Here is a 72,089-nt window from a genome sequence, read left to right as displayed (position 1 = left end):
TGTATGAGAGTGTGTAAGTGTGTGTGAGAGTGTGTAAGTGTGTTTAAATGTGTATGAGAGTGTGTAAGTGTGTGTGAAAGTGTGTACGTGTGTGTGAATGTGTATGAGAGTGTGTAAATGTGTGTGAGAGTGTGTACGTGTGTGTGAGAGTGTGTACGTGTGTGTGAGAGTGTGTACGTGTGTGTGAATGTGTATGAGAGTGTGTAAGTGTGTGTGAGAGTGTGTACGTGTGTGTGAATGTGGTATGAGAGTGTGTAAGTGTGTGTGAGAGTGTGTACGTGTGTGTGAATGTATATGAGAGTGTGTACGTGTGTGTGAGAGTGTGTACGTGTGTGTGAATGTGTGTGGGGAAATGATAGTGCCTTTGAGAGAGTGTATGAGAGATAGGGTGGAATAGTGTTTTTGAGTCTGTGAGCATGTAAGATTTTGTGAGTGAAAGTGTATGTCAAACTGAGAGACTATGTGTCCCTTTTCTTATCTCTCTATCTCTCTCTTTCCAAACCTTCTGAGGGGCATGCAGACTTAATTCAACCCACCTGAGTGTATGCAAGTGTTTTGCTAGAGATGGTCAATATTTACTTTGGGATTGCCATGGAAAATAAATAATGTCATGTTACACCCTGGCCAAATAATATCAAGGCTGAAAAGGGCCTACAAAGCTAGGATGGTGGGGGGGGGGGGGGGGGGTATGGGGGCAGCAGAATTTTGAGTTCCAAGGGCAGCACAAAACCTAAATACACCACTGTATCTATATATCAATATCTATTGATAATCTGTCTATCTATCATCTATCTATCATGTATTATCTATCTATATCTATCTATCATGTATTATCTATCTATATCTATCTATCATTGCCAGGTGTCCAGTACTCAACTGGGCAGTCCAGTATTTTAACAGGCTGTCCAGTAAAATCTTTACAAATATACTTGACAGTTAAAGGGATAGAAAACCCTAATATTTTCTTCCATGATTTGGATAGAACGTACAATTTGAAACAACTTTCCAAATTCTTTTATCAAATTTGCTTCATTCTGTTGTTATTTTTTGCTGAAGGAACATCATTGCACTACTGGCAGCTAGCTGAACACATACAGTTAGCCAATCACAAGAGAGAAATGTGTGCAGGCACCAATCAGCAGCTAGATCCAACTAGTTTAAGATATGTGGGTATTATTTTTTAACAGGAGATACCAAGAGAACAAAGCACATTTGAAAATAGAAGTGAATTTAAATGTGTCATCTATCTATCTACCAGTCTGTATCTATCTATCTGTCATCTGTCTATCTATCTATTATCTATCTATCTTCTATCTATCTATCTATCTATCTATCTATCTATCATCTATCTATCTATCTATCTATCTATCTATCTATCTATCTATCTATCTATTTGTCTGTCTGTATCTATCTATCTATCTATCTATCTATCTATCTATCTATCTATCTATCTATCTATCTATCTATCTATCAGTCTGCATCTATCTATCTATTTATCTATCTATCTATCTATCTATCTATCTATCTATCTATCTATCTATCTATCTATCTATCGCATCAAGTATTTGACCGGTTGTTTTCAATTGTATTCCTCTGTATTTATCAGAAAGAAATTTAGCTTTCAGAGGTTCTGTTGACCAAGTTGGTAGCTCACACAATGGGAATTTTCTGGGTTTAGTAGAACTAATTGGTTAATTTGATCTTGTGATCTGAGGTTTTTAATAGATGGAATCAGCAAGGGCTAACCTTTATTAACCAGCTGAAGGATAAGGACACAAAAAGATGTAAATCTTTGGCTGAACTAATAAGGGACTTTAAGGTACCAGATAAAGACCTCTTTGCGAACTTCCAGGTCCGTCACTGGTTTGAGGATCTTGTGCATAAACGTCTTGTGGAAACAGACTGGTTAGTACTGGACCCTGCGGTTAATATTTATAAGACAGGCAACCATTCCATTTCTTTCCTGTATAAAATACTTAAGTCTTTGCAAGGGCAGGATAACCTTAATACAATAGCAACAGCTTGGAACAGTCCTATAAAAGTGGTGCAAAAAAGCTTCAAACTAGTAGAAGAAGAGACTATATCATCAGCCTCGAGGGAATCGCATACAAAAATAATTAATAGAATATACATTACGCCCTGCTTGCAATCAAAATGGGATACATTGTTATAAATCCCTGCTGCTGATTTGCACCACTATTTGTGGAACTGTCTGAAGGTTCAGAAATTCTGGAACAAAGTAAACTATTGGGTCTATAATGTGCTACACTACCCTTTTAAAATAGAAGACAGTTATATTTTATTTTTAGTAAGAGAGACAAAAAAGATATTAATAAAAGGCTTGTAAACTCCATTATTATCAATGGAAGGACCCTAATTTTGAAATACTGGAAATCTAAAAAGATCCCTACACTAGCTGAATTCATAAAGAAAATAAATACCCAGCTGATCCTAGAACAATTTGATGTAACCATTGATAATGAAGCTAAAATTAAACGATTTTTCAACAAATGGAAGAGTTTGATCCTCACTCATCCTAAAGAAATACAAATACAGTTTATTCTTCCATTTAGAAGTTCGGTCTACTTAGCAGCAGCAATAGAAAGGAGCGAATATCCTGGAATTGAAGGCTTAGAGGGATAGAGGGGTAATTAATTAATTTCTATCTCTATTATGTATTTTTCCTCCTTTTTTTCTTCCCCCCCGAGTTACTGTGAGGTGTCCTTTTTTGTTACCTGTATGTGGGAAATGTCAAAATTTTGTATAATGTAACTTGCTCTAACAATTCGAAATAGAGCTAATATTTGACTTAAGTTTTTTTTTTCTTTCTTGTTACTGTCAAATACCCCACAGTTATGTTATGTTGCAACTCATTTAAAAAAGAAAAGAACAATAAGAAACTTCTTATAGGATTACATTTTTTTTTGTGTATTGTATGTTTTGCTTTTTCTTTCTTTTTCTGTCGGATTTAAAAATAAAAAAGATAAAAAAAAGTATAGTTGGCTAATGGACAATAAAAGTATAGTTGGCTAGTGGACAATAAAAGTATAGTTGGCTAGTGAACAATAAAAGTATAGTTGGCTAGTGGACAATACAAGTATATTATATAGTTGGCTAGTGGACAATAAAAGTATATTATATAGTTGGCTAGTGGACAATAAAAGTATATTATATAGTTGGCTAGTGGACAATAAAAGTATATATAGTTGGCTAGTGGACAATAAAAGTATATATAGTTGGCTAGTGGACAATAAAATTATATTATATAGTTGGCTAGTGGACAATAAAAGTATATATAGTTGGCTAGTGGACAATAAAAGTATATTATATAGTTGGCTAGTGGACAATAAAAGTATATATAGTTGGCTAGTGGACAATAAAAGTATATTATATAGTTGGCTAGTGGACAATAAAAGTATATATAGTTGGCTAGTGGACAATAAAAGTATATATAGTTGGCTAGTGGACAATAAATCTATATATAGTTGGAAGGAAAGGCCTCAAAAGGATGAAAGTTAGTGACTAGGAGCAGTGGCGGTTTTAGACAAATTTTACTGGGGGGGTCAAGGTGGGTCCAGTGTTTAATCAGAGGGGCACATTAAAAAATGGAAACAAATGATATTTAATCATTAAGTACTTTAATTTGCTTTACATTAAAATCATACAAACGTTTTTTTTTGTACATAAAGAGTGCATCAATTGAAACAATGAGGTAGGGCCATCAAAAATTAGAAATTAAATACAGTATGACAATGCTGCAAAAGGTGGGCATGGACTCCTGAAAAAATGTCAGCACAGATAATATTTAACTGATGATGAGCCACTGAAATGTCATCACACACCTTCTAACCTTCTGACATGAAACTATGGAGACCTTCAGACTCAAGGTAAGCAATATTTCAGGAAAGCACCTAGCAGTAGCCTAAACCTGCCAGATATTGAACCAGGTACACAGGGCTGCAGTGGAAAAACAAAGTTAATATAGCTCGTGGAACTATCTCATCGCAGTGCTTGCCTATTAGTGATGTCATCAATAATCAAAGCCCTTGTAGAATAAGTAATAACTAGTATTTTAATTTGTCTTCAACACTTAAAGTATCATGATACAATTATTCCGTATTCTGCGTAATGCATTTAATTTTTTATCGTTGTTACTTTATATAGCAATTATCAACTGTCCCTGATAGTTTATTAATTTTCAGTTTCAGTACTATTTTAAAGTTCTCTGTTACAGTTACTCATTTTAATCCTATGTCCCATGGTTAGTTTAACTTCCTCCTGTGTCCCTGCATTTGTAGCAAGCTCGTCTGTGCCCTAGGGATAGTTTATATTTAACCCAGCCATGTTCCAGGGTTGTTGCTTTACTTTTGTCCTGTCTGTGCAGTATATTTTCTGTGCCCGGCCTGCTGCTGACTGAGTGAATTCACACAGCAGCATGTGTAATACAGGGCAGCTCGCGGGTTTTCTTGCTGTTGTGAGTGTGACATTACGCGCGTGATCACGTGATGTCCGGCAGCCTCACACAGGAAGCAAGCGAGGAGGAAGCAGCTGAGAGAGTAGTAGCAGGATGGATACAAGGGGTGCCGGTGGAACTTGACACAGGCTGGGCCTGGATTACTGGGTAGATAGGTTGGGTACAGCCGGATGCGGCCTGGAATCCGGCCGAGGACATAAAAAATAAAAAAAATAAAAACAACATCTAAGAGCTATGTCAGTTTTTTTGGAACTAATGTCCATTTTTTTTTAAAAAATATTACCGGGCACTGTAAACTGAAGCTCAGGGGGGCCACAGGGTGGGTAGGGACATTTTTACAGGGGCACTGGCCCCTGTAGGCTCCCGTGTAGAACCAAACAATTAACTGCCCAGTCAGCCCCTGAATATTCGGTCCCACTCCCACTCTCTCTGCTGCTGCTCTCTGCTCAATACCTCCTTCACCATCACGGCTCGCATCTCCTCCATTGACTGACTCACGTGGGTCATGATGGAACCCTCCTCTTACTGCTCCTCCCCTCACCACCAGTCATCACCCTCTTATTCATGCAGGAGCTGAATGATTGGAGAATAACCAGCACTGCTAATTGGATTGTCAGTATATAGCAGGGTTATAATACAATTTATTTATTATTATTATTTAAAATAAAACCCCAATTAAAATGTATATACAAAAAAATTGAAATTAATATTTATTCCTAAATTCTTTAGATTAGGGGGGGCAGAGCCAACTGCTGAGCTATGCAGACACGCTAGCCATTAGCTCTCTGCTAAAAAGAACTTTAAACTTCTTTTTACTACATTTAAAGTGGTCTATTCTGTTCCTAATTAGCCAAAGTATAGAGGTCAAAGTGTGGACACATTTTGTATGGGGACCTTTACCCTGCTGCACAACTTTATATCGTATCTGGACACACAGCCAGCAAACAAGAGGCGGTAAAAGGAGGACCCAGCACCTGGTCATTATCTGACCTCAGACTTTCCGCTGCAACCAGCTGAGCTCCGGAGGGTCGGGGATCCACTCCGGAGCTGAATAGTAAGAGCTGGAGGATAGCGACCACCTGTGTCACACAGCCGAGCCATCGTGAACCCATTCCTGAACAGCGGCGTCAGGCCTCTAAAGACAGGAACGCACTGGGCGCGGTGCTATATTCTAATCCGTCAGCAGTGGTCAAGTGTCTAGGATTCTGTTCTGAACCCTTCTCAATAACGAATGGCACGAGACAAGGGTGTCCGCTGTCTCCGCTCATATTTGCCCTTATGATGGAACCGTTGGCCGAGGCTATCCGATCTTACCCTCAGATCAGAGGGGTCGATATACACCATACAGAGCAGAAAACAGCATTGTTCGCCGACGATTTGACAGTACTTATATCTGACCCTCTCACTTCTTTGCCTCATTTGTTCTCCTTATTGGAGAGATTTGCCTCAGTTAGCTATTACAAGCTCAATGTTCTTAAAACAGAAGCTTACACAATAAACATCCCGGACGAGACTCTTAACACGCTTAAGAATAAATACAAGTTTCTGTGGTCCACATCACACATCAAACATCTTGGTGTTTGCCTGTCTCACAACATACTGACTATGATTGACTTGAATTTTTCCCCCTTGTTATCAAACATCGAAAAATCTACTGAAACATGGAATGTCCCATCATTGTCGTGGCATGGGCGGATAGCAGCTTTTAAAATGAGCCTTCTCCCCAAACTAACTTATCTGTTTCACTCCCTACCCATCCCAATTCCTAGATCAATGATCCATAAATTCCAACAGCTGTGCAATAGATTGATCTGGCGCAATAAGGCCCCGAGACTCGCTACTAGTATTTTGCAACAGCCAATATTGGCTGGAGGGGCGGCTGCTCCCAATATCTTAAAATACCACGAAGCTGCCAGACTATCCCAAGTGACTCTATGGGGCTCGACTTTAAAAAGTAGATGGGCTGAAATTGAGCAAGCATCCCTCCCGGTAGGGTATGCTCTGAGAGATCTGCTGTGGATTCCCAAGCATTCTAGACCACCTACCCTCTCTCGCCAACACACTCACTGAGAGGGCTGTTATTATCTTTGCCTGATACTCATCCAAATCTTTGGTTTAGTTTGGGTTTAACTAAGATCGCAGATCTCTATATAGGAGATAGGTTACTTACCTTCCAAGGTTTCCTCCGGAAGTTCAGTCCACCTCCTATTCTGCATTTCGAATTTTGGAGTCTACGTAGCTTCCTTATATCATGGGGCTTTGATAGAATATCTTTGAGAGCCAAAACTGGTTGGGAGACGAGGTGGGACTCACAGTCTCCTCCTACAATACTCCTGTCTCTCTCATACCTTGTTCTCATGAATTCCCCGGTCTTTTATAAATCCCCTCCAATAAAACACTGGGAAACCTCCCTAACTATCTCGCATGAACCACAACAGTGGCGGACTGCAGTACAGCTTATCAAAAAAGCTATACATTGTACAACTTTGTACGAGCTGTTTATTAAAGTTTTGCTACAGTGGCATATGACACCTATCCGCTTATTTAAAATTTCATCCGTTAACTCCCCCAAATGTTGGAGGGGATGTGACGCGTTGGGGACCCCTCAGCATATCTGGTGGTTGTGTCCGCAGATTCAGCCGCTTTGGCAAAAGGCACTCCAGTATTGCACTTCTGAAGGCATTCAAATACTCACATCACCAAGCATTTGCCTGTTTCACATTCTGCCCACGCACCTGACTCTACCACAGAAATTATTTTGTATCTACCTATTTTTAGCAATAAAATTAGCTATAGCCCGAATGTGGCTCCAGCGGGCCTCACCCTCTTGGGAACAGGTGGTTGACATCTTAAAGTTTGTTAAGAAAATGGAATCATATGTCTCCCATATTCACGGATCAAAGGACCTTCAGATTAAAATCTGGGCATATGGACTAGAATAAATTTAACTGTGAACCCCATTACATCCTCATAGTACCTCCACACTGTAATGCCCTATGATTATATGAGTAATACTGTTTCTCCTCATTCCTATCTTCTCCCTATTGTGAATCCTTCCTTCCTCCTTTTCCCTCCCCCCTTTTTTTTCTCTCAAATTTTTATAGCTTGGCACAGACCTCAAGAGGTCAATTTAGTATTCTCTACTCACAATATACAATGGTTAAATTATGATGGTGGTAAGAACAGCTATGTTATGATCTTATGTAATATATGAAAAATGCTGATCCATTCAGAACTATGATTGTCTTTTTTTTTTTTTAATGGAAGACCGGCCCACAGCACTCCCATCTCGATAGGTGGGAAAAGATTGGAAGCTCACAGACTATGGACTCTATCACTCAGCATTCTCTCTTTTAGATGTATCCATTTTACAAAATGTAATGCGTTGGAAGTACTATGTTGTGTACTGCTGTTATTTGCATGCCTGTTTTTTGTTGTTCTTATGGTCATTTATCTAAATTAAAAAAAAATTATAAAAAAAAAAAAGAAATTATTTAGATTAGTTAAAATGTATATACACCTTGAAATATATTAAGTAGAGACTAGCTTATGAATCAAATTATACACACTTATGCTGTTATAATATTCTATACCACAGGTCATAAAAAAATATACCTTTAAAATGAACTTTACTCACAATGAATCACATTAAAATACCACAATAAAATACCAGAGGTTGTAAATATTATTAATGCAAACAGCCAATGTATATGCCAATATGTCTGACCTGAAATAACCTCTTATTAGCTACAATAAGGCAAATTCTAATATATATATATATATATATATATATATATATATATATATATATATATATATATATATATATATATATATATATATATATATATATACAGGGAGTGCAGAATTATTAGGCAAGTTGTATTTTTGAGGATTCATTTTATTATTGAACAACAACCATGTTCTCAATGAACCCAAAAAAACTCATTAATATCAAAGCTGAATATTTTTGGAAGTAGTTTTTAGTTTGTTTTTAGTTATAGCTATTTTAGGGGGATATCTGTGTGTGCAGGTGACTATTACTGTGCATAATTATTAGGCAACTTAACAAAAAACAAATATATACCTATTTCAATTATTTATTTTTACCAGTGAAACCAATATAACATCTCAACATTCACAAATATACATTTCTGACATTCAAAAACAAAACAAAAACAAATCAGTGACCAATATAGCCACCTTTCTTTGCAAGGACACTCAAAAGCCTGCCATCCATGGATTCTGTCAGTGTTTTGATCTGTTCACCATCAACATTGCGTGCAGCAGCAACCACAGCCTCCCAGACACTGTTCAGAGAGGTGTACTGTTTTCCCTCCTTGTAAATCTCACATTTGATGATGGACCACAGGTTCTCAATGGGGTTCAGATCAGGTGAACAAGGAGGCCATGTCATTAGATTTTCTTCTTTTATACCCTTTCTTGCCAGCCACGCTGTGGAGTACTTGGACGCATGTTATGGAGCATTGTCCTGCATGAAAATCATGTTTTTCTTGAAGGATGCAGACTTCTTCCTGTACCACTGCTTGAAGAAGGTGTCTTCCAGAAACTGGCAGTAGGACTGGGAGTTGAGCTTGACTCCATCCTCAACCCGAAAAGGCCCCACAAGCTCATCTTTGATTATACCAGCCCAAACCAGTACTCCACCTCCACCTTGCTGGCGTCTGAGTCGAACTGGAGCTCTCTGCCCTTTACCAATCCAGCCACGGGCCCATCCATCTGGCCCATCAAGACTCACTCTCATTTCATCAGTCCATAAAACCTTAGAAAAATCAGTCTTGAGATATTTCTTAGCCCAGTCTTGACGTTTCAGCTTGTGTGTCTTGTTCAGTGGTGGTCGTCTTTCAGCCTTTCTTACCTTGGCCATGTCTCTGAGTATTGCACACCTTGTGCTTTTGGGCACTCCAGTGATGTTGCAGCTCTGAAATATGGCCAAACTGGTGGCAAGTGGCATCTTGGCAGCTGCACGCTTGACTTTTCTCAGTTCATGGGCAGTTATTTTGCGCCTTGGTTTTTCCACACGCTTCTTGCGACCCTGTTGACTATTTTGAATGAAACGCTTGATTGTTGGATGATCACGCTTCAGAAGCTTTGCAATTTTAAGAGTGCTGCATCCCTCTGCAAGATATCTCACTATTTTTGACTTTTCTGAGCCTGTCAAGTCCTTCTTTTGACCCATTTTCCCAAAGGAAAGGAAGTTGCCTAATAATTATGCACACCTGATATAGGGTGTTGATGTCATTAGACCACACCCCTTCTCATTACAGAGATGAACATCACCTAATATGCTTAATTGGTAGTAGGCTTTCGAGCCTATACAGCTTGGAGTAAGACAACATGCATAAAGAGGATGATGTGGTCAAAATACTCATTTGCCTAATAATTCTGCACACAGTGTATATATATATATATATATATATATATATAGCAATAACTGTAATTAATTTATGATATTAAAATACAAAATTATTTCTAAAAATTAATATGTAATACCAGTATACTTACTACAATCTAACTAAAGCTTTAGAATATATTTGATTTAAAATATTAAATATGCAGTTGCTTATACTTTACCAGTTCACCAGTTACAGAATTCAGTTAATATCCAAATATGTCTATCGTCATATGTTATAGGAGAATTATGCACATTTGTAAGAGAATTAATCTTGATAGTCTCTTATCCACAAATAGTGTCCCAATGTATTTGTCTTACCGAAAACTGTGTTTGCACACTGGTCTCTCTATAAGCAAAAATCGCAGCAAGCAGGATTGCAACAGTTACCAAGAAAAAAAAATTCAGCCAAGTCCCTTTTCCCTGTGTGCAGGGAGTTTTTGTTCTGAGACAAAACTCCTCCCCATTTCTTAATCATTCAATAGATTTGGATACAAGTTTTTCTGATTGGCTACTGGGAGATGCCATTTTTAACAGCCAAATATTTTTTTGGTTGTATTACTGGATTTAGGCCATCGGGGGCAGCAGACAAAGACAAACAGTTTCATTTTTAACACAATAAATGCAGTATATATATATATATATATATATATATATATATATATATATATATATATATATATACAGGGAGTGCAGAATTATTAGGCAAATGAGTATTTTGACCACATCATCCTCTTTATGCATGTTGTCTTACTCCAAGCTGTATAAGCTCGAAAGCCTACTACCAATTAAGCATATTAGGTGATGTGCATCTCTGTAATGAGAAGGGGTGTGGTCTAATGACATCAACACCCTATATCAGGTGTGCATAATTATTAGGCAACTTCCTTTCCTTTGGCAAAATGGGTCAAAAGATGGACTTGACAGGCTCAGAAAAGTCAAAAATAGTGAGATATCTTGCAGAGGGATGCAGCACTCTTAAAATTGCAAAGCTTCTGAAGCGTGATCATCGCACAATCAAGCGTTTCATTCAAAATAGTCAACAGGGTCGCAAGAAGCGTGTGGAAAAACCAAGGCGCAAAATAACTGCCCATGAACTGAGAAAAGTCAAGCGTGCAGCTGCCAAGATGCCACTTGCCACCAGTTTGGCCATATTTCAGAGCTGCAACATCACTGGAGTGCCCAAAAGCACAAGGTGTGCAATACTCAGAGACATGGCCAAGGTAAGAAAGGCTGAAAGACGACCACCACTGAACAAGACACAAAAGCTGAAACGTCAAGACTGGGCCAAGAAATATCTCAAGACTGATTTTTCTAAGGTTTTATGGACTGATGAATGAGAGTGAGTCTTGATGGGCCAGATGGATGGGCCCGTGGCTGGATTGGTAAAGGGCAGAGAGCTCCAGTCCGACTCAGACGCCAGCAAGGTGGAGGTGGAGTACTGGTTTGGGCTGGTATAATCAAAGATGAGCTTGTGGGGCCTTTTTGGGTTGAGGATGGAGTCAAGCTCAACTCCCAGTCCTACTGTCAGTTTCTGGAAGACACCTTCTTCAAGCAGTGGTACAGGAAGAAGTCTGCATCCTTCAAGAAAAACATGATTTTCATGCAGGACAATGCTCCATCACACGCGTCCAAGTACTCCACAGCGTGGCTGGCAAGAAAGGGTATAAAAGAAGAAAATCTAATGACATGGCCTCCTTGTTCACCTGATCTGAACCCCATTGAGAACCTGTGGTCCATCATCAAATGTGAGATTTACAAGGAGGGAAAACAGTACACCTCTCTGAACAGTGTCTGGGAGGCTGTGGTTGCTGCTGCACGCAATGTTGATGGTGAACAGATCAAAACACTGACAGAATCCATGGATGGCAGGCTTTTGAGTGTCCTTGCAAAGAAAGGTGGCTATATTGGTCACTGATTTGTTTTTGTTTTGTTTTTGAATGTCAGAAATGTATATTTGTGAATGTTGAGATGTTATATTGGTTTCACTGGTAAAAATAAATAATTGAAATAGGTATATATTTGTTTTTTGTTAAGTTGCCTAATAATTATGCACAGTAATAGTCACCTGCACACACAGATATCCCCCTAAAATAGCTATAACTAAAAACAAACTAAAAACTACTTCCAAAACTATTCAGCTTTGATATTAATGAGTTTTTTGGGTTCATTGAGAACATGGTTGTTGTTCAATAATAAAATTAATCCTCAAAAATACAACTTGCCTAATTATTCTGCACTCCCTGTATATATATATATATATATATATATATATATATAGTATATATATATATATATATATATATATATATATATATATATATATATATATATATATATATATATATATATTGTATTCAATATACTATAATTTCTAGTATTAATAAGTCATATGTTTTAATATACATGGGACCATATAGTGCCATTTAATACAATTTAGCATGTATTTATAGAGACTAAACATGAGTATATTACTATTACTGCCTTAAAAGTTGCATTTTTATGAGGGACTAGTAGTATTAATCAATTAAATATACATGTCTATCTGACTTATTCTGTATATCAGTTTATTTGATATACTGGTACATATTTCATTTCCTAGTCACATCTTATATCATAGATATACATATACTTATTTATTAAAACAGTGTTTAAGACATGGGCTCAAAATCTATGATGCATTTATATATTAAATTATAGAATCTTATTTGGAAACCTCATCTTTACACCAGTTCTTCCCTGTAATGTTCATTAGATTTCTGGAAAACAAAGAAAAATGTGTTTATCTTGAAATAAAAGGGTTAGATATTTTTTAATTTACTGTACAGCTACTTATTCAATACAGCAGACATGTATCCAATATATATATATATATATATGTTTTTACTATAATCTTATATGAAGATTAAGTCACAGCATTCCCATATGTCTGTAGGTAACTTGAGTTCAGATGCCTTATGTGTATTGAAACTCAGCAGGTACCAATTTAACACTAAGACGATAAATGCCATTTCCCCTTAGTATGTTTGTGTATTTCATTATCAGTCCAGACTGAGCGACTGTTCTCTACAGGGATTCCTGTGATCTAAGTAATGAATTTCTTAGGCTAAATTAAAGTGAAGGTCCATTTTGATGAATTAGTGCCCGGCTTTTAATTAACCTATTAAAAACAAGGGCACTTTATTTCATCAAAATTGACATTTCACTGTTTACTTAAAAAACGTACCTTTTAATCCTTGCAGCAGCTCCAGCGATTGCCCCGGCTGTCGGAAGCCTCTGCAGACGTCAGAATTGACTAATCAGGCTTCCTCCAATCACAGCTCCCCCCCCCCCGGGGGAATCTTGGCCTGATGCAACGCTGTGATTGGAGGAAGCTGGATTAGTCATTTTGGACCTGAGAATACTGCTTGTGATGGGCAGAGGAAGTGCTGGAGCGAATGCCAGGATTAAAGGGTAAGTTTTTGAAGAAAATAGTGAAATGTCAATTTTGATGATTTAAAGTGCCCTTGTTTTTAATAGGGTTATTAAAAACCGGGCACTAATTCATCAAAATGGACCTTCACTTTAATTTAGAGATTTCAATCTGCGAAGGCTATATATATATACATATATAGTTTGGAACCAATGTTTGTTCTTTTTAGAAGTCACGTCTATTTCTTTTGTTCTACAACTCTGTAGTTGATTATAAAAGGGAGGGGTTGATATCACCCATTCCAGTGTTTGTTCACAATGCAGATAAATCAATTCATAGTAGATATTAGCTAGATGAGATATTGAATTATGTGATATCTAATGCCACTCAGCCATACCCTGACAGCATCAGGGATGGTTTCCTGTCGGGACCAGCAGTGCTCCACAGGTCCCGAGCAGGACTTCTACTGTGTATTTAACCAAGGGGTTTTCAAACCAGACCAGATTTTTAGATTACTAATGAGCTGATTATTTCACTTGTGCTCCAGTCCAGATATCCTAAAATCTGGTCTGTTAGAGAGGCCTTAAGACAGGAATTGGGGAGGGTGTTGTATGTGAGGCAGATGGAGCATCTCTATATTATTTACATTTGTAAATAAGGTACTGGGAAAGGGACAGTTATTGATTGGCCAAAGAGTATAATTCAGTTAATTCTCTTGTCTGTCTTCATTAAATATTTCCAATTCTTTCTTACAGAAGGAAAATGTAAATTCCTTAGTCTGAGGCTGGTGCTATAAACTAACAGTAAATTTTGGATTAATACTCATTGCCAAAAGAAGGGGGCCCCATTGGATGGTAACATGGACTAGACAATTATCTCCAATGGAAATAGATATTGTTGTCTGGAAACATTAGGGTAGACAATGGCTACATAACAGTAGATCTAGTTGTATGGAAACATGCAAGATGGTTGTTACTAGTAGAAGGGGAATGCACAACATTCAGGTAGGCACATATTGGTAATGTATATACTGAATAATGAGGGGGCGCTCTGTAGATTGATATATATAAACTGTGTGCCTCTCCACTAGTTACTTTTCAAATACCAAATAGACTTATATAAATGAAACAGATATCGATAGACATATAGGTCAAACCAAATATTCCAAAGGTGGTTGTTAAGGAAAGTCCCAGAAGAGAGTTCCAATTTTTAGACAATGGATGATGTGGTGGAGTAATCCAACTCTATCAATATGGCACAATGGTATGGCTGCTCTCCTCCTCATAGAATTATCCGGAACTACAAAAGAAATAGGAGAAAAGAGGGGCACCTCATGTGTATATCAGTATGCCAAACAATCAGAATAAGAAAAGCCAAGTGAGTACTCACATTTAGCCCAAGTACATTTATGTACTGGTAGACCAGGCTGGTGGGGTGTACTAGCTAACCCTCTCCAGGCGTAGGTTGGTCAGTGCAGGGGGTTCCTGCCACACTCAGTGTGAGTTAAAAGTCAGCTGCTCAAGAAGGTGATAAACCAAGACTTGTATAAAACAAGTTAGTTTATTAAAAACAATGTTAAAAGCATTGACAAGCAATGGTTATAATGCAATGCGTTTCTCAGCCCCAGCATAGGCTGTTTCATCAGGCATAATACACCTTCTAACTGACAATCTACAGATACTCGTCGACTTACGACCGCGTTACATTCTGACCTTTCCGTTCGTAAGACGATTTGGACGTAAGTCGGACAAAATATATGGCATGTAAATAATATGGTCTATTGTGTGATGTGTTGGGCTGACATTTCATGATTAATAATAACAATAACACCAGAGTTGTTTTAAATTAAATTCCTTTACTAATACAGTATCATCACAGTATGAATAATAATATAACATTTACTGTACTGTACCTGTACTGTGCAAATAATAACAAAACAGTTACTATGCAAATACTATTACTGTACTGACATTTACTGTACTGTACCTATACTGTACTGTAATAAAATAACATTTTTTTTTGTACTCTACCTGTAGTACTATGCAAATAACAACATAACATTTACTGTACCTGTACTGTGCAAATAATAACATAACATTTACTATGCAAATACTATTACTGTACTGACATTTACTGTACTGTACCTATACTGTGCAAATAATAATATAACATTTACTGTACTGTACCTGTACTGTGCAAATAATAATATAACATTTACTGTACTGTACCTGTACTGTGCAAATAATAACATAACATTTACTATGCAAATACTATTACTGTACTGACATTTACTGTACTGTACCTATACTGTGCAAATAATAATATAACATTTACTGTACTGTACCTGTACTGTGCAAATAATAATATAACATTTACTGTACTGTACCTGTACTGTGCAAATAATAACAAAACATTTACTGTACTGTACCTGTACTGTGCAAATAATAATATAACATTTACTGTACTGTACCTGTACTGTGCAAATAATAATATAACATTTACTGTACTGTACCTGTACTGTGCAAATAATAACAAAACATTTACTATGCAAATACTATTACTGTACTGACATTTACTGTACTGTACCTATACTGTACTGTAATAAAATAACATTTTTTTTTGTACTCTACCTGTAGTACTATGCAAATAATAACATAACATTTACTGTACCTGTACAGTAGTTTGCAGGAACATTAACACTTATTTTACTTTAAACTTTTAAGAAAAGTAACTGAACTTAAATTTTTCTTTTCCTGTACTTTTACAGTTATATGTCATCAGAGTTATCATCTTGGTGAGTTGAGGCTGGAGGGGTTTCAGATGCAGTGTTCTTTTCAAAAAACATGCTGAGCTTTGTTTGACGCGTTTGTTTCTTTTTCTCCTCATAGATTTCACGATAGCCGCACACAGCTTCCTGAATTTGACGGTCAACCTTGTTAAATCTTTCAACATTCTGGTCCATGTTTTCAAAACAGGAGACAGCTTTATTTAAGCAATGTAAAGCCTTCAGCCAACCCCTTTGCAGTGACTTTCTTCTCTGGCTCTTCTTCTTCTTTGTCTTCTTCCTCTCTCCTATTTTCCTCTGCAACTCTCTCTGCTTCCAGTTCTATTAGATCTTCATTTGAAAGTTCTTTTGACTCATAATCTAACAGCTCTTCTACATCTTCCACTTCACATTCCAATTCAAGATTGTTTGTAAGTCTTACAATGTTTTCTCGAATTTCATCGAGCTCTTCCTCTGTTTCAAATCTCTCAAATCTGGTCACATATCGTTTTAGGCACTTCTTCCAAATTCCATTCATGCACTTTTCTGTTACATCCTCCCACGCTGCTGCAATATTTTTTATGCACTGAAGAATGTTATAACTTTTCCAAAAATCACGCAATGTTATGTCATCATCAGCATCTGTAGCAGCTATGGCTTGGGAGAATGTAGATCTGAGGTAGTATGCTTTAAATTTGGCAATTGCCCCTTGGTCCATCGGTTGAATGAGTGGTGTTGTGTTGGGTGGCATATAAACCACTTTTACATCAGGATTAAGGTCACCCAGGTGTGGTGGATGTCCAGGTGCGTTGTCTAAAATCATAAAAATTTTGAACTGGATTACTTTCCCTAAGCAATATTCACAAACTTGGGGAATGAAACAGTTAACAAACCAGTCTGTGAACAATGCCTGAGTCATCCACGATTTAGCATTTGACCGGTAATACACAGGCAGCGTGTGCTTATTAATGTTTTTAAATGCACGTGGGTTTTCTGAGCGATAGATAAGAAATGGCTTAAGCTTAAAACCAACAACGTTTCCTCCAAGTAACAAGCTTACCCGATCCTTGAATGCTTTAAATCCTGGCATGGTTTTTGATTCTTGGTGAATGTATGTGCGCTCAGGCATCCGTTTCCAGAACAGACCCGTTTCATCAACGTTGAATATTTGTTCAGGTAAATACCCTCCCTCTTGGATTAATTCATCCAAAGTGTCAATTAACTTTGCAGCAGCTTCTCAATCTGCACTTGCTGCTTCTCCTGAAACCCGAACATTATGCAGACTGAATCTTCTTCTAAAACGTTTAAACCATCCAGTGCTTGCCTGGAAATTCTCTTTGTAATCCTCACCAGCTTTCTCCTTTAAAGTCTCAAACAAACTTTTAGCCTTCATCTGAATTGTTAGAAGGCTTATGGGTGTACGTTTTTGTATTTGATCTTCTATCCACAACATTAATAATTTCTCCATTTCATGAATGGGCCCTTGACGTTGTTTTGTTATTATTGTTGATTTCATTGGTGCGGAACCTTTTACAGCTTCACGTATGCGTTCCTTGTCCTTAATGATTCTGGAAACTGTGGAATGCGACAGTTTCATATCACGGGCAATCGCATTCACTTTTTTACCTTCGTCATACTGCTTTATCACTTTCATTTTTAACTCCAAATCAAGAGCTTTCCTCTTCTTTGTAGCCTCTTTGCCACTACACGGTACCGGCCTTTTGGACTGCGACATGGTCAGACCCATACAAAGGCTGCTGCTTACAGTCACTTCTCATCACACACAAGCACCGACTTTGCGCACACAAGCACTGCCTTGCCTTTACGCACATACGCAAATAAGCATCACCCTCAGTGCGACCGATGGACGTAAGTACCACCTTTGCACACACAAGCACTGCCTTGCCCCTTTATGCACATACGCAAATAAGCATCACCCTCAGTGCGACCGATGGACGTAAGTACCGCCTTTGCACACACAAGCACTGCCTTGCCCCTTTACGCACATATGCAAATAAGCATCACCCTCAGTGCGACCGATGGACGTAAGTACCGCCTTTGCGACCGATGGTCGTAAGTACCGCCTTTGCGCACGCATCGCCTCTTCAGTGCGACCGATGGTCGTAAGTATGGATGGCCGTAAGTCGCATAGGTCGTAAGTCGACGAGTATCTGTATTTAAACTAAACCTTGACCAATAGTTAGCAAGGGCACACCCATAATGGGCGTGTGTAAGTGCATACAAACAACAGACTTATTATGATCATGAGTACACAAATGTAAAATACTATGCTGAACATTGTAATCTAAACATAGTCAACCTGCAAACTAGTATACAATAACATTAAAATCATCATTTATGTATTATAAAACACTATATTGTACTGTGATGACATACAAAAAGGATACTACAGGATAGTCCAATATTTCACGATTACAATGCATGTATCTATATACACAACCACTACACAGATTCATATGTTAACATCCAATGTACAATCTATCATAGGTTCACAAAATAGTACATATGTTCATCACAAATCTTAATCCTCATCTCAAAAAAGATCCACATAGGGATTTCATTTGTTTCTGAAGAAATAATTTTAACACTAGTCCTAAAGCCTGTGTACACGGGCCAATTTTTTTAAGTACCGCTTTTCCATCCCTTGCTCCCTCTCTCTCCCCCTTTCTTTTGCGCTCTCTCTTCCCCGCCCCTCTTCTGCTCTCTCCCCCTCTTTTGCTCTCTCTCTCTCCCCCTATTTTGCTCTCTCTCTCTCCCATGACAGCTTTGGACAAACACACTTGGCCTTTTATTATATAGGATAAGAATTATGTAACAATTATTCCATAATTGTCAAGTAATACTCACTATTTTGACTAGTGGTCTTATACCAGGTACTTATGTGAATGGTTCGATTGAATCGTTCTCATATTCTCTAGATGTAGAGAGTAAAAAGTTTCTAACTGCTAGGTAAACAAATTTCTGTGAGGATTATATGGTATCTATCCCATTGTGTACTATTAAGTGCATACTGAAATAAACTGATTTGGGGTCTGCGTGTTAACACACTATCTGCCGAATAAACTGTGCATTTGAGGATATTGAGCCAATCATGTCTCAATACTTCTGATACAACCTCTACTCAACCAATGATCTGGCAGTGGGCTTGTGGGAGGTGATGTCATGGTGGAGAATAACCGACTGTCACCTATAGGATGCTGTTTCAAGTTATGATGCTCCTCTGGAGCGTGGCCATTTGCCACGATTTGGACCTATTACATCCAGTCTCTAATTCTGACACTCTTACAACGGCGTTATATTGTTATGTCAACTGTGCGGACATGCATAGAGGGGGGCGTGGTCTGCTAACGCTTACTTACCACTGCAACTGACTTTTTTTTTTTTTGTTTAAGTATATTTTTATTGAGAAATTTTTCAGTTAACATTAACAAGCATATGAATAACAAAATTCAATCAAATCTTATCATTTACAAATAGTACTGATATATTGTGTTAGCCATTTCTGTGGAGGAATTTAGGGGGAGAGGGGTAGTGAGGAAAGAAAGATGGAAAAGAAATGTGTGAAAAGCTATGGGGTTTTGAAGGAGGGTAGAGAACAAAGGATGAAGGGAGGTATGAAGTTGTTCCTTTGCTTTTAATCTTCTTAAAGATAGGAGTACATTTTGGAGATCTATAATATCTAGGGTTTATATTTGTAGTAAAGTGCTGTCAGTACAGCTCTTTGTTCCCATAAAAAGATGATATCTAGAATAAAATCTTTCTTTCCCATGTAGCAATAATGTCTTTTTTCTAGGGATAATACATATGTCACTTCAGTCACCCATTGGTCAACGGTAGGGGGGAGGGCTTGTTTCCATAACCGAGGTATAATACGTTTTGCACATACAAGCATCAGGTGAAGGAGTTTCCTACGGTAGATACATTGTAATTTAGGGACCTGGTTTAATAAGATCATAGTAGCTGAGAGAGATAGTTGTGTGCCTAGTGTGAGGTTAATGTAGCATTCAATTTGAGTCTAGAAAGTGGATAGTTTGGTACACGACCACCATATGTGAGAATGTGTGCCCGTTTCACCACAGCGTCTCCAGCAGCTAGAGTTTTCTCCTGGGTAGATATCATTGAGTTTTTGGGGTGTGAGGTACCAGCGTCAAATGATTTTGTAATTAAGTTCGATCAATAAGAGTGAGGTTGAGAGGGAGTGAACATTTTGAAAGCATCGAAACCAAGTGTCCTGTGGGAGCTGGACTTGAAGCTCAGCCTCCCATTTTGATGTGTAGGAGGGTAGCTTGGGTGCATGTGAGACTCTTAGAAGTTTATGTGCGAGAGATAGAAGAGATTTCTGGATGTCTTTTGTAGTGCACAGTTTTTCGAATGGACTAAGTGTACGAAGACAGTCAGTCTTATGGGGATTGTTCATAATTGCTTGTCGAATTTGGAAATAAGAGAACCAGTTATGGAAAGGGGGGCCTATTGAATCTCTCAAGGCAGTTCTATCTTTTATTTGGGATGATTCCGTAAGTAAAAATATTGGCATGTTTTTAAGGGTAGCATCTTCAGACTCATATTTAAATTGGTGTTGGGGGAAAAAGAGTGTATTGTTCATTATTGGGTTCATGGGGGAGACCGGGGTAGAAAGAGTGTTCGGGTGCTGAATAAGAGAATCCCATATCGCTAGTGTGGATTTAATACAATCATTGGCTGTACTCAAACTGGGTCTGTGTGATTTAGGGAGCCAACATAGATCTCACATTCCTCCTAGTTTAAGTAGTGTTCCTTCTATTTGGATCCATATTTTGGAGGGGGGCTATGATTCCAAGAAATTATACGAGTTAGGTGTGTCGCTTTATGATACTGTGCTAAGTTTGGAACATTCAGACCACCTTCCTCCTTTCTTAAGTACATGGTGTTCCGTGATATTCTTGGTTTTTTATAAGCCCAGATAAAAGATTCCAGCATCCTTTGTTGGGCGTGGAGATAATTCCTTGGTAATGTTATAGGTAGGGCTTGGAATATATATAAATATTTAGGAATTATCCTCATTTGTATTGTATTTATAAGGCCTATCCACGAGAGGTGACCTTGTTTGTGCCAAGTATGTAATAAAGAGAATACATTCGTTTGAAGTGTTATGTAGTTATCATGGAATAAGTTTTGGGGGTCTTTTGGGATGTTTAGTCCTAGATATCTGAGAGAGTTTGTAATGGGAAAGGGAGTTTCATGTTGGATATAGTCCATTTCTATTGGACTTAGGTGTGTGGGGATGATACTTGATTTATCCATATTTATAGAGTAGTTGGAGAATTGTTTATAGATTCTCAAGACTTGTATCAGGGCTGGCAAAGAAGTTAGTGGTGCTTGTAACGTAAAAACCAACTTGGTCTGGGTGGATAATTTTCGGTAAGATATGGCTAAGACGATCTGCTAATATCTTAGCATAAATTTTAATATCAACATTTAATAATAATATCGGTCTATAATTACTCACAAATTCTTTGGGTTTATCCGGTTTCGGGATTACAGTTATCATATTATCCAAGAGAGAATGGGGGAACATGTGACCTTGGTCTATAGACTGAAATAGCTCGTGTAAATGTGGGCTAAGGTTTCCTAATAATAATTGATAGAATTTGGCTGGGAGACCGTCAGGGCCTGGCGATTTTCCATTTGGTAAGGACTTAATAGTGTTCGTAATTTCTTGTAGGGAGATGGGAGAATCTAGTTTAGTTGTGTCTTCCTCTGAGATGGTGGGAACATTTATAGAATCTAGGTATGTCTTTAATTTATCCTGTTTGCATTGTTCAGTGGTATCTCTAATATTATATAATGAAGTGTAGTATGTGATAAAACTTTTTATTATATCTTCATTTTTGGTGTATATTACTCCGGAACTGTGTTTGATTGATGGTATGTGGGATGATAGCCTCCGTTTCTTTAGGGATCTAGCTAGTAGTTTTCCTGCTTTATTTGATTCTGCGAAGAATTTTGCCTTTGTTGTCAGGGCACGCATGTGTGCGTTTTCTATTAAAAATTTATTAAGATTGTCTCTAGCCTCTTTTACTGCTGATAGTTTTTGCAGGTTTTCATTCTTTGTTAATGTCTTAGATAGGAGATCAAATTGGGTGGATCTTTGCTTTTTGAGTTTTGCTGTCAACTGTATAATTACTCCTCTAATGTAGCACTTGTAAGATTCCCAATTGTTTGCAGGGTTTGTATCTGTAGAAATATTAAATACAAAGTATTCGTCTGTGTATTTGGTTAATTGGTCAATAGTTTAGGTCCAGTTTAGTCTAGGTTTTGGTTTATTCGCCCATTTAAAAACAGATTTGACTAGGCTGTGGTCAGACCATGTAGTGTGTGAGATTTTTGAATCTATCAGATTCGTCAGGGAAGCTTGGTCGCAGAATATATAGTCAAGTCTAGCATAAGATTTTTGTGGGTGCGAAAAGAAGGTGTAATCTCTAGTAGATGTATGCACTGTCCTCCAGGTGTCAAAAATGTTGTGCTTGAAGAGATAGATTATTGTTCCTAATCTGTGAATTTCTCAGGTAAGAGTGGCCTGTGGAGGTGTCTATCATAGGATCCATAGGAAAATTAAAGTCCCCACTTAACATTATAGGGCCTTTAGCTATATCAAGTAATTTATTGACAACTTTGCGAAAGAAACAGGAGGTGGGTCTAATTGGGGCGTATATATTTGCAAGTGTGATGGGCTTGCCATAGTAAAGTCCCCTCACAAAGGATGTAGATATATGTGCTTGTTTAGAAAAAAGAAAAAGGGGTAATAAAAAGGTAAAATGTAGATCAAGGGGGAGAGAGAGAAAAGACTAGAGAAGGGAGGATGTGAGAAGTTAAGAGTAGTATGGCTTGTAGTTCACTATATTAGTGGAGGTTTGCTAGTTTGGTGGAGGCTTCTAGGCAAGCTGGGCATATGCTCAATGATATAGTATAGTGAGAGTACTTGAGACACAGAGAAAAGAGGAGTTGAAGAGGGAAAGGGAGAGGATCTGGGGGATAGGGTATATTATATGTAAACAGTTAGACATCCTATCATCAAAGCAAGATATTTATAACACATATTGTCTTACGTTAGTACAGGGGTGATTCAAGGCAGATTTAGAATACAAAACACTCTTAAAACATTCAGAAGCTAAGCTATCATAATCTAAATCCATAACTGATCAAATCTAAGTATGGATTTGATTCTTTGTCGGGGCTTAAGGTGCTAGAATCTCAGTATGGCTTTTTATTATTTACAGGTAATGGGATATATCAACTGCTGAGGTTGGGGCTGGGGGACCAAATCCACAATTATACCTAATGCAACATCTTTTGGGCAGCCTAGGTGATAATCCAATAATGCATACAAAAAGTTATTATAATGTTTAGAGCAGCCCTAAATACTAATCTTATCTATCTTTGTATAGTTGTGCAAATATATAGAATTATAACAATTAGGTGAGTTATAACATAAACTAAATGCAACAAAACATTGTGAGTAACAGAGATCATCTCCTTCAGAAACCAAAAGAGAAACTTTGTATATATACATTACTTAGTATATCAAAACTTATGATAACATAGTAAATAACCGTTAGCAGTTCTTTTTTGAGTCTGGTATGGGATAACTAGTCAACCCATTTGCATTGTATAATGAACATTTACAACAACATATAGTTACGTGACTCCTTCAGGGTGGTTGAACTTCAACGGCAATCCCATTTTTAACAGCTACAACCGAGGTCGGAAACCCCCATCTGTACGGGATCTTCAGAGCACGGAGATGGGTGGTTAAAAAAGAAAAATCTCTCCTTTTTTGGAGCGTTCTTGCTGATAGGTCCTGGTATATTTGTATCCGGTGACCTTGAAATTGAATAGATGGTTGTTTTCTTGCATAATTATAAATAGTTTCTCTGTGTTGAAAATTTTGGAAATGTACAATAATGTCACGAGGAGGTGAATTATCTGGTGGTTTAGAGCGTAGAGATCTGTGGGCTCTGTCCAGAGTGATATCGGATAAAGTGCCAGAATTTATCTTTATTAGATCTGCAAAGAAGGATTGTAAGTAGTCCTGAATCTCATGGTGTTGCACTGTTTCAGGGATTCCTCTAAAACGAAGATTGCTCCTCCTAGAGCGGTTTTCTAAATCATCTAATTTGTCTTCTATGTCTGTCATACGATGATGATGTTGAAAAGCTTTAGAGGAGAAGTTTGCAATCTTCTGAGATGATATATATTCGTGTTCTTCTAGAGTATCTACCCTGTAGCATAAATCTGAAATGTCTTTCTTTAGACCTGCACATTCACTCTTGATACAAGTCTTGACCTGTTCTATCAAAGCTTCCATAGCGCCGTATGTAATGATATCATCTTTACTCATATCAATAGTTCTAGGTTGCAATTCTATTGTAGCATCTGTGGCTTCACAAGAGCTTTCATCTTGAGAGCTCAGTGTTGTATCTGGATCTTTGCCAATTTTCTGCTTGTCAGCTTGTTTAAAGAAAGAGTTCATGGCTCCTTGGGTTGCTGAGGGAAGTTTTTGAGATTTATCGCTTCTAGTTGGTTTTGTTTGTTATAATAAAGGGTTATGTACCTCTGTATCAGAAAACCACTCCTTGGGGTTGCTGCTCTCACAGAGCGATCACGGGTAAGGTTATTGGATACGACCCACTGTTTCCAGGAACAGTGGGAAGAGGGGTAGGAGGGTGTTCGGCTTTATTTTCTATGCAATCGCGTAGATAGATTTTCTTGCTTCTGTTAGATCGTTACAGCAGAGAAATCTCTGTTTTCTGTTTTGGTGACCATAGAGCAGAGTCTAGCACACAATGAAACAAACATACCATATCAGAACAAATCATGACAAATCTCTCCTTTCTTACGCTTCATACACAGATCTAGGCAACATGTCAGGGACTCATCATGAATGCTGTACACGAACCCAGTTGCTCCGCCATAGATTGCAGAGAGAGGCCTAGCATGACAAGAAAACAGAAAGGTATGTGTGCATAGATCTTTGACACAATGGATCGCTGCAGTTTCGGAATCCTCGGTTATCGTTATAAGCTGATGTTTATGGAGATAAGTAGTACATCGAGGCCTCCGTATGCTTGCTAAACTTCAGACCAATTGCCCCAGTAAAAATTATATTGAGATGGTTAGTATAGTAGGAGAGCTAAAAATTGTATTGTGTTTCAAGCGTGTGTTCTCTCTTTCTTATTAAGGCTACTTTTCAATCTAGTGCCGTGTCTATATAGAGGCCTTCAGGTCGCCTTGTGTTATGGGCTTTTTTGTACAAATGTCTCTGATGATATCAGTGTTAATTTCACCTGACTTATGGTGTAGATCAGTCCGGATCAGTTCCCGGGTCTCCTGAATCAGTCCCCTGTGTTGCGGTTTGCCTGTGGGGCACCATGTCGCAGTGCAATAGAGACCTCGTGGGAATAAAGTGCACGGGTCTGGTAACTCCTGTGAAAACAAACGGATCGGCACCAAAGTTGCTGCAGATGTCTTCTGTGTGTTCCGAAGCTCCGTTTAGGGTTCAGAGTCTCTGTGTCTCATTTCTGTTAGGGGAGATGAGCTTGTTTGCCCAGCTTACAGGGAGAGCTTTAGTGATGTGCGGCCATCTTGTTCAGCCGCTCGCTCCGCCTCCCACTGCAACTGACTTTTAACTCACACTGAGTGTGGCAGGATCCCCCTGCACTGACCAACCTACGCCTGGAGAGGGTTAGCTGGTACACCCCAAGTTACCAGCCTCTGTCTACCAGTACATAAGTGTACTTGGGCAAAATGTGAGTACCCACTTGGCTTTTCTTATTCTGATCGTTTGGCATACTGATATACACATAAGGTGCCCCTCTTTTCTACATATTGGTAATGGAAGTGGAACTAACTGATCAGTAATATAGATCCTTACTGCCAATAGAAGAGGATCAAGTGGTGTGGAAACTCTGGGGTAGACACTTATTGAAATCAGAACAGAACCTAGTTGCACAGATGCATAAGGATAGAAGCCTACTGCAAATGAAAAGAGAACTAACTAAAAGATGATCATGTGACATATACTTATTGTCAATGAGAGGGGGCCTAGTTGCTTGGGAAGACTGGGGTAAAAATAGCTGTAGGTAAACATTCAGACCCATTGCCAAAAGAAAAAGACCTAGTTACACTAAAACATTGCAGCACATTTTTACTGCCAATGGAAGAAGACACAGTTTTATGGAATCTTTGGGGTAGACAGATATTGCCAGTGGAAGAGGACTTAGTTGTACTATAAACAGAAATGGATCTACATTACTATTAACAATAAAAATGGGTCTACTGGCACAGCAATATTTGGGTAGACACTTCATTTTTATAAAAGGGGCACTACCTGCATGGTAATATTTACATAGACACATATTGCCAAGAGTTGTAGAGAAACATTGGGAGGACACTTATTTCTAATAGTAGAGGACACAGTTGTATGGAAAAATTGAGACAGACATGCATTATCAATGGAAGCGAATATACTTGAACATAATCTTTGCGTAAGGCACAACCAAATTAGAGGACATAGATGCACAGAACCTTTGACTGGATGCTTAATGAATGTGGAAGAGGGCCTAGTTGACTGAAAATGTTGAAGTAAGCACCAATTGTCAACAGAAGACCTAGATGCATAGTAACATTCAGGTAGACACCTATTGAAAATAGAAGGCACATAAGTGGATGGTATTTTGAGATAGAAATTTCAGAACTAATTGTATAAAATTGTTTGGTACAATTTCAATGAAAAAGGACCTACTGGTATGTAATTATTTGGAAGACGCATAACCAACAGAAGGGGGACCATTCTCACAGTAAAATTAGGGTACACATATATTACTAATGGAAGGGGAACCAAATAATGCAATTTAAAAAGATGCCAAATACTTTAAGAAAGAGTTCACTCTGAAACTTTGTCTTGCATCTCTGTTTAGCAGGACAAGTTTGTTTTTGTTTTTTAGCCATATACACTTTCTCTGTGTTAATAATGAATGAGTATGGTTATCCAATCCATATCAAGTCTACTACTGTTCTTAAACCTAATTTGTGTCAATGCACTCCTGTAGTTTGAATTATAAATGCAATCAGTTCCATGTCACAGAAACACTAATTTGTAGCTTTTATATATTGACAAATTCAATCACTCACATTTAGGGCTTAGTAAGTTAGGAAGAAAGGGGACCAACCCTAGCAAGGGTTGCTGAAAGATGGAAGAGCAAGAATGAAAAAAACACAGTTATAAAAACAACCTGAGGAGATGAAACCTGGTGCAAAAACATTAAAACAAATCTGATCAAGTATCAGCTAGTAGAGATGGACTTAAAATGTAGCCAATATAAAAGTTATGGAGCAGAAGAGCCCATCACACAATGACAGTAACTTAGGAAGGAAACCTTCAAAGTACAGTCATGTTCTAACCAAGTTCAAATCTTTTCAGGCTTCCAATTTGTACCCAGGGTTCTCACATCTCCTGAAGTATTTTAGCAAGACCTGGCCTGTCACAGATACCTTTTAAGAAAGTGACCGTAGTGGTGTGGGCTCCTAAATGATTCTCTCAGTTTAGTGAAGAGGGCTTAGGTGTAGAAAAGTTAGTCTGACAAAAAGTGGCCCCTTCAGAAACATAAACAAAAAATATTCATATTACCACTTACCTCAACTAATTACTAACTTTAGATTTAATAAATTCCCTCCTTTTCCCCATATTATGAATAGATTATTCCATCTACAATTTATGTAGGCATACATATTCTTACAATACACAATATCAGCCCAGATTCATGATAGATAGATAATTATATACAAAATATAGAGAGAGAAAGAGATGGATAGAGAGATAATTATATACAGTAAAACTATTTTTTGCTTTTAAGATATATTCTACCTCCAAATTTCGGTCACTGTTAAAATGAAAACATTACCTCCTCCTAAACCAACTTATTTATGCTATAATTATGTTTGGCCCACTGATTTTACAGGAGATACATTGATGACATATTTTTGATATGGGGTAGTGACCATCAAACTCTTCTAAACTGGTTTGAGTGTTTCCATAATACTGTTACACTTTTTTGTTTTTGCCTGTAATTGAGCCCTAAACCGGTTGAGATTCTGAAAGGTTCTATAGATACTAAAGATGACAAAATCCTGAATACAGTTTACAGCAAAGCAACAGACAGAATCACCATTTTAAGAGCTAATAGCTGTCACTCACCCTCCTTAACTTTCATGATTAAGCATGCAATTTTGAAAAAACGTCTCAATTTTCATCTATCTAATTTGTCTCGTTCTGTTGGTATCCTTTGTTCAAAAGCAGACTCAAGAGCAGCAATTCACTACTGGGTGCAGAACCAAAAATGGGCCGGCTCCCAAGCTTATACATTCCAGCCTTTTTAAATAAAGATACCAAGAGAATAAAGAAAAATTGATAATCTGAGTAAATTAGAAAGTCGCTTAAAATTGCATGCTCTATCTGAATCCTGAAAGTTTAATTTTGACTAGACTATCCCTTTAAATCTCCTCATTTGGGCATGTAGCTAACAGGGGATACAGGGCTCTGAGTCTGATAAAGGGTTGCCACCCAGACGTTATTTTACTGAGAAGACCGGCAGTTTTAAGGTTCAGATCAATATAGATAATATGGAATAAATCTAGAAATAAAGGCCCTACTATGCTAGGACTTCTCTTACATGAGTTGGACTATAAACAAATAATCCATTAACAATAGTACTAGCAGCTTTCATTTCTGAGTTATACTGTAGCAATCTGACCTCTCACTAAGCAAATTGCATACTGCAGTCATTCTGCACGTATCTGGTGTGGAGACAAACGTTCCACTTCTGGCTTCCTACAGTAACATTAAACACCAGGAACCTGGATTGGAGACAAATGCTGTTCCTTTTTTGGGCGGAGGGGGGGTCCCACAGTGATGTTTAACCCTGGGATACTGGTGTGCAGACAGCACTGTGTTTTATTTTGGCTTGCTTACAGCAGTTACAGTTCATGAACTTTGTTGTGGAGACAAGCACTTTTTGTTTCTGGCTCCCACAGTGACATTTAAACCCTGGGAACCTGTTGTGCAGACAATCAGTTACAACAGTACAATTTATCTCAAGGAAACCAGTGTGGAGGCAAACTGTTTTGCTTTTTGTTGTTTTTTTCCCCTTTTTTTCTGGGTCCATGTTTGGAGCTGAAGTGTCATTTGGCAAGGCTATCACCTAGATTACGAGTCTTGCGTTAGCCTTAAAAAGCAACGTTGAGAGGTCCCAACGCTGCTTTTTAACACCCGCTGGTATTACGAGGCTGGCAGGTACAGGTGTACCGCTCATATTTATTCAGCGACTCGAGCTTACCGCAAATCCCCTTATGTCGATTGCGTAGCCTATCTTTTTAATGGGACTTGCATAATGCCGGTATTACGAGTCTTGGAGAAAGTGAGTGGTACAGCCTCTCCTGTCAAGACTCCTACCGCATTTAAAAGTCAGTAGTTAAGAGTTTTATGGGCTAACGCCGTAACATAAAACTCTTAACTAAAGTGATAAAAAGTACACTAACACCCATAAACTACCTATTAACCCCTAAACTGAGCCCCCCCCACATCGCTGCCACTTTAATAAATATATTAACCCCTAAACCGCCGCACTCCCGCCTCGCAAACACGAGTTAAATTTTATTAACCCCTAATCTGCCGTCCCTAACATCGCCGACACCTACCTACATTTATTAACTGTACAAATGTGTGTGGCAAACAAGTAGATGTTAACAGAAAAAACAAATATGCTCAACACAATGTGCTAAAAAACAATACTCTCCTTGTTAAATGAAGTGACCGCTGCCCTTCCTCAGTCTCTCCCCAAGGACTGTATAAGCAATAGACAAAAACGAAATGGATGGCGCTGGTCTTGCAGAATAGTTAGTTTCTAATGATAAATAGAAATGGACTTGATGTGCAAGTTAAATCTGTTGCAATAATGTGCAATATACTCACTCCTTAAGTAATGTGAGTCCTGCTTCTATGGTATATCCCTTTGCGGTGTGTCCCTCTCCAAAGGAAACAACAAGGTGGTTTTCAACAGGGCTGGAAAAGGATTAGAACCTCATCAGCAGTAAAGTAATAACTTTAAGTTGAAAAAACAAGTAGTAACTTACTTATCCAGAAAAGCAAGTCCGGCTCGTCACAGAAAAAAGTGCTTTCAAATGTAAGAGATAAAAAGTGGTTTATTGTAGCTCTACGCGTTTCAACGCTCAAGCGTCTTTTTCAAGAGCAATAAAAGACAATAAAAACAAGTAACAGTTTGTATAATGCTGTGACAAAGTAGCCGGAATTTATACAAGTGTATCGATGTTCCAATTTCCTGTCTGTGGCAGGAAATTGGACTCACATGAAATCAAAATGAAAATAAAATACAATTTCTAACTGAATGTTTAGGCCCAACCTTATTCTTAACATTGTTAAATCTTTTTATGTCGCTTAATTAAATTGTAAAATGTAATATTTTGTATTTGGTTCGGCATAAACATGTACAATAGGAAATAGCCAATCAATGAATTCTTTCGAATTTTTATCCAATAGAAAGACAGAGTTGAATTGAGTCCCCATTCGAGTATTCTTTGAGTTAAAGTTCCCTTTAAGGTCCGCTTTAAAGTCACGTGATTCTTTTGACCAATCCCCTGATGTTGCAGAGTTCTCCGTTAATCTGTGACGTTACGTGAACTCGTTAGTCACGTGTTTTTTCTGACCAATCATTCTCTTAGCTCTTAACCAAATATGCCGATATGAGGAATTTAGATTTAACATTCTATAAATAGAAAAAACAAAGAAGCGGCAGTGTCCATTCCAATCATATGTGATAACAAAAAATGGTTACATTTTATCTAGCAATTTTACGGCAACTTTAAACATACATACAGCCTGATGATAGAAAAGTTTATGCAATAATATTTGCGTTATAAGGACTTTGAGACATATTAAAGACGGACATGTAAAATGTAATAGTAAAAAAAGGAACTTTTCTTAGGTTTTATCTATAGTGCAAAAACTTTTGCAACAACTTTAAAAGTGCATACGACCCGATGACATAAAAAGTTTGTGCAATGATGTCTGCACTAGGAACAAATTAAAGACCACAGAATCAATTTTGGTCACATAAAAAGGAACCTTGCAAAATTTTGTTTAAAGTATGAAACCTTTTTAGAGAATTTAAGAGAGTGGCAGTATCCATTAAGCTCACATATGAATAAACATGATGGCCTTATATCTAACGTTTTTACAGTGACTATATAGGAATAAAGGCTTCTCAATAGCATGGAAAACTATGTTGAAGGATATGTGTGGTTTTATGTAGTTTAAATTAATGTGAGAAAAAGGTGTTATTTTCATAACCTATATGAAAAAATATATAGATTGTGAGATTCAGGTGTGAAATTATCTTATTTGCTTTTATGGATAATTATATCCAATAATTTAATAGTGAAAAAAAGGAGATTGTTTTCCTGAAAAATAAATTAAAATTAGAAATAAAAAATAAAATAGAGGAAAATAAACTTTGAAGTATCATTAGTGAAAAAAATTTATTATGTGGATTATTTTTATGGATATATTACATCCATATTGTGCTTAGAAAAAATAATAATAAAAAGGTAAAAGTGACCATTGAATCAAAGTATGCAGACTCAATATTCGTAATAATAATACTATGTGTGAATTCAGTGACTTACTAATGAATTATTTATTAGTGGTAAAAGGTTACTTCCTATGTGAATTCTCGATTCCCTAGTGAAACTAATTTAAATAAAATAATTTAAATAAAAGCTGCTATTCTAATGTCTTTGTTTAGCCCCCAATGATTGTAAGTTCTTAGTGTATGGATCCACCATAATTCTCTCTTGTTTAACTCATCTTCCAAATGTCCTCCTCTCCAATGGGTGGTTACCTTCTCTATTCCTATCCATGAAAAATTCTTAAAATCAAATTTGGTACAAGTATTGCAATGTAAAGGGACCCCATGGTCCTCATGTCTTTTCTCTATTTTATTAAGGTGTTCTAAAATACGGGTCTTGAGAAATCTGGTAGTTTGTCCTAAATATTGAATCTGGCAGTTACATTGCAATAAATATATAACATTTTGAGTCTTGCATGTGATGAAATGTTTGATTATGTAGGTTTTGCCTGTTACAAAGGAAGTAAAAGATTTTTGAGTTCTTTTTGTATAATTGCAACCTTTACATTTTCCACATGTATAAAAACCTTGTAAGTTAGATATACTTAAAGGTGGTTTGGGGGCCATACCTTTAATTAAAGAGGGGGCCAATTTTTGTTTAAAATTACTGCCTCTTCTATATGTAATTTGAGGTTTGATAGGTATGATTTTACTTAAGAATTCATCATTATGTAAAATGTGCCAATGTTTTTTAATGATTTTATTAATTTGATGGTGCCCTGAATTGAATGTTGTAATAAATCTGGGGAAAGAGGATTGTTTATTTGTAGTGATTTTATGTTTTGCCAAAATTAAATTGCGATCCTGATTTTTAATTAACTGTCTATCTACTTCAAGACTGCTTGAAGAGTACCCTTTTTCCAAAAATCTTTTTTTTTGAGTAGTAGTGATTGTTCCTCGTAATCTTCTATTCTATCACAATTTCTCCTAATACGTTGGAATTGTCCTCTGGGGATAGACCTTAACCATGATGGATGATGTTGACTGTCATGTTGGATGTATGTATTTGCATCACATTCCTTGAAGTGTGTTTTTGTATGTATATGTCCATCAACGGTTGTGATGGACAAATCTAAGAAGATTGCTTTGGTGTTATTTATTTCTGGGGTCAAAATGATGTTCATATCGTTTTTATTCAAATCTTTAACAAATTGTTGGCAATTTTCTATATTTCCCCTCCAGATACAGAGGACATCGTCGATGTACCTCCGCCATGTCACCAGGCTCGCCCCGAGCCTGGTGACATGGCGGAGGTACATCGACGATGTCCTCTGTATCTGGAGGGGAAATATAGAAAATTGCCAACAATTTGTTAAAGATTTGAATAAAAACGATATGAACATCATTTTGACCCCAGAAATAAATAACACCAAAGCAATCTTCTTAGATTTGTCCATCACAACCGTTGATGGACATATACATACAAAAACACACTTCAAGGAATGTGATGCAAATACATACATCCAACATGACAGTCAACATCATCCATCATGGTTAAGGTCTATCCCCAGAGGACAATTCCAACGTATTAGGAGAAATTGTGATAGAATAGAAGATTACGAGGAACAATCACTACTACTCAAAAAAAAAGATTTTTGGAAAAAGGGTACTCTTCAAGCAGTCTTGAAGTAGATAGACAGTTAATTAAAAATCAGGATCGCAATTTAATTTTGGCAAAACATAAAATCACTACAAATAAACAATCCTCTTTCCCCAGATTTATTACAACATTCAATTCAGGGCACCATCAAATTAATAAAATCATTAAAAAACATTGGCACATTTTACATAATGATGAATTCTTAAGTAAAATCATACCTATCAAACCTCAAATTACATATAGAAGAGGCAGTAATTTTAAACAAAAATTGGCCCCCTCTTTAATTAAAGGTATGGCCCCCAAACCACCTTTAAGTATATCTAACTTACAAGGTTTTTATACATGTGGAAAATGTAAAGGTTGCAATTATACAAAAAGAACTCAAAAATCTTTTACTTCCTTTGTAACAGGCAAAACCTACATAATCAAACATTTCATCACATGCAAGACTCAAAATGTTATATATTTATTGCAATGTAACTGCCAGATTCAATATTTAGGACAAACTACCAGATTTCTCAAGACCCGTATTTTAGAACACCTTAATAAAATAGAGAAAAGACATGAGGACCATGGGGTCCCTTTACATTGCAATACTTGTACCAAATTTGATTTTAAGAATTTTTCATGGATAGGAATAGAGAAGGTAACCACCCATTGGAGAGGAGGACATTTGGAAGATGAGTTAAACAAGAGAGAATTATGGTGGATCCATACACTAAGAACTTACAATCATTGGGGGCTAAACAAAGACATTAGAATAGCAGCTTTTATTTAAATTATTTTATTTAAATTAGTTTCACTAGGGAATCGAGAATTCACATAGGAAGTAACCTTTTACCACTAATAAATAATTCATTAGTAAGTCACTGAATTCACACATAGTATTATTATTACGAATATTGAGTCTGCATACTTTGATTCAATGGTCACTTTTACCTTTTTATTATTATTTTTTCTAAGCACAATATGGATGTAATATATCCATAAAAATAATCCACATAATAATTTTTTTCACTAATGATACTTCAAAGTTTATTTTCCTCTATTTTATTTTTTATTTCTAATTTTAATTTATTTTTCAGGAAAACAATCTCCTTTTTTTCACTATTAAATTATTGGATATAATTATCCATAAAAGCAAATAAGATAATTTCACACCTGAATCTCACAATCTATATATTTTTTCATATAGGTTATGAAAATAACACCTTTTTCTCACATTAATTTAAACTACATAAAACCACACATATCCTTCAACATAGTTTTCCATGCTATTGAGAAGCCTTTATTCCTATATAGTCACTGTAAAAACGTTAGATATAAGGCCATCATGTTTATTCATATGTGAGCTTAATGGATACTGCCACTCTCTTAAATTCTCTAAAAAGGTTTCATACTTTAAACAAAATTTTGCAAGGTTCCTTTTTATGTGACCAAAATTGATTCTGTGGTCTTTAATTTGTTCCTAGTGCAGACATCATTGCACAAACTTTTTATGTCATCGGGTCGTATGCACTTTTAAAGTTGTTGCAAAAGTTTTTGCACTATAGATAAAACCTAAGAAAAGTTCCTTTTTTTACTATTACATTTTACATGTCCGTCTTTAATATGTCTCAAAGTCCTTATAACGCAAATATTATTGCATAAACTTTTCTATCATCAGGCTGTATGTATGTTTAAAGTTGCCGTAAAATTGCTAGATAAAATGTAACCATTTTTTGTTATCACATATGATTGGAATGGACACTGCCGCTTCTTTGTTTTTTCTATTTATAGAATGTTAAATCTAAATTCCTCATATCGGCATATTTGGTTAAGAGCTAAGAGAATGATTGGTCAGAAAAAACACGTGACTAACGAGTTCACGTAACGTCACAGATTAACGGAGAACTCTGCAACATCAGGGGATTGGTCAAAAGAATCACGTGACTTTAAAGCGGACCTTAAAGGGAACTTTAACTCAAAGAATACTCGAATGGGGACTCAATTCAACTCTGTCTTTCTATTGGATAAAAATTCGAAAGAATTCATTGATTGGCTATTTCCTATTGTACATGTTTATGCCGAACCAAATACAAAATATTACATTTTACAATTTAATTAAGCGACATAAAAAGATTTAACAATGTTAAGAATAAGGTTGGGCCTAAACATTCAGTTAGAAATTGTATTTTATTTTCATTTTGATTTCATGTGAGTCCAATTTCCTGCCACAGACAGGAAATTGGAACATCGATACACTTGTATAAATTCCGGCTACTTTGTCACAGCATTATACAAACTGTTACTTGTTTTTATTGTCTTTTATTGCTCTTGAAAAAGACGCTTGAGCGTTGAAACGCGTAGAGCTACAATAAACCACTTTTTATCTCTTACATTTGAAAGCACTTTTTTCTGTGACGAGCCGGACTTGCTTTTCTGGATAAGTAAGTTACTACTTGTTTTTTCAACTTAAAGTTATTACTTTACTGCTGATGAGGTTCTAATCCTTTTCCAGCCCTGTTGAAAACCACCTTGTTGTTTCCTTTGGAGAGGGACACACCGCAAAGGGATATACCATAGAAGCAGGACTCACATTACTTAAGGAGTGAGTATATTGCACATTATTGCAACAGATTTAACTTGCACATCAAGTCCATTTCTATTTATCATTAGAAACTAACTATTCTGCAAGACCAGCGCCATCCATTTCGTTTTTGTCTACATTTATTAACCCCTATTCTGCCACCCCAACGTTGCCGCTACTATATTAAATGTATTAACACCTAAACTTAAGTCTAACCCTAAGTCTAACCCCCCTAACTTAAATATAATTTAAATAAAACGAAATAAAATTACTACAATTAAATAAATGATTCCTATTTAAAACTAAATACTTTCCTATAAAATAAACCCTAAGATAGCTACAATATAACTAATAGTTACATTGTATCTATCTTAGGGTCTATTTTTATTTTACAGGCAACTTTGTATTTATTTTAACTAGGTAGAATAGTTATTAAATAGTTATTAACTATTTAATAGCTACCTAGTTAAAATAAATACAAATTTACCTGTAAAATAAATCCTAACCTAAATTACAATTACACCTAACACTACACTATCATTAAATTAATTTACTAAATTACCTACAATTAACTACAATTAAATAAAATAAACTTAAGTACGAAAAAAAAAATTTTTTTTTACAGAAAACAATAAAATAATTACAATAATTTTAAACTAATTACACCTACTCTAATCCCCCATATAAAATAAAAAAGCCCCCCAAAATAATAAAAATTCCTACACTATACTAAATTACAAATAGCCCTTAAAAGGGCTTTTTGCGGGGCATTGCCCCAAAGTAATCAGCTCTTTTACCTGTAAAAAAAAGACAATACCCCCCAACATTAAAACCCACCACCCACACACCCAACCCTACTCTAAAACCCACCCAATCCCCCCTTAAAAAAACTTAACACTAACCCCTTGAAGATCACCCTACCGTGAGACGTCTTCACCCAGCCGGGCACAAGTGGTCCTCCAGAGGGGCAGAAGTCTTCATGCGATCCGGGCAGAAGAGGACCTCCAAACGGCCAGAAGTCTTCATCCAGACGGCATCTTCTATCTTCATCCATCCGGAGCGGGTCCATCTTGAAGCCAGCCGACGCGGAGCATTAATCCAGACCGACGACTACACGACGAATGACGGTTCCTTTAAATGACGTCATCCAAGATGGCGTCCCTTGAATTCCGATTGGCTGATAGGATTCTATCAGCCAATCGGAATTAAGGTACGAAAAATCCTATTGGCTGATGCAATCAGTCAATAGGATTGAAGTTCAATCCTATTGGCTGATCCAATCAGCCAATAGGATTGAGCTCGCATTCTATTGGCTGTTCCAATCAGCGAATAGAATGTGAGCTCAATCCTATTGGCTGATCCAATCCTATTGGCTGTTCCAATCGTCATTTAAAGGAACCGTCATTCGTCGTGTAGTCGTCGGTCTGGATGAATGCTCTGCGTCGGCTGGCTTCAAGATGGACCCGCTCCGCTCCGGATGGATGAAGATAGAAGATGCCGCCTGGATGAAGACTTCTGGCCATCTGGAGGTCCTCTTCTGCAAGGATCGGATGAAGACTTCTGCCCCTCTGGAGGACCACTTGTGCCCGGCTGGGTGAAGACGTCTCACGGTAGGGTGATCTTCAAGGGGTTAGTGTTAGGTTTTATTAAGGGGGGATTGGGTGGGTTTTAGAGTAGGGTTGGGTGTGTGGGTGGTGGGTTTTAATGTTGGGGGGTTATTGTCTTTTTTTTACAGGTAAAAGAGCTGATTACTTTGGGGCAATGCCCCGCAAAAAGCCCTTTTAAGGGCTATTTGTAATTTAGTATAGGGAAGGGATTTTTATTATTTTGGGGTGGGTTTTTATTTTATTAGGGGGATTAGAGTAGGTGTAATTAGCTTAAAATTCTTGTAATTATTTTATTTTTTTCTGTAATTTTTTTTCCGTACTTTATTTTATTTTATTTAATTGTAGTTAATTGTAGGTAATTTAGTAAATTAATTTATTGATATTCTAGTGTTAGGTGTAATTGTAATTTAGGTTAGGATCTATTTTACAGGTAAATTTGTATTTATTTTATCTAGGTAGCTATTAAATAGTTAATAAATATTTAATAACTATTCTACCTAGTTAAAATAAATACAAACTTGCCTGTAAAATAAAAAAAAAACCTGAGATAGCTACAATGTAACTATTAGTTATATTGTAGCTATCGCACGCCTAGATTTAGAGTTCTGCGGCCAAAGGGGTGCGTTAGCTACGCGTGCTTTTTTCCGCCCGCACCTTTTAAATACCACTGGTATTTAGAGTTCACAGAATGGCTGGGTTTTCAGTGCGTTAGGCTCCAAAAAGGGAGCGTAGAGCATAATTTAACGCCACTGCAACTCTCGATACCAGCGGTGCTTACGGAAGCGGCCAGCTTCAAAAACGTGCTCGTGCACGATTCCCCCATAGAAAACAATGGGGCTGTTTGAGCTGAAAAAAAACCTAACACCTGCAAAAAAGCCGCGTTCAGCTCCTAACGCAGCCCCATTGTTTTCTATGGGGAAACACTTCCTACGTCTGCACCTAACACCCTAACATGTACCCCGAGTCTAAACACCCCTAACCTTACACTTATTAACCCCTATTCTGCCGCCCCCGCTATCGCTGACACCTGCATATTATTATTAACCCCTAATCTGCCGCTCCGTACACCACCGCCACCTACATTATAGCTATGTACCCCTAATCTGCTGCCCCTAACACCGCCGACCCCTATATTATATTTATTAACCCCTAATCTGCCCCCCACAACGTCACCGCCAGCTACCTACACTTATTAACCCCTAATCTGCCGAGCAGACCGCACCGCTATTATAATAAAGTTATTAACCCCTAATCTGCCTCACTCCCGCCTCAATAACCCTATAATAAATAGTATTAACCCCTAATCTGCCCTCCCTAACATCACCGACACCTAATTTCAATTATTAACCCCTAATCTGCCGACCAAATCTCGCCGCTACTGTAATAAATGGATTAACCCCTAAAGCTAAGTCTAACCCTAACACCCCCCTAAGTTAAATATAATTTAAATCTAACAAAATAAATTAACTCTTATTAAATAAATTATTCCTATTTAAAGCTAAATACTTACCTGTAAAATAAACCCTAATATAGCTACAATATAAATTATAATTATATTATAGCTATTTTAGGATTAATATTTATTTTACAGGTAACTTTTTATTTATTTTAACCAGGTACAATAGCTATTAAATAGTTAAGAACTATTTAATAGCTAAAATAGTTAAAATAATTACAAAATTACCTGTAAAATAAATCCTAACCTAAGTTACAATTAAACCTAACACTACACTATCAATAAATAAATTAAATAAACTACCTACAATTATCTACAATTAAACCTAACACTACACTATCAATAAATAAATTAAATACAATTCCTACAAATAAATACAATTAAATAAACTAACTAAAGTACAAAAAATAAAAAAGAACTAAGTTACAAAAAATAAAAAAATATTTACAAACATTAGAAAAATATTACAACAATTTTAAACTAATTACACCTACTCTAAGCCCCCTAATAAAATAACAAAGACCCCCAAAATAAAAAAATGCCCTACCCTATTCTAAATTACAAAAGTTCAAAGCTCTTTTACCTTACCAGCCCTTAAAAGGACCTTTTGTGGGGCATGCCCCAAAGAATTCAGCTCTTTTGCCTGTAAAAAAACCCATAAAATACCCCCCCCCAACATTACAACCCACCACCCACATACCCCTAATCTAACCCAAACCCCCCTTAAATAAACCTAACACTAAGCCCCTGAAGATCTTCCTACCTTATCTTCACCTCGCCGGGTTCACCGATCGATCCAGAAGAGCCTCCGATGTCTTGATCCAAGCCCAAGCGGGGGGCTGAAAATGTCCATGATCCGGCTGAAGTCTTCATCCAAGCGGGAGCTGAAGAAGTCCATGATCCGGCTGAAGTCTTCTATCAACGGCATCTTCAATCTTCTTTCTTCCGGATCCATGTTCATCCCGCCGACGCGGAACATCCATCTTCACCGACGACTTCCCGACGAATGACGGTTCCTTTAAGGGACGTCATCCAAGATGGCGTCCCTCGAATTTCGATTGGCTGATAGGATTCTATCAGCCAATCGGAATTAAGGTAGGAAAATTCTGATTGGCTGATGGAATCAGCCAATCAGAATCAAGTTCAATCCGATTGGCTGATTCAATCAGCCAATCAGATTGAGCTCGCATTCTATTGGCTGTTCCGATCAGCCAATAGAATGCGAGCTCAATCTGATTGGCTGATTTGTAGGAATTGTATTTAATTTATGTATTGATAGTGTAGTGTTAGGTTTAATTGTAGATAATTGTAGGTAGTTTATTTAATTAATTTATTGATAGTGTAGTGTTAGGTTTAATTGTAACTTAGGTTAGGATTTATTTTACAGGTAATTTTGTAATTATTTTAACTATTTTAGCTATTAAATAGTTCTTAACTATTTAATAGCTATTGTACCTGGTTAAAATAAATACAAAGTTGCCTGTAAAATAAATATTAATCCTAAAATAGCTACAATATAATTATTATTTATATTGTAGCTATATTAGGGTTTATTTTACAGGTAAGTATTTAGATTTAAATTGGAATAATTTATTTAATAAGAGTTAATTTATTTCGTTAGAATAAAATTATATTTAACTTAGGGGGGTGTTAGGGTTAGGGTTAAAATTAGCTTTAGGGGTTAAAAAATTTATTAGAGTAGCGGTGAGCTCCGATCGGCAGATTAGGGGTTAATACTTGAAGTTAGGTGTCGGCGATGTTAGGGAGGGCAGATTAGGGGTTAATACTATTTATTATAGGGTTATTGAGGCGGGAGTGAGGCGGATTAGGGGTTAATAACTTTATTATAATAGCGGTGCGGTCCGCTCAGCAGATTAGGGGTTAATAAGTGTAGGCAGGTGGAGCCGACATTGTGGGGGGCAGATTAGGGGTTAATAAATATAATATAGGGGTCGGCGGTGTTAGGGGCAGCAGATTAGGGGTACATAGCTATAATGTAGCTGGCGGCGGCGTGCGGACGGCAGATTAGGGGTTAATAAGTGTAGGCAGGTGGAGGCGACGTTGTGGGGGGCAGATTAGGGGTTAATAAATATAATATAGGGGTCGGCGGTGTTAGGGGCAGCAGATTAGGGGTACATAGGTTTAACGTAGTTGGCGGCAGTGTACGGAGCGGAAGATTAGGGGTTAAAAAATGTTTATAGAGTGGCGGCGATGTGGGGGGGGCCTCGGTTTAGGGGTACATAGGTAGTTTATGGGTGTTAGTGTACTTTAGAGCACAGTAGTTTTGAGCTTTATAAACCGGCATTAGCCCAGAAAGCTCTTAACTACTGACTTTTTTCTGCGGCTGGAGTTTTGTCGTTAGATTTCTAACGCTCACTTCAGCCACGACTCTAAATACCGGAGTTAGAAAGATCCCATTGAAAAGATAGGATACGCAATTGACGTAAGGGGATCTGCGGTATGGAAAAGTCGCGGCTGGAAAGTGAGCGTTAGACCCTTTCCTGACTGACTCCAAATACCAGCGGTAGCCCAAAACCAGCGTTAGGAGCCTCTAACGCTGGTTTTCACGGCTACCGCCCAACTCTAAATCTAGGCCTTAGGGTTTATTTTATAGGTAAGTATTTAGTTTTAAATAGGAATTATTTAGTTAATTGTAGTAATTTTATTTAGATTTTTATTTAAATTATATTTACGTTAGGGTTAGGATTGGACTTAGGTTTAGGGGTTAATAACTTTATTATAGTGGCGGCAGATTAGGGGTTATTAAAGGATTACTTTCTGTTATAATTTTTAAGCTAAACAACTAACATATTAAAGTTAATAAACATTAATTAAAACCTACTGACCTATATTTTCTCCAAAACGAAGTTTCATAACGTTCTAAAAGTTATATCTTTTATTCGCCGATGATGTCACGTTATCCTGCCCACTAGTTTCAGCACTAAGTGTTCAAAATACTTAAACCAATAACTTTGTGTTTAAAGCACCATTTTGAAACCTAGGTATTGTAAACGGATTGGTACAGAGCAAAGGATACCCACGGAGTGGGTTTGGAAAACAATTAAATTTGCAGACAAGATTTCTGATATACGGTAGAGATATGTTAATGAAATGCTATTGATAAAAAGCGTATTTGGGGTAGTTAGTTGGTAACAGGCATAAAAAATATTTACTTACGGTGGCCCTTTAAGAGTGGAGTGCACTAGCGCCTACTAAATAAGACCTCTGGCTTTGATAATTTGACACCTAGTTGTCAAAATGGAAAGATGAAACTAATAAGGTATACCAAAGCGCCAACTATACGAAGACTGGGTCTGGACCAAATGCAATATTATCAAACGATTACAATAAACAATTTATTGAGTACACAAATAAGTTAAAAACATGGATCCATGTATAAACAATCAAATTTATACAACAATAATAGCTAAATGAATAGTTAAAACAAATAGTTATGTAACAGATATAGCATTTAAAATTTTGCAAACATTGCTCTTAAAAATATTCCTAAAAAATTCCAAATTTAGTATAAGGCTCACAACAGAAATTCAACTTTGTGTTTACCACATACACATACACAAATTTATACAGCAATAATAGCTAAATGAATAGTTAAAACAAATAGTTATATAGCAGATATGGCATTTAAAATTGTGCAAACATTGCTCTTAAAAAATATTCATAAAAAAATACAAATTAAGTATAAGGCACACAACAAAAATTCAACTTTGTGTTTACCACATACACATAATAGGTGAAATATATTAGTCAGTTGAATTTCTGTTGTGAGCCTTATACTAAATTTGGAATTTTTTAGGAATATTTTTAAGAGCAATGTTTGCAAAATTTTAAATGCTATATCTGTTACATAACTATTTGTTTTAACTATTCATTTAGCTATTATTGTTGTATAAATTTGATTGTTTATATATGGATCCATGTTTTTAACGTATTTGTGTACTCAATAAATTGTTTATTGTAATCGTTTGATAATATTGCATTTGGTCCAGACCCAGCCTTCATATAGTTGGCGCTTTGGTATACCTTATTAGGGGTTATTAAGTGTAGGTAGGTGGCGGCGACATTGGGGGAGGCAGAGTAGGGGTTAATAAATAAAAAGTAGGTGTTGGCGATGTTGGGGGCAGCAGATTAGGGGTTCATAGGGATAATGTAGGTGGCAGCGGTGTCTGGAGCGGCAGGGTTAATAATATAATGTAGGTGTCGGCGATGTCAGGGGCGGCAGATTAGGGGTTAATAAGTGTAATATTAGGGGTGTTTAGACTCCGGGTTCATGTTAGGGTGTTAGGTGTAGACATAGCTTTTCTTTCCCCATAGGAATCAATGGGGCTGCGTTAGAAGCTGAACGCTGCTTTTCTGCACATGTTTTTGATTCGTATGGGGAAATCGTGCACAAGCACGTTTTGACAGCTCACCGCTACCGTAAGCAACGCTGGTATTGAGGTGATATGTGGAGCTAAATTTTGCTCTACGCTCACTTTTTTGCGGATAACGCCGGGTTTAAAAAAACCTGTAATACCAGCGTTGTCTTAAGTAAGCGGTGAGAAAAAAATGCTTGTTAGCAACGCACCCCTGTTACCGCAAAACTCGTAATCTCGGTGTATGTTTTGATTTAGTTTGAAAGAAATAGCTAGTTTACATGCTGATAACCTTTTATGCACATTGTACAGAGATGGTTTTGGCTGATGTTTACTCAGAGAAGTGACAGATCAGTTCTATATGAACTTCCAAAGTGCTGGTAGAGGAAGCACACTACACTACATTATGAATGCAAATTGCATGTGTGAAGACTTAAGAGTAGACTTGAGTTATCTGATCATGCAATGATGCAAAGGTGCAATTTTGTAGACATATATTGCTTTGTAGGTTGTTGTTTGAGCAATTTATATATATATTTACACACAAACACTTTGTAATACTCTATCCAGGGGTGTCCAAACTTTGCTCTCCAGAGGTTTTGGAACTACATTTCCCATGATGCTCAGCTAGATAAAATGCTGGCTGAGCATCATCGGAAATGTAGTTCCAAAACCGACACTATTGTAACATTTTCTATAATTTAGAAATATTACTTAACAGCACACATTAACCCCTTAACGACCAACGACGTATGGGGTACGTCCTGCAAAAAAATGCAGTTAATGACCAAGGACGTACCCCATACGTTGTTGGTCTTTGAAAGCAGTGGAAGCGATCCTGATAGCTTCCAGATGCTTTCATGTTATTGCAGTGATGCCTCAATATTGAGGCATCCTGCAATAACTGTTTTTAGCCATCCGATGCAGAGAGAGCCACTCTGTGGCCCTCTCTGCATCGGCTATCGATGGCTGTTATCGTTGGTGGGTGGGAGCTCATCCTGGGAGGCAGGTGGGCAGTCATTGGAGGAGGGGGGAGGGATCTTATGCGGGTGCGCGCACGTGCACGAGAGCCGTGCACACGCGTGCACGAGAGCCGTGCACGGGCGCGCGCGTGCACGTGAGATCTGTTTCAGCATCAATATGCTGTAGATCTGGAGGGTGGGAGAGAGGACTGGGGAGGGTGGGATTTGAAAATCAATGCATCTGGGAGAGGGTGGGGGGTTGGATGTTGAGGGGGGGCAGCTACACTACAGAAATAAAGAACATTTTTAATAAAATAAAAAAATTCAAATGCAATATTATTTTTCAAACTGGGTACTGGCAGATAGCTGCCAGTACCCAATATGCTGCACAATAAAGGCAGAGGGGGGGGGGTTTAAGAGCTGTTTGGGGGGGGATCAGGGAGGTTGGGGGCTAAGGGGGGTCCTACACAGCAGACACATTTTTTTTTTTTTTTTAAAACCTAAAACCCCCCAAAAAACTTTTATTTTAGTACTGGCAGACTTTCTGCCAGTACTTAAGATGGCGGGGACAGTTGTCGGGTGGGGGAGGGAAGGGAGCTGTTTGGGAGGGATCAGGGGGTGGGATGTGTCAGGTGGGAGGCTGATCTCTACACTAAAGCTAAAATTAACCCTGCAAGCTCCCTACAAGCTACCTAATTAACTCCTTCACTGCTAGACATAATATACGTGTGATGCGCAGCGGCATTTAGCGACCTTCTAACTACCAAAAAGCAATGCCAAAGACATATATGTCTGCTATTTCTGAACAAAGGGGATCCCAGAGAAGCATTTACAACCATTTGTGCAATAATTGCACAAGCTGTTTGTAAATAATTTCAGTGAGAAACCTAAAGTTTGTGAAAAAATTTGTGCAAAAGTGAACATTTTTTTTTTATTTGATCGCATTTGGCGGTGAAATGGTGGCATGAAATATACCAAAATGGGCCTAGATCAATACTTTGGGATGTCTTCTAAAAATATATATATACATGTCAAGGGATATTCAGGTATTCCTGAAAGATATTAGTGTCCCAATGTAACTAGCGCTAATTTTGAAAAAAAGTGGTTTGGAAATAGCGAAGTGCTACTTGTATTTATGGCCCTATAACTTGCAAAAAAAGCAAAGAACATGTAAACATTGGGTATTTCTAAACTCAGGACAAAATTTAGAAACTATTTAGCATGGGTGTTTTTTGGTGGTTGTAGATGTGCAACAGATTTTGGGGGTCAAAGTTTGAAAAAAATGTTTTTTTTCAATTTTTTCCTCTTATTTTATAATTTTTTTAATAGTAAATTATAAGATATGATGAAAATAATGGTATCCTTAGAAAGTCCATTTAATGGCGAGAAAAACGGTATATAGTGTGTGTGGGTACAGTAAATGAGTAAGAGGAAAATTACAGCTAAACACAAACACCACAGAAATGTAAAAATAGCCTTGGTCCCAAACGGTCAACAAATGGAAAAGTGCTCTGGTCACTAAGGGGTTAAATAGATAATTTAATGATAATTCTGTGCAACAAACATTGAAAGAAATATTTGCCTACATTGTAGCTGCTTGATCAGGAAAAATCAGGTGGGTAGATACAAAACCACAACTAACTTAATAATTTACATGGAATCTTTGACATATTATATTCCATAAGATTCCATCTCCCCAGTATATACAGTAAATGTATGCAAACTTTACGTAAAAAACGTTGTTACGTCACTTCGTTCTGTACGTGTAACTCCGACCGCCATTTTTGACAAAGGTATGCCCTTCCCCATATAAATATAACTGAATGTCGCTTGTGCAGCGAAGACAAACACATCCCCGCTGCAAAACCGTAACTCGTCTGCCTTATAGTAAACGGTGTTACCAGAGTGACTGTGGCAAATTAACATAACCATAAAACTCGTATGCAATAGCCAATAAAATCTAAATATCTGTTTAGTATCGCTCCCATCGGCTTGAACTGGTTACGCGCACCCAAGAGCATCATGGGAATAAAAAGTCATTTGAGGCTTTCCTGTGTTAGAATCACTTCCGGTTTTACTGTTCGCGCGTTCATATCTAAGTTTTATCTGCTGAGCTTTGTGTTGTTTGTTTTTTGTCTATGTTCAGCGACCGTAGAAATCACTGAAATTGAGTGAAGATTGGTGATTTTAAAGACAATCAGTAATTGACCATTAGGTATGTGTTGCTGGACTTATATGTACTATTGTCACTTATAATAAGATATTAAGGAGATAGCAGTGTGTAAGGTACTGGAGAGGTGACTGTGTATATGGCTGAAAGGACATCTTTATAATATATGTTACTGGTGGATGGGACATTGTATGTCAGACAGGAAATCTCTATCATTCGAATCTATTTGTCTATATAGGAACCTCTGTCATAGAAGGGACACAGCTATACTGAAATCTTCATTAAAGGTATTGGGGAGCTGGCATTGTTAGAAGCATACAATACATTTCTATTATTATGTTGTTTATCTGTAAGGTCCTAGGGCAGTAATGGTGAACTTTGGCACTCCAGAGGTTTCTGAACTACATTACCCATGATGCTCGACTGGACTTTAGCGTGCCTAAGCATCATGGGAAATGTAGTTCTGAAACATCTGGAGTGCAATGGTTCGCCACTGTCCTGGGGACAACTGTATGTTTGAGATTTATAGGGACAGTAAAGTCGAAATTAATCTTTCATGATTCGGATAGAGCATGCAATTTTAAACAGCTTTCTAATTTACTTCAGTTTTATCAAATTTGCTTTGTTCTTTTGGTATCCTTTTTTTGAAGAGTAAAACTAGGTAGGCGCATAAAGGCTCAGAAGTGTGCATCTGTCTTTAGTTCTCTATGGCAGCAGTGTTTTGCAAGATTGTATAACAAAGCTACAAATAGTGTTGCAAAACACTGCTGCCATAGAGAACTAAAGACACGTGCACACTCCTGAGCTCTTATGAGCCTACCTAGTTTTACTCTTCAATAAACGATACCAAGAGAACAATGCACATTTGATAACAGAAGTAAAATGGAAAGTTGTTTAAAATTGCATGCTCTATCTGAATCATGAAAGAAAAATGGGGTTTTATGTCCCTTTTAAGGGGCATCTCTATATATATTATATATCTTTATATAAGACATCGGAGGGAAGGCCTCGTGTAGGAGACAGAAGTGATAATTGTATAATATAGATCTCTACATATAGTTTTGGGAAAGAGCTATGTGTTTGTTACTTGGGGGAGTGGACTGTTTGTATGAGACAGAAAAGACAGCTCAGTTTAACACTAACTGTGCAATTGACCTTTTGATAATAGAAAAGCTTGGAGATGGTGGTTTATAATTAAATTATACGTATCGGTTAAGGGGAAACCGAACACAATTTTTTTCTTTTATGATTCAGATAGAGAATGCAATTTTAAGCAACTTTCTAATTTACTCCTATTATCAATTTTTTTTTTTCATTCTCTTGCTATCTTTATTTGAGAAATAAGGCATCTAAGCTAAAGAGCCAGCCAATTTTTGGTTCGGAACCTGGATAGCACTTGTTTATTGGTGGGTGAATTTATCCACCAATCAGCAAGAACAACCCAGGTTGTTCACCAAAAATGGGCTGGCAACTAAACTTACATTCTTGCTTTTCAAATAAAGATTCCAAGAGAATGAAGAAAATGTTAATAGGAGTAAATTAGAAAGTTGCTTAAAATGTCATGCTCTATCTGAATCACAAAAGAAAAAAATTGGGTTCATTGTCCTTTAATCTAGACGCAATTATAAGATTTAATTCTCTCTCCCATCTAGTGTAAAGAATACCATCAGCATTTTCTGGGTCTCTACATAGTCGAGCATCTGAATTACCTTTCCATAAAGAGAACAGCTATCATCTTTGGCATTTTAATTCAACAAAAAGAAAAAGGTATAAAAAGCTAAGTATTGTCAAAAAAATACACCTGCACAATCAATTTTAACCTTTTTTGTAAAATATATAAATTTGAATAACAAAAACTCCTTTTTTTTTTTTTGTTATTTAAAACTTATGTTTTTGATACGTCTCCCCAGCAATTGTAGCCTGTAGCTCAAGGAGTGAAGTTTAGTAGTCATCTATAATATTGAACTGGCCACACTTTTTTTATATATTTAAATGTGTACAATAAAAAAATGAAATAATAAAAAAGTTATGAGCCAAAACAACATTTTAGGTTGCTCGTTGGTTACAGGGTTTGTCAAGTCCTGTAGATACACACAGACCCGTAGCACTCAGGCTCCTGCCCGGTTCCTGTAGCATTCTTCAGTGTCGGCACACAGAGGAGGTTAGCCACCTGACCGGAGGACCACCTCTATTGAAGCGGCAAATAGACAACAGTGAAATAAAGTAACTCCGCACTCAGTGTAAAGCCGTGGTCCAAACCACCAAGAGTATAATTTCAAAGCTTTATTAATAGTCCATATAAAAACACACACCTAGATTTGGAGTTTTGCGTTAGCTGTCAAAACCAGCGTTAGAGGCTCCTAACACTGGTTTTGGCCGCCCGCTGGTATTTGGAGTCAGTCAGGAAAGGGTCTAACGCTCACTTTCCAGCCGCAACTTTTCCATACCGCAGATCCCCCTACGCCATTTGCGTATCCTATCTTTTCAATGGGATCTTTCTAACGCCGGTTTTTAGAGTCTTGGCTGAAGTGAGCGTTAGAAATCTAACGACAAAACTCCAGCCGCAGAAAAAAGTCAGGAGTTAAGAGCTTTATGGGCTAACGCCGGTTCATAAAGCTCTTAACTCCTGTGCTCTAAAGTACACTAACACCCATAAACTACCTATGTACCCCTAAACCGAGGTCCCCCCACATCGCCGCCACTATAATACATTTTTTAACCCCTAATCTGCTGACCGCACACCGCCGCAACCTACATTATCCCTATGAACCCCTAATCTGCTGCCCCTAACACCACCGACCCCTATATTATATTTATTAACCCCTAATCTGCCGCCCCCAACGTCGCCTCCACCTACCTACAATTATTAACCCCTAATCTGCCGACCGGACCTCACCGCTACTATAATAAATGTATTAACCCCTAATCCGCCTCACTCCCGCCTCAATAACCCTGTAATAAATAGTATTAACCCCTAATCTGCCCTCCCTAACATCGCCGACACCTAACTTCAAGTATTAACCCCTAATCTGCCGACCGGACCTCACCGCTACTCTAATAAATGTATTAACCCCTAAAGCTAAGTCTAACCTTAACCCTAACACCCCCCTAAGTTAAATATAATTTAAATCTAACGAAATAAATTAACTCTTATTAAATAAATTATTCCTATTTAAAGCTAAATACTTACCTGTAAAATAAACCCTAATATAGCTACAATATAACAAATAATTATATTGTAGCTATTTTAGGATTTATATTTATTTTACAGGCAACTTTGTAATTATTTTAACCAGGTACAATAGCTATTAAATAGTTAAGAACTATTTAATAGCTACCTAGTTAAAATAATTACAAAATTACCTGTAAAATAAATCCTAACCTAAGTTACAATTAAACCTAACACTATACTATCATTAAATTAATTAAATAAAATACCTACAATTATCTACAATGAAATAAACTAACTAAGTTACAAAAAATAAAAAAAATATTTACAGACATTAGAAAAATATTACAACAATTTTAAACTAATTACACCTACTCTAAGCCCCCTAATAAAATAACAAAGACCCCCAAAATAAAAAAATGCCCTACCCTATTCTAAATTAAAAAAGTTCAAAGCTCTTTTACCTTACCAGCCCTTAAAAGGGCCTTTAGCGGGGCATGCCCCAAAGAAAACTGCTCTTTTGCCTGTAAAAAAAAAATACAACCCCCCTTAAATAAACCTAACACTAAGCCCCTGAAGATCTCCCTACCTTGTATTCACCACGCCGGGTTCACCGATCCGTCCTTGCTCCGACGTCTTCATCCAAGCCCAAGCGGGAGCTGAAGAGGTCCATGATCCGGCTGAAGTCTTCATCCAAGCGGGAGCTGAAGAGGTCCATGATCCGGCTGAAGTCTTCTATCAAGCGGCATCTTCAATCTTCTTTCTTCCGGATCCATGTTCATCCCGCCGACGCAGAACATCCATCTTCACCGACGAATGACGGTTCCTTTAAGGGACGTCATCCAAGATGGCGTCCCTCGAATTCCGATTGGCTGATAGGATTCCATCAGCCAATCGGAATTAAGGTAGGAAAATTCTGATTGGCTGATGGAATCAGCCAATCAGATTGAGCTCGCATTCTATTGGCTGTTCCGATCAGCCAATAGAATGCGAGCTCAATCTGATTGGATCAGCCAATCGGATTGAACTTGAATCTGATTGGCTGATTCCATCAGCCAATCAGAATTTTCCTACCTTAATTCCGATTGGCTGATAGAATCCTATCAGCCAATCGGAATTCGAGGGACGCCATTTTGGATGACGTCCCTTAAAGGAACCGTCATTCATCGGGAAGTCGTCGGTGAAGATGGATGTTCCGCGTCGGCGGGATGAACATGGATCTGGAAGAAAGAAGATTGAAGATGCCGCTTGATAGAAGACTTCAGCCGGATCATGGACCTCTTCAGCTCCCGCTTGGATGAAGACTTCAGCCGGATCATGGACATCTTCAGCCCCCGCTTGGGCTTGGATGAAGACGTCGGAGCAAGGACGGATCGGTGAACCCGGCGTGGTGAATACAAGGTAGGGAGATCTTCAGGGGCTTAGTGTTACGTTTATTTAAGGGGGGTTTGGGTTAGATTAGGGGTATGTGGGTGGTGGGTTGTAATGTTGGGGGGGGTATTGTATGTTTTCTTTTTACAGGCAAAAGAGCTGAATTCTTTGGGGCATGCCCCGCAAAAAGCCCTTTTAAGGGCTGGTAAGGTAAAAGAGCTTTGAACTTTTTTATTTTAGAATAGGGTAGGGCATTTTTTTATTTTGGGGGGCTTTGTTATTTTATTAGGGGGCTTAGAGTAGGTGTAATTAGCTTAAAACTGTTATAATATTTTTCTAATGTCTGTAAATATGTTTTTATTTTTTGTAACTTAGTTCTTTTTTATTTTTTGTACTTTAGTTAGTTTATTTAATTGTATTTATTTGTAGGTATTGTATTTATTAATTTATTGATAGTGTAGTGTTAGGTTTAATTGTAGATAATTGTAGGTATTTTATTTAATAAATTTATTGATAGTGTAGTGTTAGGATTTATTTTACAGGTAATTTTGTAATTATTTTAACTAGGTAGCTATTAAATAGTTATTAACTATTTAATAGCTATTGTACCTGGTTAAAATAAATACAAAGTTGCCTGTAAAATAAATATAAATCCTAAAATAGCTACAATATAATTATTCGTTATATTGTAGCTATATTAGGGTTTATTTTACAGGTAAGTATTTAGCTTTAAATAGGAATAATTTATTTAATAAGAGTTAATTTATTTTGTTAGATTTAAATTATATTTAATTTAGGGGGGTGTTAGTGTTAGGTTTAGACTTAGCTTTAGGGGTTAATAAATTTAATAGAGTAGCGGTGAGGTCCGGTCGGCAGATTAGGGGTTAATACTTGAAGTTAGGTGTCGGTGATGTTAGGGAGGGCAGATTAGGGGTTAATACTATTTATTATAGGGTTAGTGAGGCGGATTAGGGGTTAATACATTTATTATAGTAGCGGTGAGGTCCGGTCGGCAGATTAGGGGTTAATAATTGTAGGTAGGTGGCGGCGACGTTGTGGGGGGCAGATTAGGGGTTAATAAATATAATATAGGGGTCGGCGGGGGTTAGGGGTAGCAGATTAGGGGTACATAGCTATAACGTAGGTTGCGGCGGTGTACGGAGCGGCAGATTAGGGGTTAAAAAAATATGCAGGTGTCAGCGATAGCGGGGGCGGCAGATTAGGGGTTAATAAGTGTAAGGTTAGGGGTGTTTAGACTCGGGGTACATGTTAGGGTGTTAGGTGCAGACTTAGGAAGTGTTTCCCCATAGGAAACAATGGGGCCGCGTTAGGAGCTGAACGCTGCTTTTTTGCAGGTGTTAGGTTTTTTTTCAGCTCAAACTGTCCCATTGTTTCCTATGGGGGAATCGTGCACAAGCACGTTTTTTAAGCTGGCCGCGTCCGTAAGCACGGCTGGTATTGAGAGTTGCAGTGGCGGTAAATATGCTATACGCTCCTTTTTTGGAGCCTAACGCAGCCCTTCTGTGAACTCTAAATACCAGCGGTATTTAAAAGGTGCGGCCAAAAAAAAGCATGCGTAGCTAACGCACCCCTTTGGCCGCAAAACTCCAAATCTAGGCTTTTGAATCCTTAACCCTTTCCTGCTGTTAGGACGTTCTATGTTGTTCTAACTGTGCTGGGCTTTAGTGCTGTTAGGACAGCATAGAATGTGCTAATTGTTTCCGTGTCCTGCACCCACTCCATTGCCTCCTGCGTGCTGGATCTGGTTGGGGGACGTGCGTAGCACCTCAGGCAGTCCCACAGAATACAATCAGCACTCAGTAGGAGTAGCGGTCTGCCCCTGCAACAATGTAACAGCCAATGAGTGGGATCATTGGCTGTTACAACTGTATATTTGTAAAAATAAGTAGGAGAGCTCGACCAGGAAGAGACAAAAGCTTAATAGCTTGTCTTATGGCAAATTACCACCTAGGAGCAGTCTCTTTTTTTTTCCCCAAATATGCTTTTCACTGAAAAGATCTATCCTAAAGTATATCAGTCTGATCCCGCCTATACCGGTCAGTCCAGCCCCGAAATACCAGGCAATTCTCTTCTGAACAAGGAATACGGCAGCCCCAGACGATCGTTTTAGCCTTCTTGGGCCTCGTCAGTGAGTTGCAGCCATATTCCTTTAGGCACGTTAGGCCGGGAGTCAACATCTGGTTCCCCCCATCACACTTGGGGACGCCCCAAGTGTCATAAATTATATTTGTTACAAAAAGTATAAGAGCTCGACCAGTCTACAGCGAATGATGTCCGCCTGGCATTTGATAAATTGACCCCTAAGTGGCTACAAAAAAAGACTATACATAGCCCTTTTGGAATACCCTGGGTTGTCTACTTTCGCAAATGGTATTCCTTGATGGGGTCATTTGTATTCCTGGGCTGCCATAATGTCTGAAAGGCGACTTAGGCCCAGAAAATCATTGTGCCAAATTTCCATGTAAATGGACAGGCCCCATGTTGGTCCCTGTAACTTCCTGAAATCTCATAAAACCTGTACATGGGGGTGTTTTATTGCAGTAATATCTATCAGGATGATGACATTCACAATAAAATTGTTTGGCGAACATAACATTTCTTAATTTCTAACTCTTAATTTTTTTTTTATATAAAATTATAGTTAAAGGGACACTGAAGCCAAATTTTTTCTTTTGTGATTCAGATAGAGCGTGCAATTTTAAGCAACTTTCTAATTTACTCCAATTATACATTTTTCTTCGTTCTCTTGCTTTTTTTATTTGAAAAAGAAGGCATCTAATCTATTTTTTTTTGGTTCAGGACCATGGAAAGCACTAGTTTATTGGTGGATAAATGTATCCACCAATCAGCAAGAACAACCCAGGTTATTCACCAAAAATGGGCTGGCATCTAAACTTACATTCTTGCATTTCAAATAAAAAACCAAGAGAATGAAGACAATTTGATAATAGGAGTACATTAGAAAGTTGCTTAAAATTGCATGCTCTATCTGATCCCAAAAGAAAAAAAAATTGGGTTCAGTGTCCCTTTTAAGAAATAAATATTTGGTGTTAAAAGAAAGCCCTATTTGTCCTATAGAAAACAATATATAAAAAGTGTGGGTGCACTTAATGTGAAAGAGGTAAATTATGGATGAACGGACATTGCTGAAATTCTAGGTTTTGTTTACATTCAGAACTCAGACAATTGCCTATGTCATGAAATGGTAAAAAAAAACATGCACCAAATGAAAAAGAATATGATTCAAGTGATCAATAGAGGCATAGCTGTATGCATTTTGGTTTCCACCCAGCCCTTGTTCACCAGCCTTTATATGGACTATTAATAAAGCTCTGAAGTTTTACTCTTGGCGGTTTGGACCATGGCATTGCAGTGAGTGCGGAGTTACTTTGTTTCACTTTTGTCAAGTCCTGAATTTGATTGTAATCTCCAGATGGCACATCTGGCTATCTACAGGCAGGTTAAAGTGAAGGTCAATTTTGACGAATTAGTGCCCGGCTTTTAATAATCCTATTAAAAACAAGGGCATTTTAATTCATCAAAGTTGACATTTCAAGCGTTTTCTTCAAAATCATACCTTTCCTGAGAGCCGCTGCAGCGCTTCCTCCGCTCGTCGCAAGCCCCCTTCACGGGTCCAAAATGACGAATCCTGCTTCATCCAATCACGGCGTTCCCTCAGGCCATGATCCCCCCCGGGGGACGGGGACGCTGTGATTAGACGACGCCGGATTCGTAATTTCTGATGTAAGCAGAGGCTTCCGACGGCCGGGGGAATCGCTGGAGCAGCTTTCAGGATTAAAAGGTAAGTTTTTGAAGAAAACGCTTGAAATGTCAATTTTGATGAATTAAGGTGCCCTTGTTTTTAATAGGATTATTAAAAACGGCACTAATTCGTCAAAATTTACCTTCACTTTAAAGTCCAAGCAAATTAGCATAAAAAGGAGGGGTAGTTTAGCTGACAGCCCCCAAAGCAGAACATGATGTGATCTGAGATGTCATCACAGAAAATGCAGCATGTCTGCAAAAACAATGGGACACATGCAGGAACTTTTGGCTTTTTAGCACATGCAGCACTGTTTTGTACCAGACTGTTGTCTTCAAACAGCACTGTGCTCTGGCTGTACTGTGCAAGTTTTCCTTAACACAGTGCATCCAGAACAAAGTAAGGTTTGAAGAGAACAGACAAATATGGATCAGCGCTGCAAAGCAGCAGCACATTTATTGTTGACTGTCTCTCAGATCTTTTCACAAGATATTTTAAAAACGTAACAAAATGTTGTTTTTTATTTTTAATGCAATCTTCAGCTTCTGCACTATATATTATAAAACTAAAAATTGCTTTATTCTCCAGTTAATCAACACATTGCAACTGAACTGGTGCCTTAGTGTAACTGTCTAATTTGTATTTTACTTTAAAATGATCTGCAGAAAACTTTTCACTAATAAAATCTCATTGCAGAAAGTGAAGAAAAGTTCTGCCTCTGGACTGACAGCAATTGCATGTAACAACAAAGATACACGTTTTAGGGGATGTTATAGCATTAGAAATAATTATTAGTAATCTCTATTTTACAAATAAATTGTGATCACCTTGACTGATGGCACTGCAGTTGCTAGATCAGCTGTTAATGAGGCGCTACCTCATTTAGCAATGCTGTGAGCTTGCGCACCGAGAACAATATGTGCGGTCCCCAAAATGTACAAGCGAAGGCAGCCGTCAGCTCTTTACTAGCTTAATTAAATGACCACTAAACACGGTAAAATAGCATAATACATAATAAATAGACAAAGCAAAAGCACATTGTTTGAATTTCACATGAGACAGCCATCAGCCAGTCTATGATTAAGCGCCAGTGGGGGGCGCAAAACACGTCAGACTGTCACACAGCCTCTGTCTATTTTTTAGGGAGATGATGATAAATAGTTTTTATATTCAGTCACTGATTTTCAGCCTTTCTTTTTCTTGCTGTATGTACTAAGCAGTGTGGTTCCTGCTTATATTTTTGGCTAGCAACCTGCCGAACCATACGGACCGACATTTGATGACATCATCATCATCATCTGTCTGTGGGCTGGTAGCGGCTGTTTATGTACATTTTGAAGCCATCAGCCAATCATTGAATGCATCTATGTATATATTGTGAATTTTGCACATGCTCAGTTGGAGCTGGTACTTTAGAAAGTGTGTATGCAAAAAAAGATTTTGCATATTTAGATAATGGATGTGAATTGTAAAGTTGTTTAAAATTGTGTGCTCTATCTGAATCATGAAAGTTAAATTTTGACTTAAAGGACCATAATACCCAAATGTTTAAACACTTGAAAGTGATGCAGTATAGCTGTAAAAAGCTGACTAGAAAATATCACCTGAGCATCTCTATGTAAAAAAGAAAGATATTTTACCTCAAAAGTTTCTCAGTAGCCACATCCCCTTGTAAAGGACTTCTAAGCAGCAAATCAGTATGTCTGTCCCGGGACAGCGGAAGGAGCGAGCTTATGTGCACTCTAATGTTATTTCCCTATTCAGTTTAAGGAAGTTTACAATGAAATCTCGTGAGAGTTAAGTGAAATCTTATGAGATCACAGTAAAAGAGTTCATGACCTCAGCACTGTTGATGCCGATTGGCTGCTGTTCATTTCTTCTTTTTTACCTGCAGCTCGGAGCCGCTGAATTATAACTTTTTACACAGAACTTACTCTGCTGAGCTGAGGAAATTGTGAGGTAAAATATCTTCCCTTTTTACATAGAGATGCTCAGGTGATATTTTCCTGTCAGCTTTTTACAGTTATACTGCATCAGTTTCAAGTGATTTAGCATATGAGTATTATGTCCCTTTAAGCGGTCCTTTAACTGGAATGTGAGGTAGGCATAGAATAGGTATGTTGTTTATTGCCTGCTCATCCGCTCGCCTTTATCTGCTCGCACAACAGTTAGCTCTGCACTTTTAACAGGAGTGGGGGGTGGAGAGAATAAAATATTCAGGGGTCTGGAATGCCAAAATCTAGACGCTAAGATCAATTTTTGGGGTGCCTAGTAATATAGAGCACTGGTTTGTTGGCATTACACTCCCTTCTTTTTTTTTATGTCAAGAGACGCATTTTATCCCAATTCACATTTTACCTGCTGGAGTTTATTAAAGTATTTAGAAATAGCTCCCATTCCTTTCATTTTGTAACCAGAAATATTTTGCAATCACAATGTAGCATATAGCGTGGTCAGATGAGCTGCACCATACTCTTATTCAGGGCGCAATCCAGTTTCTAGGGGAAGTGGAAAAAGTGCATTTTGCAGACATAAATAAAAGGATAAAGGTAAACAAGTTTACACTAAAGTCATAATTAAACTTTCATGATTTAGATAGAGCATGCAGTTTTAAAAAAACAAAACTTCTGCTTCCTGGTATAACAAGTCATTGTAAAGGCATTTCAGGGACAGTATACACCAAATTTCATATAACTACATGTAATAGACACTACTATAAAGAAGAATATGCACAGATACTGATATACAAATCCAGTATAAATCCTTCTAAAGATGTACTTAGAAGCTCCCAGTTCAGCACTGTTGATGAGGTTAAGCTGGGACACCCACTGAAAAGGGCTGGGAAATGCACAACTGGGAGCTAGCTGAACACATCGGGTGAGCCACTGACAGGAGAGATATGTGTAACCACCAATCAGCAGCTAGCTCTCAGTACTGCATTGCAGAACAAAGCAAATGAGATAATAAGAGTAAATGGCAAAGTTGTTTAAAATGTTATGCTCTGTCTGAATCATTAAAGCAAATTTTGTAGTTTTATGTCCATTTAAGAGGGACAGTTTACCCTAAACTTTGTTTTTAATGATCCATTTTACCTGCTGGAATGTATTAAATTGCATGCAAATAACTCCTTTTACTTTATTTCAGCATTTGAAATAGATGATTTTGCCTATGTTATCACTACCTATTGTGAAAGTTTCTATACTTAAAGGGACAGTCTACACCAGAATTTTTATTGTTTTAAAAGATAGATAATCCCTTTATTACCCATTCCCCAGTTTTGCATAACCAACACAGTTATAATAATATACTTTTAACCTCTGATTATCTTGTATCTAAGCCTCTGCAAACTTCCCCCTTTATTTCAGTTCTTTTGACAGACTTGCAGTTTAGCCAATCACTGCCTGCTCCCAGATAACTTCACGTGCACGAGCACAGTGTTATCTATATGATATACGTGAACTAACACCCTCTAGTGGTGAAAAACTGTTCAAATGCATTCTGAAAAGAGGTGGCCTTCAAGGTCTAAGAAATTAGCATATGAACCTCCTAGATTAAGCTTTCAACTAAGAATACCAAGAGAACAAAGCAAAATTGGTGATAAAAGTAAATTGGAAAATTGTTTAAAATTACATGCTCTATCTGAATCATGAAAGTTTATTTTGGCCTAGACTGTCCCTTTAAGTATAGGTTAAAGATAACGTGCAAACATAGCCAGCAGAAAAAAATGCACTCCCAGTAGGAGGTAGAAGTGATAAGCAATACAATGTTACATTTCAATTGTTCTGTGTATTGGGCTTTGCGTTACAGAAATTATGTAAAGAAGCATGTGCTTGTACAGAAAGTTATAAACTAAGGCTACCTGATTACTCTGCAAGCTCAACCCATTTTGATGGGTTGTGATTTGAAAGAACAAAACCAGCTTTTTCCAATACAAAAATAAATCAAACGTAGCAATTTCTCATACATTTTAGACTCTGCAGCTGGTATAACAAGTCATTAGAAAGACATAAAGTGTAAAACAATTTTATAGTACGCTGTCCCTTCAAGTGTATGAAAAATATATTAGAAACTCAGCTCTGTATCAGTTATCAAAGATGAATATAGCTACAGGAATCAATATTTTTATAATGACACATCTCTAGTTAAAGGGCCATGATACCCAAATGTTGAAACCCTTGAAAGTGATGCAGCATAGCTGTAAAAAGCAGACTAGAAAATATCACCTGAACATCTCTATGTAAAAAACAAAGATATTTTACCTCAAAGTGTCCTAAGTATTCACACCCCATTGCAAAGGACTTTAAGCAGCAAATCAGTATGTCTGTCCCGGGACAGGCAAGGAAGTGAGCCTTGTGCACACTCATGTTATTTCCCTATTCAGTTTAAGGAAGTTTACTATGAAATCTCATGAGAGTTAAGTGAAATCTCATGAGATCACAGTAAGAGTTCATGACCTCAGCACTGTTGATGCTGATTGGCTACAGATAACTGTACTACAGTAACTGAAGTATAACTTTTTACACAGCACTTACTCTGGTGAGCTGAGGAAATTGTGAGGTAAAATATCTTCCTTTTTTACATAAGAGATGCTCAGGTGATATTTTCCTGTCAGCTTTTTACAGTTATACTGCATCAGTTTCAAGTGATTTAGCATATGAGTAATATGTCACTTGAATCTACAACAGTTTATTTCTATTTTGATGTTTAATTATTTTCATTATTATTATATTTTTTTTTAGATGCCAAGGTGCATTGTTAAAGGCTGTCAAACTAAGCAGCTTCACGCGAGACCCACAGGTGATGCTTCAATGCATACGTTTCCAACTGCTCCTGAAAGAATTAAATTATGGCTTGAGAGCACTGGACAATACACTGAAAACATTGACAGTCTTGTCCAGGAGATTGCTACTAAGAAAAGGAGTGGAAACCTACGAATGTGTTCGAAACATTTCACTCCTGATTGCTACGAGACTGTTGGAGTGAGCAAACGCCTTAAAAAAGATGCTATACCTTCTCTCTTTGGTGCTGGAACACTGGTACAAACACTGGTACAAACTCGCCCCATGGTTAAAATTATGCCAGCCCCTTCAATTTTTCAAAGTAATACAACAGTTACAGAAAACTCCTGGCCCGCTTATATTTTACCAACACACACTGAAGATAGATTTCAGCCTCCTCCAGCTAAAAAAATGGATGATAGTTTTGCAGGTGAAATCACGGAAGATGGAACTTACAAAGCTAAAGACACTTCAGATCTAAGGACTGGGATAGTCCCAATGGATAATAGCAATAAAAAAGCAGTCATTTGCATGCAATGTGCCACCAAACCACCCAATGCCAAGAAAGCAAATAAAAGGACAACCACGCATGGCTTAATTCGTTCCAGGGATATCGGCACATGGACAGGCCTGTATGAGGACTTTGTGGCAGAACGTGTTTCTGCTGGGATTGACATGTCTTCTGTGTCCTACAATTTTGCATCTGTATCAAAGCAGTCAAAAACTCAGATATCTTCTTTGGAAACCAAAAGATCTCAACGTCACCAAACTCCAACCAATAAATTATCAAATTCAATGTCACCAGCTCGAACTGCTGGTGCAACTGTTTGTAAGGGTAAAGTTAAACGTCTGTCAGATTCACATTCAGTATTGGATGAATCATCTGACAGTTTATACAGTCAATATGATGAGGCCTCCATCGCTGAGACTGGTGACATTTCTTTAGGTGACTTTTCCAATGGAAGTGATCAGAAGAAGAATCCTTTTGAAGAAAGGAAATTTATAGTGTTTGAATCCAATCTGGATAAGTTATTAAACAAACTGAAATGCTCTCATAATGGCACATGCAATGCACCAATCATCCAGAGTAAAAAAAATATTGCTGGGACAATGGTGACCGTATATGGCGATTGTCTGCTTGGTCACAAGGTTATGTTGTGGCAAAGTCAACCAAGGATAGGCCAGATGCCTGTTGGTAACTTGTTATCGTGCACTTCACTCTTGTTTAGTGGGAGCATTTACAACAAAATAGAGGAGTTTTTCCAACTGTTCAAGATCCCTTTTATTTCTCCTAAAACCTTTGGAATGTATCAAAAAAAATTTCTTTTGCCAGCCATTGACCATCGTTGGAAGAAAGAGCGTCAAGCTATAATAAATTCACTGCAAGGTAAAATGTTATGTCTGTCCGGTGATGGATATCATGACAGAAAGGAGTTTCATGCTAATCGGTGCACATATACATTGATGGAAGAAAATAGCAAAAAAATAATAGACTTCCATAATGCTCAGGCTTCGGAAACCAGTTCCATGATGGCTGTGGAATCTAAAGCTTTTAGACGATGTGTCAACAATATCTTTAATGATGGTTTGAAAGTTTATTTAATTGCAACAGATAATCATACAAGAATTAAAAAAGTTATGGCGGAAGAATATAAAGATATAAGACACCAGTTTGAAATATGGCACTACACGAGAAATCTGCGTAGAAAATTAATATTGATTGCCAATAAGAGAAGCAACAAAGCAATTACACCATGGATATCAACTGTACTTAATCAGTTATGGGTTGCAAGTGCAGTCTGTGAAGGGGATGCCAATTCCTTACGGGAGGAATGGAACACCATAACATACCATGTGACAAATCAACATACCTGGGAAGGTGGCACTATCAAACGTGGGTGTCATCATGATGATTTAAGCAAAGAGGAGGAAAAGAAGTGTCCTTGGTTGGTAAAAGGTACAAAGGCTGTGTTTGACCTAAGTGAATTTGTTCATGACAAACAAATTCAACAAGATTTGACTCAGCTAACGGAGTTTTGTAATGCTGCAAATACTGATTTTCTGCATAGCATGTTGCTTAAGTACAGGCCAAGGGGTTTCCACTTTAAAATGAACTGCATTGAGGCTAGAACCAAGCTAGCAATTCTAGCCCACAATGCGAATATGGAGAAACCACAATTCCGAAAACAGCTATGCAGCCCCGGAAAAGGGCCATTTGGTGCTTTACAACACAAACCTTTTCTTTCTTACCCCAAAAATCAAGATCACCTCAAACCTGTATATAACAGTATAACAAATGACCATCTGCATAATATTATGAATGATGTTTTTAGATTGGCTTCTGGAACGCTTTTACGTGATTAGCAGCAACAAATTGTTGCCTAAAAATATACTAACTCCATGTCCAGAAATGATCGGTAGTGATACTGACGCTACTTGCTAGCAGGACCAAACAATATGGATTACAGCAGCTTCAATTTTTTTTTTTTTTTTTTTATTGAAATAAACTTTATTCTAAATATTTATTTTTTTTGGGCGAGGGGGGGCTTGAGAAAGACATCAATTATTTATTATATTAGATTAATGTGACTATTAGAAATATACATTAGGTGTAATCTAATAAAGCCCTACTCCTTTAATGGGACACTCAAGTCAAAATTAACTTTCATGATTCAGATAGAGCAGGTGATTTTAAACAACTATCTAATTTATTTATGTTAACAAACTGTGCACAGTCTTTTTATATTTACACTTTTTGAGTCACCAGCTCCTACTGAGCATGTGCAAGAATCCATATATGGAATTGGGATTGGCTGATGGTTGTCAATTGATACAGGAGGAGTGAAAATGGACCTAACATTGGAATTATGCAAATCTACTTTATTTACTGGTCCTTTTAATATGACTTTCTTTTTTAATTTTGGTTTTGTGATGCTATACATTCTTCATGTTAAAGGGAAAGGAAACCCCCACATTTTCTTTCATTATTCGCATAGAATATACAATAACAAACAATTTTTCAATTTACTTCTATTATCAAATTTGCTTAAAGGAATAGTCTTGTCAAATTTAAACTTTCATGATTTGGAAAGAGCGGGCAACTTTCTAATTTACTCCTATTATCAATTTTTCTTTGTACTCGTTGTATCTTTATTTGAAAAAGTAAGAATGCAAACATAGGAGCCAGCCCATTTTTTTGTTCAGCACCTGGGTAGCACTTTCTGATTGGTGTCTAAATGTAGCCACCAATCAGCAAGCGCTACCCAGGTGCTGAACCAAAAAATGGGCCGGCTTCTAAGCTTACATTCAAATTAAGATACCAAGAGAAGGAAGAAAAATTGATAATTGGAATAAATTAGAAATGTGCTTAAAATTGCTGCTCTATCTGAATCATAAAAAGTTGAATTTTGACCTATTACTTTAATTCTCTTGTTATCCTTTGCTGAAGGAACAGCATTGCACTACTGGCAGCTAGCTGAACACATCTAGTCACCCAATCACAAGCGACAAATGTGTGCAGGAACCAATCAGCAGCTAGCTCCCACTAGCGTAGGATATGTGCGTATTATTTTTCAAGAACAAGGGATACCAAGAAAACGAAACGCATTTGAAAATCGAAGTGGATTTAACAGTCTTAAAATTACATGTTGTATTTGAATTGTGCAAGTTTAATTCTGACTTTCCTATACCTTTTTAAGCAGTGTTCTGATTTTTTTTTCCTGTCAATTGCCAGATTTTTAATTAGGTTTTTTATTTTTGCTTAAATGTAAATGTTGATATATACTTAGTTTTACAAACATTTAAGTACATAGGGGCATATTTATCAATGTGCGAGCGGACATGATACGAAGTAGCGTATCATGTCCGCCGCACATCGATAAATTGCGACAGCATACACTGTTGGCATTTATCATTGCACCAGCAGTTCTTGTGAACTGATGGTGCAATGCCGCCCACTGCAGATTCGCGGCCAATTCGTTTTTTGGGGTGTGTATTGCAATGTTTACTGTCCTTTTAATAAAAACGGAAGTACAAAAAAGTTTCAGTTGCTAACAGAATTCAAGTAGTTTAATTATAATAATAAAAATATACCACCACCTGTCTTTAACCCCTTAAGCTGTATGTCGATGGTCGTTAAAGGGATTGTCTGGGTACAATAGCGTCGCAAGACCGTGCATGCTTACTAAAATCGAGACTGCGCTATTGAAAAAGTCACCCCCATAGTGGTCGTTCAGGGGTTAATTGCTTCATCAAAGTATGTGATTTTTATTTTGGTTGAGTCATTTTTTACATGCAAGTGTGCCTTAGTTTTTTTTTCAAATTCAAAATAAACACTGCCATTTTTTGTTTGTGTATTGTATTTCTAGATTTTATGTTGTGTTTTTGTATTTTTGTTTTAAACTTTTTTTTTTTTGCAACGCATGTATTCGCAAACAAGTTTTGTAATAGATTTTATTGTATGTGGAACGTGCTGAGCATATACCTCCTGTATTCCTGGTACACCAAATAAACACGCCAGTTCAGGGAGCTAATGCCCATTAGAGACTGTTCATACTCAGTTTCTGGAAACAGATACCAGTTATATAGAGTTGAGTCAATTGACGCGGACTCAAGACGCTTCAATGACTTGACTTGGACTCGACTTGCAATAACTAACTCACTGACTTGACTCGGGACTTGTATATTTTTAGCAACTGACTTGCATCTTGTGGAAAAAATAGTGCAATCTTGATAAAGTTGATTAATAGCACATCTTTGTTTAAAGGTACAGTCTACGCCAGAAGTGTTATTATTTAAAAAGATAGATAATCCTTTTATTACCCATCCCCCAGTTTTGCATAACCAACACTGTTATATTAAAGGGACATAATACTCATATGCTAAATCACTTGAAACTGATGCAGTATAACTGTAAAAAGCTGTCAGGAAAATATCAGCTGAGCATCTCTATGTAAAAAAGGAAGATATTTTACCTCGCAATTTCCTCAGCTCAGCAGAGTAAGTTCTGTGTAAAAAGTTATCCTCAGTTACTGCTCAGCTGCAGATAAAAAAAAAAAGAAGAAATGAACAGCAGCCAATCAGCATCAGCAGTGCTGAGGTCATGAACACTTTTACTGTGATCTCATGAGATTTGACAGTAAACTTCCTTAAACTGAATGGGGAAATAACAAGAGAGTGCACGAAACTCGCTCCTTCCGCTGTCCCGGGACAGGCATACTGATTTGTTGCTTAGAAGTCCTTTACAATGGAATGTGGCTACTGAGGAACTTTTGAGGTAAAATATCTTTTTTTTTTTTTTTTAAAACATAGAGATGTTCAGGTGATATTTTCTAGTCAGCTTTTTACAGCTATACTGCACCACTTTCAAGTGTTTAAATATTTGGGTATTATGGTCCTTTAACCCCTTAACGACGCATGTCGTACAGGGTACGTCGCACACAACCTGGTCTTTAAAGACCAGCGACGTACCCTGTACGACATTAGGGGTTTAAAGCGGCTGGAAACGATCCTGCTCGCTTCCAGCCACTTTCCGGTTATTGCAGTAATGCCTCGATATTGAGGCATCCTGCAATAACACCCCTTGGCCATCCGATGCAGAGAGAGCCACTCTGTGACCCTCTCTGCACCGGACATCGATGGCCGGTATCGTTGGTGGGTGGGAGCTTACGTGGGAGACTGGTGGGCGGCCATCGATGGGCTATATGACGTCGTTGCGGGCACGTGCATGGGGTGGGAACGGCTAAACTACAGAAATTTCAAAAAAATAAATTAGATAAAGTGGTGCCAAATTTATTTTTAAAATACATCTAACGGATCTGGGAGTGGGTGGGGGGTTGCTCTTTGGCTGGGGGGAAGCCACACTACCGAAAAAAATAAAAAATATTAAAAAAGCATTTTTTTTTTAGTAGACAGGGTACTGGCAGACAGCTGCCAGTACCCAAGATGGCTACCAATAAGGTAGAAGGGGGAGGGTTAGAGAGCTGTTTGGGGGGGATCAGGGAGGTTGGGGGCTAAGGGGGTTCCTACACATCAGCATATGTAAATATGCTGAAGTTTTGTATTTATTTTTTAAAATATCTTTATTTTAGTACTGGCAGACTTTCTGCCAGTACTTAAGATGGTGGGGACAATTGTGGGGTGGGGGAGGGAAGAGAGCAGTTTGGGAGGGATCAGGGGGTGTGATGTGTCAGGTGGGAGGCTGATCTCTACATTAAAACTAAAATTAACCCTGCAAGCTCCCTACAAGCTACCTAATTAACCCCTTCACTGCTAGACATAATTCATGTGTGATGCGCAGCGGTATTTAGCGGCCTTCTAATTACCAAAAAGCAACGCCAAAGCCATATATGTCTATTTCTGAACAAAGGGGATCCCAGAGAAGCATTTACAAACATTTGTGCCATAATTGCACAAGCTGTTTGTAAATAATTTCAGTGAGAAACCTAAAGTTTGTGAAAAAAATTGTTAAAAAGTGAATAATTTTTTTTATTTGATCGCATTTGGCGGGGAAATGGTGGCATGAAATATGCCAAAATGGGCCTAGATCAATACTTTGGGTTGTCTACTACACTACACTAAAGCTAAAATTAACCCTACAAGCTCCCTAATTAACCCCTTCACTGCTGGGCTTAATACACATGTGGTATGCAGCTGCATTTAGCGGCCTTCTAATTATCAAGAAGCAACGCCAAAGCCATATATGTCTGCTATTTCTGAACAAAGGGGATCCCAGAGAAGCTTTTACAACCATTTGTGCCATAATTGCATAAGCTGTTTGTAAATAATTTCAGTGAGAAACCTAAAATTGTGAAAAATGTAACGTTTTTTTTTTCATTTGATCACATTTGGCAGTGAAATGGTGGCATGAAATATACCAAAATGGGCCTAGATCAATACTTGGTGTTGAATTAGATAAATAGAGGCTCTGGTCTTCAATATTATGGTGCACACTGAAGAAAGAAAACTTGACTTGTGATTTGCAGAAGTTAACAACAAAATAATGTGCAGTATACTCACTCCGAAAATTTCAGAGTTCAGCGTCTTCATAAGGATATATATCCTGGTTTTCCCATGATGTGCTTTGGTTTCTAGGAACAATGGAAATTGCACTGCAGGTGATTGTATCTTTAAATTGATATAAAGTGCAGTATACTCACTCCGAGTAATTCGGAATCCGGCTCCTCAAAGATAGTTGGTAACTTTAGAATACTTCCAAAAAAGGCAGCAAAAATACTTGTTGTATCAAACAAATATTTATTAAAACATATTAAAAAGCTCTTTTTCAGCTTGGCTCTACGCGTTTCAACGACTAAATCGTCTTTTTCAAGAGCAGTAAAAAACAATTGGAAGTGCTGCCTTAGGAGTATTTACAGGTGTATTTATACAGGTAATCAATGTTCCTGTTCCGGTGAGAAACACTAGAATAGGACTCACAAATAAAACATTTTATTTTTATCCCCATCCGATTGTGTTTTGAGAGTAATGCATTTTTTATATATATGCTTAAGCTATTTCGCTCAAAATCTCAATAATTTGCCAAATCGGATCGGTATAAACAAATTGAACGTTATTTGACCAATCACAGTGAAAATAATGTGGAAGTTCCCTTTCGAGTCCCGAATTTGTACAGTTCCCTTTCAGGTCCGCCGAAGGATGCGTTGTCATGTGTTCCAATTCAACCAATCGGATGGCGAGCGTTGTTCCAGATACTTTGTGTGTGAAAATCTGTTTCCTGGTTTATCCGGACAGTTCTATATCACATGTCCCGAATTGGCCAATCTCTTTGTGAGCGATGTTTTCGCCATATTCTTGTGATAGCCGATATTCTGAATTTCTTCTAAGGGGTATGTAATGGAAAGTGCAGGTCACTTTGGGTCATATATATTTCAAATACAGATACAATTACAATGAAATCCCTTCTTGGAAAAAAAACTTTTCATACCCTTGGATAGATTGTCTAACATTTTAATAACTAGAGCTAACAATATTGTATCTAAAATTAAATAATAATAGAAATAAAAATAAAAGTTAAAAAATTAAATGAGATAAAATTATGATAAAATAAACTACTCATAATATTGGAAAAATAAAAGTGGTTTAGTCTCCTTTATAAGAAGGACTCAAACATAGATTTGGACATTTGGACATTTGGTACATTTTCATTCTACATCAAACAAATATCTACATCCTTGAATATAACAAAATTTATGTATATATAAAATAAATAATTCATTAAATACAAATAAATGCATAATATAAATGTGAGTGTGTAATTTCTCTATATTGAGTTTCTCTATATTGAATTAAATGAATGCAGCCACTCTAATATCTTTATTTAAACCATAGTGTCCATATGTTTTTAGTGTGTTTCCACCATAGTTCTCTTTTGTTAAGTTCTTTTTCTATCTCCCCCCTCTCCAATGTAATGAAACTTTTTCTATTCCAATCCATGATAGATGTTTTTTGTCATATAGTGGACAATTATTATAATGTAAAGGGACACCGTGATCTTCTTTTTCCTTTTCAATTTTGTTAAGGTGCTCTAGTATACGTGTCTTTACAAACCTTGAGGTTTGACCTAAATGCTGAATCTGACAATTACACTGAAGTAAGTAAATTATATTTTTGGTTTTACAACTGATAAAATCTTTTATTGTATAGGATTTGCCTGTTACAGAGGAAGTGAATGTCTTGTATGTTTTCTTAGTGTGATTGCATGCTTTGCAATGCCCACATGTATAAAATCCTGTTAGATTTGCAATTTGAATGGGTTTTGGAGGCTTCATCCCTTTGATAAGGGAAGGAGCTAGTTTCTGTTTAAAGTTTGTTCCCTTTCTAAAGGTTATTATTGGTTTATTAGGAATGATATTATTCAAATATTCATCATTTTTAAGAACATTCCAATGTTGATTTATGATATGTTTAATCTGTTTATGTCCACTATTGTATGTGGTAATAAACCTTGGGAAATTTGAATTATTTTTAACGTCTTTTTTGGTATTTGAAATTAAAGAATCCCGATTCCTATTTTCCACTTCAACCCTATCTTGTTCTAAAATATTACTGTCATAACCTTTATGTTCAAATCTTTCTTTGATTATTTTAGATTGAGTGTTAAAGTCATCTATGGTATCACAATTCCTTCTTATACGAAGGAATTGCCCTTTGGGGATAGCTTTTAGCCAAGTTGGGTGATGTTCACTATCTCTTCTGATGTAAGTATTCATATCGCAACTTTTAAAAAAGGTTTTAGTGTGTATATTTCCTGCTTCTACAAAAATTGTTAAATCTAAAAAATTAATTTGGGTTTTATTGAATTCTGGTGTTAATGTTATGCCCATATTGTTTTCATTTAAGTGGGAAACAAAGTTTTTTGATGCCTCCTCATCTTTATTCCAGATACACAAGACATCACCTATGTACCGCCGCCAGGACACCAGGCCCGCCCCAACCACGCCACATGACCATACATAAGTGTGTTCAAAGTGGTCCATATAAATGTTGGCGTAGCTTGGGGCGAACCTGGTGCCCATGGCGGTGCCACATATCTGAAGATACTGATTGTTATCAAACCAAAAAAAGTTATGCTTTAATATGAATTCTATTGATATTAAAATGAATTCTAATAATGCGGTAGATTGTCATCTTGTTCAAGTTTCCATTTTATGGCTGCTATACCTTTTTTATGGTCAATAATAGAATATAGAGATGTTACATCCATTGTTAGCCATGAATAGCCTGATTCCCATTTTGTATCTTTGAGTATGCTGAGTACCTGTTTTGTGTCTTTAAGGTATGATCTTGCTGTTTGGGCATAAGGTTGCAACAAATGATCTATGAAGGCCGATAGATTACATGTCAGGGAATCTATCCCACTAATTATAGGCCTTCCTGGGGGTCTAAGTGGATCTTTATGTAATTTAGGGATGAAGTAAAAAATAGGAGTCTTGGATTCTGTTTTATTTAGAAACATGAATTCATCCTGGGAAATAATGTCTCTGTCTAGAGCTTGTAACAAAATTTCATTTAGTTCTGAAGTGAATATTCTTTTTGGATTATTTTTCAAAAGTTGATAGGTCTTTTTATCTGATAGGATTCTATTTGCTTCCTCCATGTAGTAGCTACGGTCCATTATTACTATACTTCCCCCCCGTATCTGCCTCCTTAATGATGATGTCTTCTCTTTTGTTTAAATGTTTGTAAATCTCATTTTCTTGTTTGTTTAAATTGAAATATTTAGGTTTTGATTCAATTTTTTCTATATCTTTTAGAATTCATTTGCCAAATACTTCTATGTTTGGACCTTTACAATGACTAGGATAGAAAGTGGAAGTGTTTTTGAAATAAGTTCTTGAGTCCCTATTTGGTGGAGGGTTTTCTTGATTTCTGCTAAGTATATCTTTTCTGGCAAAAAATCTTTTGACAGTTAAGTTCCTAATAAATTTCTGTGCATCAATAAATAATTGAAATGTATTGACACTTTGGGTGGGAATAAATTTTAAACCCTTGGAAAGAATATTTTTTTCTTGTTCAGTTATTACCTGTGATGAAATATTATGTATACCTAATCTCTCAGGCTCCTTCTTCTGTGTTTTGCCTCCTCTACCTCTTGTTCCTCTAAAGGATCTGGTGTTCTGTCTCTTTTCCTCTGATTTATTCTGTCTGGGCGGAGTGGAGAATATCTGTTGGGGTGGGTCCAACCCTGATTGGTCGGTGTGTGATTGGTTCCTACTTTGTGTCTTTCTTTGTGTGTGTTCTGTGGAAAAGGGTGATTCGAATCTTGTTCATGTCTTACTCTGTCAGTGACATGGTGACTTTCTCTTTTATCTCTTGTGTCTTTTGGTGAATGTGTGTTCTTATAGTGATTAGAATGATTAAAATGGTGATTATGTTCTGATTTGTGCTGATTCGTTCTTCTATATTCATTGTGGTTACTTTGATTGCTATTCCTTTGGTGCAAAACTTCTCTATTTGGTGGATATCTATTGTGATCATAATTATTATGTGTTTGTCTTGTATCATAATCCCTGTAATTGTTGGAATAATTTCTACGATTATAATTAGAGTGATTGTGATTAGAATGATCCCTATTGGGTCTAGAATAATTATCTTTAGAATCATATTGATTTCAATGTGAGCTATGTGTTGTGTTTTGATTATTTCGTAATGTGATTCTCCCTCTAGATTGGTCCCTTTGTGGAATATCCCTTCTGTGATGTGAATTGAGTTGTGGTTGTATGTATGGAGTTCCATTTTTGAAATCTTCACTGTCTCTAAGGTATTTGTTGTATTTGGAGTCCCCAATTTGTTCATCTAGCTCTTTAGCTTGTGTTTTGATTTGTTCGAATCTATCGTTACATGTTTTGCTTGAAAGGAAGGGTGTAAGCTCAGTTTCTAATGTAAAAATTTCTTTTTCAATGTTTTTCAAAACTATATCTTGATGTTCATATAGTAAACTTACTAAATTGGTTGAACATTTATGGAGAGCTGCGTTCCATTTTGCCATGAATTCTTTATCATCTGTGCCGAAAGCTGGCACCTTGGATACCCTTAAACCTCTAGGGACTATTTCTTCATTTAAGTATCTGCTTAAAAAGGTTATTTCCCACCATTTTTTGGTCTCTTTAGTGTATAGTTTCTTAAGTTTATTTATTATAAATTCCCAATTATTTTTTTCTTCATCTGAATGTTTAAATGTATTATCATATTTATTTTGTCTAGCAGCTCTCCAATCAGAGAGGGTATTCTTAGTCATATTAGGAGAAAATACAGAATAATTACAAAAACTATACAGATATGTTAGATGTTAATAACACAATGTACAGAATGACTAGAATAGAGCACAATACTCCCCTCTTAGGTGACCGCAGCCTTCTAACAGTCTCTCCCAACAGGACTGTGAGTAGAATATGAATTAGATAAATAGAGGCGCTGGTCTTCAATATTATGGTGCACACTGAAGAAAGAAAACTTGACTTGTGATTTGCAGAAGTTAATAACAAAATAATGTGCAGTATACTCACTCCGAAAATTTCAGAGTTCAGCGCCTTCACCCCAACAGATATTCTCCACTCTGCCCAGACAGAATAAATCAGAGGAAAAGAGACAGAACACCAGATCCTTTAGAGGAACAAGAGGTAGAGGAGGCAAAACACAGAAGAAGGAGCCTGAGAGATTAGGTATACATAATATTTCATCACAGGTAATAACTGAACAAGAAAAAAATATTCTTTCCAAGGGTTTAAAATTTATTCCCACCCAAAGTGTCAATACATTTCAATTATTTATTGATGCACAGAAATTTATTAGGAACTTAACTGTCAAAAGATTTTTTGCCAGAAAAGATATACTTAGCAGAAATCAAGAAAACCCTCCACCAAATAGGGACTCAAGAACTTATTTCAAAAACACTTCCACTTTCTATCC

The 72,089-nt window shown here is 37.2% G+C and overlaps 1 protein-coding gene across 1 annotated transcript; it reads left to right on the top strand.

Moving 5' to 3' along the window:
* The first annotated feature begins 46,484 nt into the window (after positions 1-46,484).
* On the top strand, positions 46,485-62,995 carry LOC128636062 (uncharacterized). Its single transcript, XM_053689130.1, has 3 exons — positions 46,485-46,606; positions 48,214-48,328; positions 59,625-62,995. The coding sequence occupies exon 3, from the start codon at positions 59,625-59,627 to the stop codon at positions 62,025-62,027; it is 2,403 nt and encodes an 800-aa protein (XP_053545105.1). The 5' UTR covers positions 46,485-46,606; positions 48,214-48,328; the 3' UTR covers positions 62,028-62,995.
* The last annotated feature ends 9,094 nt before the right edge of the window (positions 62,996-72,089 follow it).

This window comes from Bombina bombina, chromosome 7, assembly GCF_027579735.1.
Source record: "Bombina bombina isolate aBomBom1 chromosome 7, aBomBom1.pri, whole genome shotgun sequence".
Taxonomy (NCBI): Eukaryota; Metazoa; Chordata; class Amphibia; order Anura; family Bombinatoridae; genus Bombina; species Bombina bombina.
This window is presented reverse-complemented; position numbering and strand designations above follow the sequence as displayed.

What these genes read in the sequence shown, in the direction of transcription:
- LOC128636062 (XM_053689130.1), top strand. Translation starts at nt 59,625, where the DNA reads ATGCCAAGGTGCATTGTTAAAGGCTGTCAAACTAAGCAGCTTCACGCG.